The 72,089-nt window shown below is 43.3% G+C and overlaps 1 long non-coding RNA gene across 1 annotated transcript; it reads right to left on the bottom strand.

Moving 5' to 3' along the window:
* Window positions 1-38,430: 38,430 nt before the first annotated feature.
* Window positions 38,431-71,754, bottom strand: LOC144300959 (uncharacterized). Its single transcript, XR_013367706.1, has 2 exons — window positions 71,600-71,754; window positions 38,431-38,991 (listed from the first exon to the last, which is right to left on the bottom strand). It is a non-coding gene; the product is annotated as an uncharacterized LOC144300959 (long non-coding RNA).
* Between the last annotated feature and the right edge of the window lie 335 nt (window positions 71,755-72,089).

Below are 72,089 nucleotides of genomic sequence, written 5' to 3'. Positions count from 1 at the left end.
GAGTCCAGGCACTATACTCTTCTGCTTCTGTGCCTACCTCTGGTGTTTCTTCTCTAGCTCATTCTGTATTATACTTTTTTATTTATTTCTTTTTTTAAAAAAAGATTTTATTTTTAAGTAACCTCTACACCCAACATGGGGTTCGAACTTGCAACCCTGAGACTGAGAGTCATACACTCCATTGACTGAGCCAGCCAGGCACCCCTTTTTATTTGCTTCTTAAGAGTTCAGGCTCCTGGGGGCCTCCTGAGCCCTCTGTTGTCTTGTCCTGAGTGACCCCATCAATCTCCAGAGATCTGTGTGAAGATGAAGCCCAGATCTCCACTGCTCAGCTTCAACCCCTCTCCCCAGCTCCTGTCACATTCCTTATTACCTGAACCCCTCATTCTCAACTGGGGGCCTTTCTGCTTCCCAGGGGACATATGACAAAGTCTGGAGATGCTTTTGGGCATCACAACTGGGATGGGGGTGCTACTGGCATCTACTGCTTATTGCTAAACATCTTTCAACACACAGGACAGAGTTACTCAGCCCCCAAAGTCAGTAGTGCTGAGGTTGAGAAACACAGGCTATGCTGTGGCTCAAAGTATCCTCATTCCCTCTGTTTTCTGAGCAAGAACCTTCTTTCCTTCTGTACCTCTCACACCTAGGTCATCCAAGTGAGTTCCCAGCCCCCATGTCCTCTTCATTCCATTGCCTCAGCTGAAGGCTCCTTTAGGTTTCCTGCTGCTGGCCACCCTCCACTCCTGACCACAAATCATACTACTGTCAGAGCTGCCTCTGCATTACAGATCTGATCGTTTTGTTCCTCCCAATTTCAACCCTTCAGGATGTCATTTCTGCTAACATCACACCATGTGCTCTGGAACGATGAGCCAATATCACACCTGGACGTGCCAAGGACCTTATGACTCTGTTTCCATGCATGCCATCTCTTGGGCCTTCTCTTCCACCCTTTTATCTGACGAGCTCTAATTAATCTTAAAGGCACAGTTCAAATGTCACTTCCTCCTGGAGCCTTTCTCACCTGACCCAGGAGGAGTTAGCTGGTCCATCCTCCTGGCTGTCACAGCCCTTGTTCCCCTCTCAGTTCTAGACATAAACATAATTGTCCATCTTCTTGTTCAACCTGGACACTAGAAGCTCCTGAAAGCCAAGACCAACTTTGAAAGGCTCAGAAACCCAACAGAGGTGTTCAGCACATAACAGACATGTAAAGAAGGCTTGTTGAAGAAATATATGCCTACGTGTGCCCAGGGGACTGATTCAGGGCATGAGTGTATGTGTGCACTTATTTATGCAGATGCAAAGCATCCAGGTAAAAAATTGGATGATCCAGAGGCACATACAAACATTTGGGTGGCTACACATATAATGACACTGAGTCTTGAAAGCACAGGTGAAGGCAACAAGTTCTTTGGGCTCCGGACTCCTTCCTCACGTCACACTGTTTTTCTTCTTCTGAAAAAAGAATTTATTTTTGATTTGCAAAATGCATAAAAGGGTACACTAGAAAGAAAAATCATCACAATCTCACACTTGATATGGGAAGTAAAAAGTGAGTGTTCTTGCCTCTCCCATTCCTCTCAATTCACCCCTGATAATAGTTTGGAGCACAACCTTTTAGTTATTTTTCTTAAAGGATACGATTGTGTAGACATGCACATTTTTAAAAAACAAAATGTGATTATGCTATATGTATTGTTCTGCAAATAGCTTTAATCCCTTAAAAACATATCATTTCGGGGTGCCTGGGTGGCTCAGTCAGTTAAGCAATCAACTCTTGGTTTTGACTCGGGTTATGATCTCAGAGTCTTAGGATCCAGCCTCACTCCAGGCTCCATGCCTCACACCAGGCCCCATGCTGAGCAAAGTCTACTTGACATTCTCTCCCTCCCTCTCCTTTTGCTCTTCCCCCTGCTTGCACTCTTTCTAAGTAAAATGAATAAAATCTTTTAAAAGATGCATATATATATCATTTTCCCAGGTGGTACCTATATAGTTCTTCTTCATTCTTTTTCTTTTTTTTTAAGATTTTTTTAAAGAAGATTTTATTTATTTATTCATGAGTGACACAGCGGGAGAGAGAGGCAGAGACACAGGCAGAGGAGAAGCAGACTCCCTGCAGGGATCCTGATGTGGGACTCAATCCCAGGAGCCCGAGATCACAACTTGAGCCAAAGGCAGACACTCAACCACTGAGCCACCCAGGCACCCCTAGAGACTTATTTATATATGATAGAGGGATAGAGAGAGAGAGTGTGTGTTTAAGCAGGTGGAGGGGCAGAGGAGAAGGAGAGAGAAAACCTCAAGCAGACTCCCCTCTGAGGACAGAGCCCCATGGAGAGCACCATCCCTGGACCCTGAGATCATACCTGAGCCAATATCAAGAGTGGGATGCTTAACCAACTTTTCTTTGGACAAACTTTTGCATAAAATAACATATTCATGATGAATGCTATCAAATTATTTTGCGGGAACTGCAAATGGTGTCAAAATGCATTGTCACTTTCAAAAAATGCCTTGCGACTGAAAATAAAGCCTTGTCCCATCCACCATTCCCAGACTTTTGTTCAAGCCTGTGAGCTACCTGTTGGAGATTACTATGATATTTTTGCACTTATCGACTAAGTTTACAAAAACTTGAAAAAAGAAATGTTCTTCAGAGAGCCTGTTCAAGGGGAGGCCAGCCTCCTTTCACTCATTCTCAGCTCAAGAAACCTAAGTGTAAGTATAATTCTGTTTTCAATGCCCTTTAGAAAAAAGGTCATTTCAATGCATTTGAAGAGATTTGGTGGATGGCCTTCTAAATTGTTCGGGAATTTCTCAGTTATGAGTCCCTGGCATAGGCAAATGCTACAAGTAAATTATCAAACAAGCAAGAAATGCTTAGAATCATCTTCCTCCACGTATATTTGTTTATAAACAATTAGATTCAGCAGAAGTATAGAAAGATATTTTTGTTGTGATCCAGAGGCACATACAAACATTTGGGTGGCTACACATATAATTCAATGTCACATATTGAATGCGACAATAACGGTTGGTGAGATAGAGAAGTCCTTGCTTCATATAAAAAATAACAGAAGCTCAGTGTACCACAGCAATATGTTTTTCTTAACCCAATTCCCAGAATTTTTATTGTTTATGATAAAAATATACTACTCTCAGTTCATTTATAAAGTCTAACTTTTATAAAGGCTAACCAGTGGCCATGAGAAAAATAGCATACACAATTTCAAGACTGAATTTCTTTTGTTGATGATATGTAGATGTTATTGAATGCCAGAGACCAAAAACGACCTATTAGCTGACCAAATCCACATGGCACATACAATTGAGCTAGGAAATATCAATGGGATTTGGATTATGTGGTTGAATCTAAAGGATCTTCCAGGCCAATCTCTTCCTCCTGCTTTGGTAATCTCCTTAAACTACAGGGATAATTTAAGCAACATGCTTTTGATGATGAGTAGTCTGAAAAATGAAGTAACTATAAATTACAATCTCTCTATTAGAAATAAGACTGTGCAGGGGCAGGCTGTCTTTAAGACATCAGATGATGAAATGAGATCTTTCCTGATCCCAACAGTGTATATATATATTTAGAGCTTATTTAGCACTAGAAGGACTCTTAGGGATCACCTGGTCCCACTCCAATGCCTGACTTTACAGATGGGAAATCTGGGGGCCTATGTGGCGGACTCAGGAGGTCACTTGGCTGCTCAGAGATAGAAATGAGGCTTGATGTGAGTTCTCCTGAGGCAGGTTCATCAGAGGGCAGAATCAGAAATTGGCAGAGAAATTGGAAGTGTAGGGGACCACAAAGAGGAGGAGTCCTAAAATCTGAGTACAGACTATGTCTAAATCTTGGCTGGTTGCTAAACTATGCAAGATGTCCTTTCAACACTTGGGTGCAAGGGTATCAGGCACTGTTATATCTTATGCACACTGTCGCTCATTTACTAGCTCACCTTGTGGATGGGGTGGGCAGCAGCCAGATCCACAGCTCTGTTAGCTCCTGTTAGGTCCCTTCAGCTTCTCCAACTCCTGGTCCAAGCTCATCCTGAGATGCAGAAGCAGCAAACAGTCATAAACTGACCAACAAGCTCCCCAAATTACACAAAGTCAGATCCCTTAGATAAATTGCATATTCTCTATCACTCCTAGTGGTTCTTATTGTTGTTTTTAAAATCACACCCTAACAGACACACCATTCAAAAGAAAAGAATAAGAAAGCTGGAATGACTATATTAACATTAGATGAAATAAACAAGTCAAAGAGAATCACTAGAGACCAAGATGGATAATTCATAATGGCAACAGGGTTATTACAGCAGGATGATTCAGCAATTATAAATGTGGGCCCATATAATAACAGGGTTATGAAGTACAGGAAACAAAATGGCAAAACTAAAAGGAGAAAGAAGCTACGCCAAAATTAGAGTTGGAGATTTCTGTACTCCCATTTAAGTATTGATTAAAAAAAAAACAGTAAAGATATGAAAGACTTCACCAATACTATTAACCAACTGGACCTAGTTGACATTTATTCCATCAAATAAGAGTGGAAAGTACATTTTTTTTCAAGGACACATGGAACATTTACAAAGATAAACCATACACTGGGCCATAGAACAAGTCTCAATAAAGATTACTAAAGATTGAAACAATACATATTATGTTTTGCTTTGTATTATGTATCACAACAGAATTAAATTAGCAATCAATAGCAGGATGATCTCTGGAGTATCTCCCAAATATTTAGAAATTAAACAAACACTTCTAAATAACCCACGGGTCTGGGAAACAATTTCAAGAGAAATTAGAAAACATTTTAACTGGGTAAAAATGAAAACACCCCTTTTAAAATTAGTGAAATGCAGTTAAATCAGTGCTTAAAGGAATATAAACACCGTTAGATGCTTATGTTAGAAAAGTGAAATGTTCTTAAATCAGTTATCTATATTTCCACTTTAAAAAGCTAGAAATAGATGAGCAAATTAAACCCAAAGTAAGTAGAAAGTGGGAAATAATAAAGAGTGGAAATCGATGAAACTGAAAACAAAAAACACAGACAAAAAAATTAAAACCAAAAGTTTGTTTTTTGAAAATATCAATAAATTTAATAAGCCTCTACCTAAACTGATCAAGAAAGAAGACTAAATGTACTGATATCATGCTGAGTGAGAGAAGAGGCAACTCTAATGATTCTATAGGAAATCTATTGATTTCTATAAGAAAGCAATAGGGAATTATTATGAATGACTTTACCTCAATGAATGTGACAATTTAGATGAAGTACAAATTCCTCGAAAGACATTACCAAAACAAACTCAAGAAGAAATAAAAACATGAATAAAGAAATTGAATTCTTAATTGAAATCAGTCCTGCAGATAAGATTCTAGACATTCATGACCTTACTGGTAAAGTCTACCAAACATTTAAGGAAGAAATAACACCAGTCCTACAGAAAGCCTTTCTGAAAATACAGGATGATGAACCACTTCCAATTATTATTCCAAGTTATTTTATGAGGCCAGAATTACGCTGACATCAATGCCAGACAAAAACATTGGAGGGAAAAAGAACATATGAGCCAATATCATGCGTGAACTTATAAGCAAAATCCTTAACAAATACTAGAAAATCCAATCCAGTAACAAACAAACAAACAAACCTACACATACAGGTTGTTGTGTTGCAACCAATGTTGAAGGAATGCAGGAATGCAACATTGGTTTATCATTAGAAAATTAGTCACTATAAATCATGATATTAATACTGTAAGAAGGTCATATGATCGTCTCAGTAGAGGCAGAAAAAGCATTTGATAAAATTCAATTCCTGAAAACTCTGCATACCAGCAAGACAATGAAACTTCCTCAAACTGATAAATAAAATTTATGAAAAACCTACAGCTAATATCATATCTCATGATAAAATAAACACCTCCCTCTGAGATCAGGAAGGTCAAAGGATGTCTACTTTTACCACTTCTAGTCAACATTATACTGAAAAAGTCAGGTACACACACATGCACAGATTGGAAAGGAAGAAGTAAAACCATCTTTACTCTCAGAACACATGATTTTATATATAGAAAATGATTCTGAAGGAATATCCAAAAAGATAATGGGGCAAATCATTGATTTTAGTAAGATCCCTATATAAAGGTTCAGTATAAGAGCCAATGACATTTGTATGCACTAGTAATGAACAATTAGGAAATGCATTTTTAAAATATCATTTTCAGTGGTATAAAAATTATAAAGTATTTAGGGATAAATTTAACAAAACATGTGCAAGACCTGTACACTACAAAATATTGATGACATACATTTAAACACACAAAGTCATGATGTAACATGCGCATGGATTGGAAGGTTCAGTATTGTGAAGACTCCAGTGTTCCCCAAATTGATCTACAAATTCGACAAAATTCTGATCAAAATCTTAGCAGATCTTTTTTGTAGAAACTGACAAGCTGAGTCCCAAATCTATATGGAAATTCAAAGGACCTAGAATAGCCAACATTATAATTAAAAAAAAGTTAGAGGATACACAGTCCCTAATCTCTGTAGTGTAAAGTCATAGTAATCAAGACAGTATGGTATTGGCATGAAGATAGACAGACCAAGACTTCTATTTATAAGGTTAATTGTTTTTGCATAAAGGGACCACATAATTCAATGTGAACTTTTGGTCCTTTCAATACCTGATGCTAAAACAACTGGATAGTCCAATAGAAAAAAATGAATCTCAGTTCTTCTCTCTCATCATAAATAAAAAATAATATAAAATAGGTCTTAGACTTAACTGAGTTTAATACTATAAAACTTTTGTAAGTTAACATCAGAGAAAAATTCTGTAAACTTTGGTAGAAAAAAACAAGATTTCTTAAAAGGAAAAAAAAAACTGAAAGAAAGAAACCCTTTTACTCTTCTTCAAAATTAAGAAAATGGAAAGTAAGCCACAGTCTGGGAAGACATATTTGTAAAACACATATCTGACAGGGGAGTGGTGTTCAGGATATATAAAGACCTCTTACAACTCAATAAATAAAAAATAAAAAGACAACCTAACTTACTTTAAAAGAGAGCAAAAGATCTGAACAGATGGTTCACCAAAGGAGATCTACGAGTGGCCAATAAGCAAATGAAAAGATGCTCAGGGAAGCAAATGAAAACAACAATGAGATATCACTGATCGAGCACTTGAATGGCAAAATAACACCTGACAATACCAAGTATTAGAAAAAACACAGAGCAAGTGGAACTTTCATGTATCACTGGCAAAAATAGAAAAGGATATAACCACTTTTCTATTGGTTATATCCAGGCAGTTTCACTGACGTTGAACATATACTTGACAAATTACTCTAGTGATAGCACTTCTGGATATCTACTCAAGAGAAATGAAATATGTCTACACAAATACTTGTATATGAATGTCCGTAGCAGTGTTATTCACTAGCCCCCAAAACAGAGACACCTCAACTGTCTATCATATGGTTAAACACATTGCAGCTTAGCCATTCAATGGAATATTACTCAGCAGTGAAAAGGAAGAAGCTACTGATATAAAAACAACATGAATAAGTCTCGAAAGCCCGCTAAATGAAAGAAGCCAGGGAAGACACAGAAGACCACAGGCTCTACAATCCTAGGCGATGGGCTGCAGCAGAGCCCAGGGAATGTTTGGAGGGATGAAATGCTCCGTGCCGTGACTGTGGTGGAGCTTACGTGACTGTGTACGTTTGCCCAAACTCATCTAACCTTGCGTTTGACGTGAGCAAATTTTACTGCATGTAAATCATACTCTCCTGATGTGTCCAGAAAAGGCAAGAGTGATTTCCAAACCAATAGAGACTTTAAGCAAGACATTTGCCAAAAATGACACATTCTCCTCCCTTGTGGTACATACACAGTTTATCACTTGAGAAGTGATGAGCTGATTCTTGCTTAAGACAAGCAACATTAGTCAGAGGCTATTAATCCTGCTGTTCCAGGGGCATCAGGGGGCTTTTCCTGTGGATCGCCCGCAGCCCTGTGAAGCCGTGGTGGCTCTCTTTTCCCTTTCTCCTCCAACGGTTGCAAACCTCCAAGACCTTGGCTTAGAATGAGCTGTACACCCACATTCCTCTCCTCTTGTCTAGAATACCTGCAGGCAGGACCAACCGATGAGACTATTTTATTTTAGCAGCTTACTAAGGGGTGTTCGAACTTCCCCGGTACCTGATTTCACTGCCAAGTCCGCCTTGTCTGCTCCAAATCCCTAATGCTTCCATTTCCACTTACTCCTTCCCTTTTCTTCCCTGAAAGGCAACGAAGCAAAGCTCATAACCATCTTCTGTAAAATAACCTTTCATACCCTTGAGGAGAATCATTCAATCATACTCCAACCTCGCACACTGAGACAAGGACTCCTCATGGTTCACGCCTCTCATGTTCCCTATAATCTCCCCAGAGAAGGGCCTCCTGGGCCTCTGGCCGAGAGCACGCTGCGGGAAAAGTTACTGTCTTCCAGGAGCCTAGGATCTTGTGCTCCAGGAAGTGGGGAGCGGGTTCTCATACTCGTTCATTGCGTGACCTTGCAGCAAGTGGCCTCTCTGAGGCTTGGTCTCCTCATCCGATTATTGGTTGTCATAGTATCTATGAGAAGCCCCGACCAAGAGCAGCTGGCCACTAATGCACCGCCTCCACTCTTGCTCTCCAACCCAGAAACTTGCTAACTCCCCTGGTCCCTTGGAAAGTGTCCCTTGGAAAGTGTTATGACTGAGCTCTACTTATCTAGGTGATTAAGATATTGCTTAGACACTGTATTTTTGAAAATTAATGAAGCAAGATAATAATACTTAGTATTGATATAGTCTTTTATTCTGTTATCTTAATTATGCTTTATGAAGCTACTATAAAACTGTTTAGTAAGATTACTGCAAATTAATTAATATTTATTGTACTCTTGGAAGCAAAGTAGAGCCTTTACATTAATCAGGTACAGTGAACTAAAGAAAATTCTTCCTGAATTTACAGGATCCTGTGCCATGGATGCTGTTGATCTGCAGCTAAATTAACCCTTCATTTGCAGCCAGCGCTGCTGAAATCATCAGGGACCCCCTTGTATGAGAGCTGGTGTGAACTCGTAGCTAAGAAGGAAGAAGTCATTGAGGATGTTTCGGCCTTTGCAAAACACAGGGCTCCAGAAAATGCTTGTAGAAGGACAAGAGCTGTCCTATTTCCCTTTGTCCCCTTACTTGGCTTCCACTCTTATCACTAACTGTCTGATTTTGTTGTCCCTCATGAGCATATATCTGTTCTTTCAGGGAGAGGGGCTGGAGGGGGCATCGGAGGCAGGGAGGGAGGGAAAGAGTGCAAGCACTGGGCAAAATGCAGCATCCGACTTACCAAACAAACTCTGAATTTGTGCTGCAGCCATGTTTTGTTTCTTGGCCTCATTTTATTTATTTATTTATTTTTTTACCGTGTGGGCTGCTGGTATCTGCAATGTGGTGGCTTAATAAGTGAGTAGAAATATTTGGTGTCAGTACATGTTTTATTTCACAGATGCCTTGGATAAAGCATGAACATGCTTTACATATAGCCTCCCTCTTGCTTACTATCATCGCAGATTTTCTGTTCAAGTTTGTTTCAGAATTGGTTCACGTTTAATTATCTAATGGAATGTCTTGACCAATTCAGAGAGGGCGGGGGGAGGGAGAGAGATTGGTAATCCTACAACTAAAAGTGTACCCTGAGCTCAAAATAGGCATGTGTGGGTGTGTGTGTACACTCATGGGCACACACAAATCATATAGAAATATTTACATAGAACCATATGTACAAACCATATTTGTAGGTGTTGGAATTTACCTACAGCATGGAGTCGGGAAAGGCATATGACATTTAGTAGAACAGCCCCGAGAGCAAATCCCAGCTCTAGCACCCACTGGTTGTGAGGTGTTGGGAAGTCAATGTGCGCATTCACTGCCTCAGTTTCCCCATCTTTAAAGTGAGGATAATAACACAACAATAATAATCCCAGCCATCCCACCAATATTTCCTATTACGTTTTCCAGGCACACAAACCAGGCATGTGAAAGTGTTTTGTAAACTGTGAAATTCTGCTCGAGGCTAGTTATTGCCTCTAGATTGTATGGGAATATGGGTATCCAGATTCTCAGACTGGAATTGAATTTGGTACAACCTGAATACAAATTTTCTCTAATGATTTAAAAATATAGAAATTCCACGTTTTTACATGGGTTTTCACCTCATACCCATTAGAAAGACTACTATCAAACTAAAAAAAAAAAAAAAAAAAATGCCAATCCAGAAATCTACAAGCACTGACAAGGATGTGGATAAATTGAAACCCTTGTGCATTGGTTGGTGGGAATATAAAATGGTGCAGCTGCTGTGGAAAACATGGAAAATATGGTGCTTAAAAAAAATTTAAACATAGCATTACCATTTGATCCAGCATTTTCAGTTGTGGGTATTTACTCAAAGGAATTGAAAGCAAGATCTTGAACAGATATTTGTAACCCAAGGATCTTAGCAGCATTATTCACTGTGGCTAAAATGTGGAAACACCCCATGTCCACTGGGGGATGAATGGGTAAACAAAATGTGGTCTGTCCCATGTGATGGAATATTATTCAGCCTTCAGAAGGAATGAAAGTCTGACACCTGCTACACCATGAAAGAAACTTGAGGATATTTTGCTAAGTGAAATAAGGAGACATGAAAGGACAAAAATTGTAATTTCCCTTCTGGAATAATAGTCAAATTCATTGAGACAGGTAGTAGAATCGAGGCCACCAGGAACTGGGGAAGAGGAATACAGAGTGCATTTAATGGGTACAGAGCTTCAGCTGGAAAGAGTGAGAAGGTTCTAGAGACGGATAATGTACAACAATGTGAATGTACTTCGTGCCACTGACCTGTGCAATTAAAAATGGTTAAAAAGTAGGGGGATGGGGTACCTGGGTGACAGGCACTGAGGAGGGCACTTGATGGGATGAGCACTGGTGTAATACTATATGTTGGCAAATTGAATTTGAATTTTACAAAATATCTAAAAATAAATAAAACTAAATAAAATGCTTACAAAAAGGTTAATTTTGTATTATGTGTATTTTACCGCAGTAAAGAGAAGTTGCCATGCTCCCCACCTCACCTCTAGATCTACCTACTTTGATTTAACTATTGGTCTTTTAAATATCAAGTTTCAGTTACCCAGCTCAGACTGGTTGACAAAGAACTTCCTGGAGCATGACCTTGGCCACTAACCCCATCCCTCCTAGAAGGTGTGAAATGCTTTCTGCTCAGCTGTGGTAGCTCTTATTTTAAAGCATAACCACGGTTTCCAGTTTGCTTCTGTACGTACATACCCCATTCCGTAGTATCTTCTGTACCCTACTGCACACCTTTTTTTAAGGGGGTTCATTTTGTTTTTGTGTTGGCAGGTTTGGTTTTGTTGGGCAGTGCCTTTGTTTTGCTTTGTTTTCTTTTGTGTGTCCCCTGCGCCTTGCTTCACGCAGAGCACAGCCCGAGCACACACTTTGCACTTCTGGTCACGCCTTCGCTTCGTCCACTGTACTGACTTGTACCGACTCCTGGCGCCTCTCAGCTCATTTATTGTGCATCAATTAAAACGCAACCCTTCACCTGCGCCTTGGGTGTAGACAACCTCAGACCCATCTGGTTTCCTTCCAAGGCACTTCTAACTTCTAACCCACCGGCCGCCCCACGTCTGGGTTGTTTACCCTCCTCCCACGACTCCCACGACGGAAGGCCCTGTGTGCCCCAACCAAGACCTCTTCCATGATATTCCACCCATAGTTCCCTATCTGCCTTCGGTGACAGCATTTTCTCATTCCTGGGGACATTCGCCTCCATTTCTGGGTCTGGGGTGGCCTCAGCGCTCTCCTAAAGCTGCTTGCTCAGGTGCGGCCCCTGCCACGTGTGTTCAGCACCTCTCTGTTCCTCCTCTTGCCAAGGAGTATCTCTGCCTCCCATCCGGCCTCCTTCCCCAGTCCATTGTCACGTCCCCTTGCTGGTGCTGACCCTTTGCATAAAGTCTCTAAAGAGGAAATTGGACATTTGAGAACGTTTTCTGTGTTCTTCTTGCAAATGACATGGTAGCTTGAAAAGCATCTGACTCCAAAGAAAATCTCTGAGTTTTACGACGGTTGTCCTCCGTAGTGAGCTAAACCCACCGTCTTCTCATCACCCTGGCGTTTAATCATGTTGGCCTGACTGTCCCATGACATGAGCTCAGTCTCCGCCTTGCCTCATGGGCCCTACCCTCCAGCAGCCTTCATGGGACAGTGGGCTTGAACGTGGCCCTGGAGAGAGGCAGGGGACAGCTCGGCACAGCAGTTCAAAATGTGGCTCTGAGCCAGATGTGGGGGTTTGGTTGGACCCTACAACCACCACTTGCTGGATTTTTGTTAGCTCTGTGAATTCGGGCCGGCAACTCCGATTTGGGAGCCTCTGTTTCCTCCTCTGTAGCGTGAAAGGTCTTTACAGCGTCTAACTCGCTGTGGGAGTTGAGGAGCCAGCACGGGTGGGTGCTTGGCCCCATAGCCCCTACACAGCTGGCCATCCTTCAGGGTCTGGACTGCATGCTGCCCATCATCCCCCAAACCCTGGGCAGGGCCTTGCCTCCCCCGCCTCCCCTGCTGGACCCTTGGGCCCACACCCGGCCTGGCTGGCATGGAGCTGAGCCTGGATGGAGGCAGGTAGGAGGATCAAGACGAGTGATGCTCTATGACACCATGCGTGCCCCAGGGGCTCCAGCAGCCCCTCCTTGAGCCTTCCCTAACGGCACCCTTCCCCCGGCCCAGCCGGGCCTCTCACGCTTGTGTCTACAGTGGAAACACACACACTCTTCCTTTCCAGGCTCTTCCCTCAGTTCTGGCATGCTCCTCATCTTCAGAGATCCTCACCTTTCTTCCATGCTTGGATGCCCTCACACCTTTCTACAGTCTCGTCCAGAGAAAGCTTGCCTCCTCCGGCCCCATCCTCACCCCAGGCCAGTCTCCCCTTGTGGCTCAACTCCTCTTTCACCTTTCTCTGGTCCCTCCCCAAGAGAGGAAATCTGTGGTCTGCCTTTTGTCTGTCTTTCTTTCTTCCTCCTTTTCATTATTTATTTATTTATTTATTTATTTATTTATTTTTATTTTTATTTTTATTTTTTTCATTTTTATTTTTTTCATTTTTATTTTTTTTAAACCGATGCTTGCCTTTGCTTGCCTTGTTTGGGAACCATGTCTGGGAACCATGTCAGCCTTTATGACGAAAGTCCCGTGCATTATTGTGATCTGATTTTAATGACACAGGGGCTTCCAGTCTTGGGGGAAAAAGCCTTTTCCCATTTTAAAACTTGTCTTTGCCACCGTCCTTCCTGTTAAAGTCACAGCAGAGCACGGGCTCTGGAGCCGGGCAGCCTGGGTTTGAATCTAGCTCTCCTGCTCTCTAGCTGTGCACCGTTGGGCCAGTTACTTAGCCTCTCTGTGCCTCATCTGTACAACAGGGATAATAATCTCATGGAGTCATGGCGAGGATCCTATGAGATAATGCCTGTAAAATGCTTCATGTTGGAGTGTAGTAGTAATGTTCTCGGTAAATATTTGGATTAGACTCCCACCACCAGTAGCAAGTCTCTCCATGTTTTCTTATTTCTGCTTTTTTCTTAGGCGGAGTCACTCAGAAACTGCAGGGAGAAGTCGGGCTGGGTGGAGATCACCTCCAGTTCCTGCCCTGATCTGCACCGCGTTCCTCCTGCCATGCTGCCCTTTTGCCCCCTTGGGTGCTTTAGTGGTACCAGAAGCAGGGGGAAGGAGGGTCAGAAGGTGCTTCTCTGGGTATTGCTGGTAGATGAAGCAACTGGACTTAAATCTGCATTTTCTGTTTTTGTGCCTCCAAAAACCACCACCTTCGGTTACTTGACAAACACGGGGAGCCAGGCCCAGGGCCAGGTGACACAGAGACACCTCCCAGGACCCTGGTGGCATGAGGTAGGAACAGATGCATAGAGCCTCAAATACCCATTGTGGGGGACAGCAGCAGGCGCAGGCGTGGGCCCCCCTGGGCCAGGTGAGGCGAGGAAGAGGCTATGCAGAGGCCCCGAGGAAGCCGGGCTAGGGCCACGCATGGGATGGGGAGGGGGCACTGGTTAGGGCACCGGGCAGTGCCTTCCAGGCAGAGGGGACAACGTGAACTGAGGAGTGGAGGCAAAAGTGATCTGATCCAAGGGAAGCCCCCAACCAGAGGGAGCGGACTGTTACTGGATGTGGCGGGGAAAACGCTGGGCTCCACAGAAGTAGATCAGAACAGCAGCTTAAGGATGAATAAATTTTAAAAATTAAAAAAAATGAATTAAAAATATCTTTTAAAAAATGAATTAAAAAAGTCTTTAAGAACAGCAGCTCGAGGGTAGACGAACTCCCCCTGAGAGTGTAGCTCACTCCTCAGCTACAGGCTGGCTCCCTGCAGCACCCCCCAAACCTCTGGCTTCTTCCTGGGCGTAGAGCCTCCCCAGGCGTCAACCACGCAGGCGAGCAGAATTGCTTTGAGAAGGAGACAGAACTGGGAGGGGGGCTCTCTCCGTGCCCCCGTCGGCCTCTCCACTACCCCACTGCCCACCGCCCAGAAGTGACTTCTGGTGGGGAGCGTGCAGCAGGGAGAAGTGGGTCCCTAGCGTGATGTGACCGACCAGCACCTGCTGTGCTCCACTCTGTCCTCCCCGCGCGTGTCTATACAAACTCCCTCTGCAGTGGGGATTCCCACCTGCCCCCCGACCCCGAATCCCGCTGCTGTGTATCAGGGGTAGGCACGTGTGTGCAATGCCACCGGGACTCATTCAGAGTCAGAACTCTGTAAAGAAAACCAAAGGACGCATTGAAGGCACCTCAGACTCTCGATCCTTCTCCGTGACCGGTGCTCTCTCAGGGGGGCCTGTTTCGGCAAACGTTGAGCCAGCCAAGCGCTCGGGAGCCACTCTTAACGTTTCCTGCCTCACTCCCTGTACCTCCACTACCAAGTCCCTCCCAGCTTGCCTCCTACGTGTCTTCAAGTCCATGTGCATCAGCTTCCCCTCTTCCCATCACCTGCCACGTCCTGGCCACCACCGGGTCTTTCCTGGACTCCTAAGAAAGCTCCTACCTGGGGCCAGCCACATCTCATCTTGAACTCTCCCAGTCGGTAGCCCAGCCCCAAGCTGGGGTGGTCTGGTTCTGTCTCCAGCACCCATTCTCCTCCTCCAGCCTCTGTCTGTTCCTAGGATGAAGATCTAAATCCTCTCCAGGACCAACGATGCCAGGCTCCTGGTTCCACTTGTCCCCACACTGGCTTCCTCTGCTCTTCCTCCACCCCCCATCCTCCTGGGCCTTTGTGCATCTCCTACTGGGAGACTCTGCATCTCCACAATCCCTCCAATGCCTCCTTCAGAACTCCGCTCTCCTAGCATTCCCGCAGGGAAGCTCCCGTCACACTCATGTGGCCTCAGGTGCCCGGTCATGCATCCTTGGAGCTCCTGTCCCCAGGTAGCCTGCCCCACACCCTGTCATGCCTCAGCCTCTGCCACTGGTGCCGTCATTCTGTCCCCATCACCAGCTCACCGTTTCCCCGAGGGATGTTTCTGCTCCCTCTGGTCCCTCCAGGGTCTAGGACAGTAGTAGAAACGCAATATAAATTAATGAATTCCTCATTATTAATTTAGAGGCCATCAAGCGGAGACCTACCAGTGGGCTCCTTAAGTGTGGAATTTAATGCCAAATTCCTATGTAATTTTAAACAGTTCTTTTACTAAAATTGGGGGAGAGACACCATGATGAGAGCCACGCGGGGGCTACATTTTGCATACATTTGCAGGCGTGGAGGTGTAAAATGACATTTTATGCCAAAATTCCCAGACTATTAATATTTACCCGAGGTTGAAAGCCCCTTCCCCCATGGGTTGTGCTGAGCTAGGAAGCAGTGCGTGAGGGTGCGGCGTCCCCTCAGAGACCTCTGAGCTCCTGGCGACTTTGGGCGAGGAGAGAGAAACTTCTCCGAGCAGGCCAAGAGGGAAACAGAGATGTGTTTGCGGCAACTGCTCTGGCAAATTCATTTGCGGTTCTAAGACGGTGCAGTACAGACACGGAATCGGCGGTATCTATCATTAAGGTGCTAACGAGAAAACATCATACACGTATCACCTGAAAGCTGCAATTGAAAGAATCACTGTATCACTGGAAGAAGCGAGAAATGGAGTAATCAACATCAACAAAATCTATTGTTCCCAGGTTGCAAAATTGAGGGATTATTTCTACTGCAAGTCAGAATGAAACCTGTTTACATTTGTCAGCAAAATGATCGCATTTTACACCATTAACATTTGGCAAGACAGAGCACTCTCCATTAGCTAATCTGCAGATGTCCCAACCACGGATTCGGGGAAACAAAGAGCAGCACGGTGCTGACTCGTCCCCACTGAGCCAAAGTGATGAGCTAAGGCTGCATCTGGGTTACGACTCAGGTAGGGCAGCGGCATGGTGGGTGAATGGAATGGTTCATTAAAACAATTCAGGATCTGGTGGCTGCTGGGAAAAATGTCACCAGGATGCATTAAATGTCAGGAGGTACTCAGGCGGGGACCACTGGCACATTAAGATATGCATGGGGTGGCCATAAAAGGCTCAGGACATAGCAGTAAATAAAATAAACACTTCTCATTAACTTGTGTCTCAAGGATGGTGAGCAGGTGCCGTGTACTGGGCTCCAACATCCTCTCTTCAGCTCCCAGTGCTGGATGCTGGGTGCTGGGATCCCCTCTTCATTCCCCAGCCTGGCTTTCTCTTGGGGATGTGGCCACTTGACAATGTCCTTGGGTTTCAGTCCACTGTGGAGGGATCTAGCAGATGGCTTTCCCAGCTCTCCTTCTGGAATCAAAATTCACCGGACGTCTCGGACCTAAGGTCTGGTTCACGGGTACCACCTACCCTTTGGCCATCGGATATTCTTTCCAGGGAGAGAAGCCCTCATAAGATGTTGCAAAACAAAGCTTGTGGCATAAGGCTAGATGTAGCCAGAGAGTGAGCAGTGAAACCCCACACATAGAGGGTGTTCCCAGTGACCTGGGGAAATCACCCAACAGATCCATGAATGGTACCAAGACTGAACAGCAATCAGCCCCCCAATTTTCCTTGATAAATGGATTTCTTGAGTCTTATGGATCTAAGAAAATACTTTGAAATATAAACACTATAAGATTTATTAAGAGACAATCATACTTTGGAATTTATACTGACACATAGGGGGTGCTCAAGGATTTATTGAATGAATGAATGAATCGTGACCCCAAGAACATACATGCTACCCCAGAGTGAAGTAAAGCATTCCATCTTAATACTAAGACCATCCTTCTTAGCAGAAATACGACAAAAGCCAATCCACATGAAGCAAACAGATGTCGGTAGGGCTCTGGGGGCAGAGTTGCTGCAAGCATTTGTTTTAGGCATAAAGATTAGAGATTGTAGACACGGAGATTCGCCAGTGTAATGACTCTTTGTCAACAAACACTACCATTTCATGTGTGGCAGAAACAGCTTCCAATTGTCATGATGGGCTAAAATCCAATTGGAATCTTCTAGCCCAGAAGACTACCTTAACATATATTTCCAGTGTGGCCCCTAGTACTAGGATAAAACGCCAGAGTGACCTGAGCTCCAGCAGTGGCAACGCTATTTTCCATTTTTACAGCACTTTGAAAAAACCCTTTTATCCTCTATCTTGTTTCCACACTAAGTATCTCTGGGAGGAGAGCAGGACAGACCTTGTCCTCTGTTGTGAAGCTCCACAGCTTGGCCTGGGTGGCCTCAGGGTCACGGGTGAGCTGGGTAGAAGTCCCCACTCTTCCTCTTGGCTCTGCCTACAACTAGCAGGAGACCCAGTTCCTAGCGTTCCACCAGGACACCAAATTCTTCCCACTTTTGACCACTTGTCCCCATAGACTCTCTGCCTAGATCACCTCCCCCCATCCCTTCTACAGGTAGAGAACATCATATCTCAGCTTAAGCAAACTTTTCAGAGATGTACCCCATTCAGATTCATCCTACAATTCATGTCCTTCTCAATCTTGCCGAACTTTGCGATGACATTTATCCCTGTGTATATTTATTAAAGGTCTGCCTACCTCAGGAGCCCTGAGCTGCACCTGGAGCAGAGACCCTTTCTGGTTTATTCTGTGCTATAACCTACTTCGTGGTCGGCACCCCATCTGCACTGTGTCTGTTATTAGGTTCTGTTTCTAGGCTCCAAACCCAGTCTTCCATACTCTTCCTCCAGAGGTGAGGGCTGAAGCTCGGCAAACACAACTCTCCTCTGCCAGCTGTTCCCAATAGGGTGTGGAGAGGCAGGTTGGGCAGGCAGCAGGACCAGGGAGGAGGGATTCACTCCTTTCTTTTTGCTGATTCTTCCTGCCAGAGTTTCCCTTGCAGTTTCCAGGAGTTTTTTTTCTTTCCACCTGTTCATTGTGATCCCCATAGGCCCTCACCCCAGCTCTGCAGGGTATCCCTGCCAAAGGCATAGGTTAAATAATATATAATGTGTATTATAGAGTATGCATCATATGGTATATATTATATATGTTATATATATAAATTATATAATAATAAATTATATATTATAATAAATATAATTACATATAACATATATATTATGTACCATATAACATATATTGTATTTTAAATACACACACACACTATATTGAATAACAATCTCCACGTTCCCTCAGCTCTAGGTGAGTGGAGGCTGCTTTTAACAGTTTCTGTCCATGTTCCACTTTAACTTCTGCTCTCCAATGCTTATTTGGACAATTTTTCTTACTAAATTCTCTCTGTTGAAGCAACTGATATAGCTTCTGTTTGCTTGACGAGGCCCCTGCTGAGACAATTGCCCTAGTCATCATCATCACGGTTCACATTTACTGGATGTTTATTACACACCAAACACTGTTCCTAGAGTGTTAGGTGGATCCATGGAATTCTCCAAATCCTGTGAGGGCCACAGATGGAAACTTAGGAATAGAAATGGAGGAACAGAGAGATTTGGTAAGTTGACTAAGATTTCACAGCCAGTGAGAAGCTGAGCCAGTGTGCTTCTGAAGGAACCAGTGAAGAATGAATGACCTGTGTGTGGGCTAGTGTCAAGGCACACCGCTGTGCCATGGCTGTCCTTGGTTCCACCTCCCTGGGCTGTCAGAAGCCTTTCAGTTTGCTTTGGTCTCCCATCAGAACGTTTCCAGGTACTGCATGTTCAGCTCATTCTTAGAGAGTGGCCTGAGCTGGACAAGGAACAATGCCTTCCCCAAAGCTCCTTTCATTCCCCATCTTCACCCGGTCATCACAGCCCATGAGAAGTGGTGAGTCCCGGCAGGCAGTAGGAGCATTGCTGGGTCGATCTTGGGTGGTACCTGTAGGGATTTGGGTGCCCTTCACATAAGCCCCTGTGTTACCCTATCTTCTGTCTCACAAGACCCTAAAGGGCCACCGGGAAAGGCACAGTGCTTCCCGAGGACATGCTTCAGCAGAATGAGGCTTCAGAACGTTGGTGGCTGAACACAGAGACGAGTTATACTTTTGGTGTGGTGGTTATTACGAGTTTCCTTGCTGTACTCCGGCTGAGGGTGCTCGGGAATAGAAGAGGCTTTCTTCCACTCTACAGGATAATTACTTCAATTTCCCTCACTCACATGGATGTTTAATTTTATAACATTGCTATTGGGCTCAGAAAAAAAATCCCCCCAGAGCCCATTATTAACATCCTGAAAATGGAAAGCATAATCTCAGAACAAATAGCTAAAATAATATTGTGCCAGGGTTTTATTTTTGCGTTGTGATGAGGGAACGCTAAGCAGTTGTTCTATGTCTTTTTTCTTCTGGAGTTTGGTGTGCTAGAACAAAGTGCTTTAGAGACAAAGGAAACTGAACTGAATGGGGCAGGAGAAGGGGGTGGCGCTGGAGACTGCATTCCCTTCCAGCCATTGGGTCCAGTTATCATGCCTTTCGGAGAGGGGACCCAGCCTCCTACACCTTGCCTACGTGCTCCTGGGTGGTGGTTGGGACCCTGGATCGTTCTCCATCCATTTTGCCCCTTGCACCTGCAAGCTCAGAATTTGGCAACTGAGCTATCGTCACAAATAATCAACGTGTTTAGTTCATGGCACTTCTGGCCACACCATGCTGAGCACTCTACCTACATTATCGAGTTTTCTCGACCTTTGGGCTGGCAAAGGTTTTGGGACCCCATTTCTTGGCACCTGGACTGGGAGTTTGGATCAGCCCTACCCCAGGGCCAGGGGCAGCTTGGTTCACACACCACCCTGAAAGCAGAGACATGACAGTGGCTTTCCTGTCACCAGAGCCCCCTGGCTCCCTTCACTGAATGGGTATGAACGTGCTTCACTGTGGATTTGCCATCGGGCTTCCCAGGCCTTGTTTCCCAGGACGTAGGAGCATGTGGGTGCTCGGCATCCTGTCCTGTAGCCTTGGCCCCTCAGTGCAGGACCCAGGCGCTTGACACACCGCTGCCCTGCAGCAACCGTTGCTTGGCCGTCATCTTGAAGTAACACATTTATCAACTTATTGCTAGAGGAAGCTCTCACTCTGAGACTTATTCAGAAACATGTCTTAAAACCATAATCTGGGAATGTAATTTAAATTTTAAATAAATGCACTAAACAGCGCAATGTGAACAAGGCAACGATGTGGTGAGCCTAGGGGTGGTGCGAGGACCTTCGAAAGATGCAGAAGGCTGGGCACAGAGCACCTTCCTGGGGCGCAGAGGCCGAGAGAAAGAGCTGGGCTGTCCATGTCACAGGGACGAGTGTCCTAACGTAGATCCCCGTCACGATGATATCTTCCACGTTGTATACTGATATGTTAGATGCTGAGATAGAGTCCCCTCCGCAGAAACCCCCGCCTCCTCGCCACCTGCCCCCTCCCCGGCCCCTCCCCCTGCTCTCCCCTCCCCAAAGCCTCTTCCCCTCACGCTTCAAGCTTTATTTCATCCACTTAATGCACTCTGCTCTGTGCTCAGGTACTTAAAATCTCCCATTACTATCACTCTGGCTCTTTTACGGCTTTTTTTATTTGCTCTATCATTTCACAGTCCAGTTGTTCTTTTCGGTCAGGTGGACTATAAAATACTCCGATAACAAGTTCACACTAGGAGCTGACGCCGGGCTCCATCCATAATGACCGCAGACTCTTCTATTACTGGTGTGTCCCAAATCAGTGCTTTCAAAAAGCTGCATGTTCTCCTCCTTCCCAAAGAACTGGTTTTCCACACTCTTCTGTTGGCTGCTCTGAGGGTATCTCCTTTCACGCGAACAATTTTTCTTTTAAACAACCTGGCCTTTTTCACCGTTGCTTTTTAATTACATCTCTTCTCTGAAGGTATTTGAATCTATTGCTGTGCATTTAATATTTTTCTCTCTACGCTGGCATTTGTAAATATGAAATAAAATCAGTGATGTAGTTTGCTCTGTGGAATGTCTTCATTAGCAGGCTATCTTTGTCTGTACCTTCGCGGCACAGCTTTACAGGCTCCGTACCCAGGTGGAGAGGGACAGTGGCCAAGAGTATTGCTCTGGGGGTCAAATGGCCGGTGAGTCCACCTTACACCATCTGTTAGGTGACACTGAGCCTCTCTGAGTCCGATTCCCATTCCATCCGTGAAATGGGAATAATAATAACACCTCCTGCAGGATTATCCTGAGGACAGAATGAGATGGCCCGTGTAAGCACCTGGTACGTGTAGGTCTTATTACCATGGGTCAGACTGAAGCCTTTCTCTCCCCCAGAGGAACATCTTGTAGAACAGTCCTCGCTGATCTTCTTCTTGCCTTGGTCTCAACCGGAGTGGCTCAGCAAAATTCAAAACCTACCATTGCTGCTGCCTGGCCCGAGGTCAAACTTGCACCAGCCAAATGTGGCTGGTCCTCGATAGTCCTCCTCCACATAAGGAAGTATGGGCATTCACACTCACTAATTCAGATCCAACAAGACTCTTAGGCTTGTGTCACTTCATTTCTTTAATCCAAATTTGCTTTCAGGTTTATTTTATAAAAACATCTCAGTGGCTCATAATATCAGTGGAAATCTGGTATCAACTGGACCAAATTTCAGAGTATTATTGCTATCTTTCTTTAAAAAGTTTTAAAAATATATACTAATTGTACACCAGGCTCAAGGCGAGGTGTAGGGCAAATATGCTTCACTTGTAAAACCTTGCAAGGTGGGTGGTTTTTTCGCTCATTTTACAGATAAGGAAAAACTGAGGCCAAGAGAGGCTGCAAGTCCTTGCAAGGTCATGAAGCTGGTAAGCAAGCAGCAAGATGGGATGTAGGCTTAGGCCTGCCCACCCCGCACTACCTCCCAAATTTGCCCTGCAGGAGAGGTCGGCATCTCTCATGGGCCATGATGCCTCATGGTTTCACCTAGGCTGGCCCCTCACTTCCCACATCTGCCTAGAGTCCCGAGACCATGGCTCAGAATGTGCCAGTGGATCCGAGCAGAGTGTTGGAGAAGCCGGAGCACCAGCTCTGGGTATGAAGGGTGGAGTATTTATTATCTGCAATCATTCTTCACATCGAACTCCTGCCACGCTGATTATCGGCTGGAACGTAAGATGGCTCTATCTAATGACAGCAGTACATTCATATCACATAAATCTCATTTTGCATAATATTTGGGAAATTTTTCCTCTCAACTCATCCAACTAAAAATAATAACCTTAAAGGGAGATGACTCTTCCATCTTATCTTTGGATATATAGTGAAAGGATATATAGTGTCCTTTCCTAAATAGAAAGCACCTGGAAAATAAGGAATGAATTTATCAGTAGGATGTGAAATCTACTTATTATCTCAGATAACTATATTTACTCACAATGGATCCCCAACCATCTCTCGAAATTGTTTGAGGTGACTTATGGTAACAAGTATACAGATGCCAAGATCATACAATAAGTAAAAAGAAATGTGAAGACTGTAGATGTGGAGAGGAACATAGGGTTTTCAGCCAGTGAGAGCCTTCTGAAAGTTTGAGGCCCAGGGGTGATGAATCATTGCAGTGTTGGCCATTACACCTGCCGTTTGCTAGCACATAGTCTATCCCAGCTTTATATATGCTATTTCATTGAAACCCTCCAACCAGCTTGTGGGTGGGTATTATTGCCCTTGCTTTCAAGATGCAGCAACTGTCCAGTGGTTTCGGTAATTTGCCTCAACTCCCCAAGGCCAAGGAATGCTCTGTCTGACTGCGGGGTTGGCTTACACAAGCTTCTCCTCTGCCCTCCTGTCCCCTACATTCCAGAAGCTCTCCAGACTCCGCATCTTAGACCACTTGCTCCATCCTCTGCCTGTTCCTTGAGGCTAACCCACCCCCTGGGATCCCTTGTTTATCTTCTGTCCATGCCTCTGGCCTTGCCATTTTGGGATCTCCCACACTTCCTGTTCTGGGCTGGTCCAACAAGCTAGCATTGCCTTCTTTGGCCACTGGGCAGTTCTGTCTAGAACTTCCCACCCCTCTATGAGCTGCTTTAATTCTCAACACCCAGACCTCTCTCCTGGTAGGCCCCATCGCCCCAAGCAGGCCTTGGTCTAGCCCTTAACCCACCACCCAGTCATAGCTACTCTTATGGACTCACTGTGTCTCCTTCAAACCCTCAATTCTTATGTTGAAATACTAACCCCCTATGGGATGGCACTGTGAGGAGTGGCCTTTGGGAGGTGATTAGTTGCATGAGTGTGGAGTCCTCATGAATGGGATTAGTGCCCTTACAAAAGAGACCTGGGAGAGATTTCTCACCCTCTCAATGATGTGAAGATGCAACAAGAAAATGGCAGTCTGCAACCTAGAAGAGGGTCTCTCTAGACCTGACTGTGCTGGCACCCTGGTCTAGGACTTTCAGCCTCTAGAACTGCAAGGAATATATTTCTATGTTTTTTAAAAAAGATTTATTTACTGTATTAGAGAGAGAGAGCATGAGCACACAAGCAGAGGGAGAGGTAGAGGGAGAAGGAGAGGGAGAAAATCTCAAGCAGACTCTGTACTGAGCTCAGAGCCTGACGCAGGCTCAATCCCATGACTCTAAGATCATGACCTGAGTCAAAATCAAGAGTCAGTCACTTAACTGACTGAGGCACTCAGGTGCCCTGGGTTTCTCTTGTTTATAAACCACTCAGTCTATGGGGTTCTATTATAGCAGCTACAGCTGACTACCGGCTAACCCTCCTCTCCATGGGGCCACCAGCTTTCCACCACTGCCCCTGGGGGACTTGCTTATTGGGAGATAAGGGAGTGTGAATTGAATAACTGAGTGAATCACATTAAGCGATGGCAGTGCACAGATGATGGATAGAAGCCATGGGTTCTGGCTGGGAGGGCACATCAGACACCCAAGATCATGCTCCTGAACCCAAGCCCAAGTCTGTCAGTCTCTAAGGTTTGGGCTCTTTTCTCTGCACCCTGGCCCCCTCGGCATGCATGACATGTTGGCCTGCACACAGGCCCATGCAGCTCCGGGTGTTTTGCACGGGTCCCCATCCATCCTGGATCCAGTGGGGATGATGCCTCCTAAAGCCATGCAGAGTGGCAGCACCCACCTCCCTTTGCTACCTTGACACTTCACGAAGGCTCCTGGCAGCAGAAAAGTCTAACCACTGCCATTCCAGGGCCCTGACGCCTACACAAGGACGTATCTGCTGGGGCATCGCCAGCCGGGCCTCTGTGGAAGGCTGCAGGGCTCAGAACAGGACCAACCCGGCTCTCCACAAGTTTCAGACCTGTGTCTGCCCTGGAAAGTGATGGAATATTCCCTGAGAGTCACACCTGGCTTCCTTATAAGGCCCATTCAATACATTGTTTTGATGGAAACATCACAAATCCATTTTGTGAAAGCCAATGATATTTGCACCCAAGAATTCAATAATAGGACATGAAACTCAGGGAAAGAAATAATCAAATTGTCCATCCAGAGTGGAGTTAAAATTGTCATAAACATTGATCCTTCGTTGCAGGGAACAGAAATAATAAACAGTTCCTGAAATTGCATAGCTGCAGAGATTTCATTCTCTAATTGTCAAAAAGCATTAAACATCAACTATTTATTTTGCAGCAGAAGAAACGAAAAGACTTCAGTGCATCCCTTCACCAGAGGTTGTCCCTAATTGTCATGCATAGATTGCAACAGAGGTTACTGAGAAAAATTGTTTGCATTTATTAATCAAAAGGAGTCAAAGGCACACAAGATATCATCAAGGCTCCCTTGTGCTGGGGGGAGGCTGACAACTAACATTCCTGATGAAGTGTTTGCAGAGTGTTTGCAAGCTGTTCAGAGCCTTTTTTCTTTGCAGGTGCAAACCTTTCCATCGAAAACATCAAAGAAACAATTGAAAATTAAACATAGTAAACATCGCGAAACAGGTTTCAATCTTCCAGTTTTTAAGACAATGGGAGAGGTATAATTAATTTCAAAGCAATATTTGTGTTCTTTCGAAATTCATTTGTGCACATTAGCATTTCATTAGTTGTGTATGAAGCTCGGTTGCACCTCTCTTCCCTCTTTTGCCCCTTTTGTTGTTGTTGTTGTTGTTGTTTTTTAAATAAGAAAGTTGAACGACTCCCGAGATGTCTTTTGCTCCCAAGCATCCATGCATAGATAATTATCCTGTTCGGCCTGTTTGATCAGTAGAATAAGTCAGAACTGCTTGGGTAAAGTCGGCAGTAGGAAAATAGATTAAGGGGAAAAGAATTCCTTTCTGGTAGCGGTGAGAACTTCAGAAGCAAACACAGCCTCCCTGAATTTCGCTACTGAATAATGTATTTTAATATACTCATTGTGGGTACCTTTTAATATGTTGGTTTTCTTTAATTGCTCTCCCCGCCTCCACTCCATTTGGTTTTAAACTCGTCTCCCTGCAAGATAAATTAAATGAAAATACAGCCAGCATATATTATTTTGTTTGAGCTCAATGTTAGAAGAGTGTTTTTTTTTCTATTTTGTTTTTAACCAGTATCTGGCTTTTGGACATTATATTCAACCGGTGATATTTCCTGCATCATCTGAGTTACATACTAATAACCTTTTCCCTTAAGGTCTATTAATTTTATACATCCTGGACAGGAGATCGACTTTCTCAAACAGTATGCAAGGTCACTCACGTTAATAAAAATATAACCCTTTATTGTGCTCCATAAAATGGCACAATGTAACACAAATTCTGTATTGGTATTTTTTAGGAAATAATAATGCTGAAGACCTAGGTTGAAAATATTTATTGAGTTACTCGGTTACTTTACCCATTATTCAAGTATAGTATATATAATTATTTTATTGGTATTTAAAATCCTTAATTTATCTGGCTCCAGTGGGTGGGGATTGGAATATTTGCCAGAGCAAATTCAGTATGGAGGAGACCAAATAGGCCTTAACCCAGAGGGTTATCTGCAGCTCCCCGCCTCCTGGGACAGCTGTATTTGATGCTTGTTCTGTACACATCAGATGCAACAGGCAGGTGTGGCCCATTGCCTCCCTAATCAGTGCCACTTCCACCAGTATTTATGGAATATCCATTGAAATGTGCTCATGGGGGCACCTGGGAGGTCAGTCGGTTAAGCATCTGCCTTCAGCTCAGGTCATGATCCCAGGGTCTTGGGATTGAGCTCCCCATTGGACTCCCCGCTTGACGGGCAGCCTGCTTTTCCCTCTTCACTTCTTGTCCCCTCATGCACTCAGTCTCTCTCTCAAATAAACAAAGTCTTCTAAAGAATTTGTTTAAAAAAAAAATGTGCTCATGAATATCACTCCCCTCTCTCTGCTGTAGCACCCCCTTCCAAAGGTAAGTCTGGATGAGCAGCAATTTATTTTAAAATTGCCGTTGACCTTACAGAGTGTTTTCAAAAAGCTGTAGCTGGAAATCCATAAATATTTTATTTGAGTGACCTGAAAGCAATGAGACAGGACTATGTCCTGTGTGCCCCCCCCAACTCAGCACTGAAATGGCAGGAGGAACTGACACAGCGAAATACCAAGTGTCACCCAACTAAGAACCATCCAAAAGCCTATAGATTGCCTGGATTAACAGTCACAGCCGCGTGTATGTGGTTCCTTGGCTTCCTCTCTCAGATCAGGGGATGTGCCACTGTCTCTCCGATTGCTCCTCTCTGCTGGATCTTAGTTCCAGAGACCCCAAGGACCACCAGCAGAGTTAGAGGGAGGCCAGCAGAGTCGCAGTCTATCCTCCTACCCCAAGGGAAAGGGCAGAAAGGCTCCACTAGTGACTAATCCACCTCTCCTTGCCTTAAATCTAGTCCGTGTCTTTTGGTTGAGAATGTGGCCAAATCTGAAGGAGAATAAGTCACGGTGTCTGGGTCACTAAGCCAGGATGAGAAGTTTGAGGCTTCTGCACCTTTCCTGAGACAGGCAAGGGCTTCGAGGCTTTTTCTTTTTGAAAACCAGTGACAAGGTTTGCCTTTTCCCAAGAGTGGTACGGAACTGCCCTCTGTTCCTTTGTCGCTTTCTGCTGTCCCCGGTGTGATCTTTTAGCGTGAGGCCCCGTGTTGTGCAAACACCACGAGGAAAGCAGAGAAAATCAGTGACAGAACCGAAAAAGTCCTTTAAAAAAAAAAAAAAAGAGCTTACTTTATCACTTTTTTTAAAAATTGGAGTTCAATTTGCCAACATATAGCATATCACCCAGTGCTCATCCCTCCAAGTGCCCCCCTCAGTGCCCGTCACCCACTCACCTCCACCCCCCACCCACCTCCCCTTCCACTACCCCTTGTTCGTTTCCCAGTTAGGAGTCTCTCATGTTCTGTCTCCCTTTCTGATATTTCCCACTCATTTTCTCTCCTTTCCCCTTTATTCCCTTTCACTATTTTTTATATTCCTCAGATGAATGAGACCTTATAATGTTTGCTCATGTCTGATTGACTTATTTCACTCAGCATAATGCCCTCCAGTTTCATCCACGTCGAAGCAAATGGTGGGTATTCGTCGTTTCTAATGGCTGAGGAATATTCCATTGGACACACAGACCACAGCTTCTATTATCCATTCATCTTTCGGTGGACACTGAGGCTCCTTCCACAGTTTGGCTATTGTGGACATTGCTGCTATAAACATCGGGGTGCAGGTGTCCCGGCGTTTCACTGCATCTGTATCTTTGGGGTAAATCCCCAGCAGTGCAATTGCTGGGTCGTAGGGAAGCTCTATTTTTAACTCTTTGAGGAACCTCCACACAGTTTTCCAGAGTGGCTGCACCAGGAAAAAAAGACAGTCTCTTCAATAAGTGATGCTGGGAAAATTGGACAGCCACGTGCAGAAGAATGAAACTAGACCATTCTCTTACACCAGGCACAAAGATAAACTCAAAATGGATGAAAGATCTAAATGTGAGACAAGATTCCATCAAAATCCTAGAGGAGAACACAGGCAACACCCTTTTGAACTTGGCCACAGCAACTTCTTGCAAGATACTTTTATCACTTGGTTGTGACTTGTGACCATGAGCATTGCTAACTTCTCAGATAAGGGAAAGCCGGGGTCCTGTAAAATTGCAGAACCTAAAAGAAAAAAATCTTCAGAAGAGTCACTTTTCATGCCTGCAGAGCTCCCTACAGGGGTGTGTCACCTGCGTGTCACCTGCCCGACAGCTCAGGTACTCTATGTGCTACCTCTGTGGGCCCCTCGGACTCCGGGCTGCTTACCTCTTCACCCGGTGTCATGTGGGAACATGGGACCAGGTCACTTGGACGAGCACTGGTTTCGGAGTTGGCTCCTCTCAAGCAAGCAGCTGTTCCAGAAGACACGCAAGCTCCCCAGTAGTGGACTTGTTCACGATGTCCTGGAGGCTGCATTTGGATCTTGGGACGTGGGCAGAGAGCAAGGTTTACAGCCGGGAGGGGTGTGGCTGGAAGGGCATCTAGGGACCCCCCAGGCTGCCTCCCGTGTCCAGTGATGAAAGTGCAGTGAGGATGGCTCCCTCCGTTCATGCGCTGGGTCAGTCATCTCAACGACTTCTTTTTACAGACTTCCTTCAGAGAGGAGAGACGTGGTTCTGCTCGGATGTAGAGTTACAGTGTCTTCGGTGAGAAATGCCGTGTTTTTCTTTTGAGAGCCCAAGGCCCCATGCGGACCTAAGACATCTAAATTGCATTTTCTGCAGAGCATGGTGATTTGAATCGTGATGAAAAGTCAAAGTGTAGAGCTTTGAAAAAATTTCACATGCCTACTGAGACTTGAGAATGATTACATTCTGGAGAGATTAAAATTTCTATTCGAGTCAGGTCCAAGAACCCAGGATTATTCCCTTTTCATGGTTCTACACTGATTTGCCACGTGACCGAAGGAGGAAATGTTCATCCATGCATTTTGTAGGAGATGGTTACTGTGTGACAAGTCCGGTGCTAATTTCTCGATGTAAAGATGAAAATACATGGTCCTCCTTTTCTTTAAACATTTTATTTATTTATTTGTGAGAGGGAGGGAGAGGGATAAGCTGACTCTGTGCTGAGTGCAGAGCCTGATGCAGGGCTTGATCCCACGATCCTGAGATCATGACCTGAGCCAAAATTGAGAGTCAGATGTTCAACCAGCTGAGCCACCCAGGTGCCTCCACAGTCCTTCTTCTTAAGTGGCATATGCCTCTGTGGGGAGATGAACATGCACTCAGGAAGACATTAATTTATGAGCATTGTTGAGCTTCAGTCAAAGTCTCCACCATGCTAGGCACTGGGGGACTGCACTGGATGACTCAGATCATTCCTGTCTTCATGGGGCACAGGTGTCCTGCATGAGACACAGGTGTCTGTCCTGCATGAGAAACAAAGGACTGTATGGTTACTTAATGGTGAATATGGCCCGGACTGTGAGCCCATGGTACATGGTACCAATCCTCATAGAAGGAGCCAGAGGATGCTTTGTGAAAAGATGACACACATGACAACCACAAAGCCACCGAAGAAAAAGAAATTTCTTAAGAATTCTATTTGAAAAAAAAAAAAAAGAAGAATTCTATTTGAAAAAAAGAAAAAAGGGAGCATTGTGTGAAAAATCAGAACTTTACTGAGCGGCTGTACATCTACTGTGTGGTTTACTATTGCCTTTGTGTCTCCTCCCATTCTGCAAGCACATACCGCCGGCTTTCCAGTGTTTCAGGCTTCTGAAAGTCTCATCGTGGTCCTGGGCTGATCCCGAGCAGGGACCAACTCAGGGATTCTGAGCCTCGCTCTGGGGACAAGGCAGTTTTAGGCAGCTGAGTGGTGCCATCAGATTTGCATTTTTGAGACCCCCCCCATCTCTCTTCCGTGTGTTTGGAGGAGCCAGGGTGGGAGAGGAGAGGAAATTCAAGGGGACTGGCGACCAGGCTCCACAAAAAAAATAACAATAATTAACTACTGCTTACTGAATACTTCCTCTAGACACGGTCCAGAGGGAGCAAACAGGAAGGACTGCTCAGTGCTGGCAGGAAAAGGTCCAAGGGGTGGGCGCAGGCAGGAGGCCCTGGGGGGTTTGAAGGATAAATAATTAGTTGTTTTGCAAGGGGGAATGTTTGAGGCAGGGCTTTCTAGGCAGAGGGAGCAGGGTGTGAGCCCAGGAGGACGGGAGGGGACTGGGGATGGTGGGGTGGGGGTTGCCTGCAGGAGCACAGGGGAACTGGCCTGGCAGGCAGCTGCTTGGCAAGAAAAGCAGAACCTAAATGCTATGGGAGGGGCTGGGGGATTCAGCTTTGGTGAGAGGATCTGGATGATGGGAAAGCTCTCTCTGGCAGTGATGAGGAGGATGGGAGGTACAGAGGGCTGGCTGTTCCATGCATCCTGTCGGGAGGTACCTGGGTTGGTAACCCAGGCAGTGGCCAGGGGCTGGAGTCGGTGTGCCTGCCTTTACGATTTCACCATCACTGTCTCCAATGGTAGAAGGGGAACAGCAGATTTTCACAAATAAGACTGAAGCTTGGTTACAAAGTGGGGACAAGTCACCTATGGTCATGGATCCCATCCCCGGCCCTCTCTCATGAGCCTATAAGCATCTGGAGAGTGGCATGTCGTCTTCGCCGATGTATCCCCAACACCTAGTATAGGGTCACCCACATCACTTGTACGTAAGAGCATGAAGCTCAGTCTCGTGGATGTGTAGACGAAGATGTTCCAGTGACATACGAGCTGTGACACCACGACAGTATTGCATTAATGATTTTTCTTTTCTTTTTTTTTAAATATTTTATTTATTCATTTGAGACAGAGAGATAGAGAGAGAGAGCATGAGCAGGGGGAGAGGCAGAGGCAGAGGGAAAAGCAGACTCCCTGCTGAGCAGGGACCTTGACGTGGGACTCGATTCCAGGACCCTGGGATTATGACCTGAGCTTAAGGCAGATGCTAAACTGACTGAGCCACCCAGGCACCCTGCATTAATGATTTTTTTCTACCCATGGCCATATTTGAGTCCAGAAAAGACTTCTGTGTGATGGTTCTAAGGTATTGCTGCTCTCTTGCTAATGACAGCCCACCCTACGTTAGTCCTCCCACCTCTAAAGATTAGTAAGATACCAGTTGCTGAACTGCCCCAACTGGAGCTGGCTCCCTCCTCCCCAGTCCCTCCTTAGACCATCTGGCACGAGCTCACCTCCTCCTGTTGAGATATTCCCAAATTTCCTTGGGGATACATCCTCCCTTGCTGCATCAAGCTAAGTGGACCTAGACCTACCATTGCTGACTACAGGTGTATCCTTGGTGAGCTAGGCCCTGGTGGCGCCCACGCACTCAGTGGATGATTGCTGAGGAGCAGGACAGCATGCAGGGGGTGCGGGTTAGCCAGACGCAGGTCCAATTCCATTATTTACCAGCTGGGGAGAGCTTTTGGAGAGTCATATGACCTCTCTAAATTTCAGCCTCCTCATCCATAAAATGGGGATAGTAGTAGTACCTTCCACTTGGGGTTGTTAAATGAAGGCAAAATGCTACGACGCATTTACAGAGCTCAGCACACGGCTCATGGCAAGGATGCCATGCTCGAGAAGCGGTAGTGCCATGGGACATCATGCAGGCCGCTCCTTCATACCTATTGTAGCTCTGAAATAAGGTTGTCCACAATAAACAAAATTGGGGGATTTTTCCAAGTGTTTAGAGATGGTTTGAACGGGAGTCTAGGCACCTTCACCCTAAAAGACTTACTCTTTAAGACAGATACAAAAAAGAAAGGCACATGACAGAATGAGGGGTGTTCTTGTCAAGCATGGGAGACAAACAGCTAAACCTTAAAGCCATGTCTTTTTTTGTTTTGTTTTTCAAATGGTTGAATTCCTGAGTGATCAATTACTACTGCCTCGAAAAACTCTTCCAGATGGTACTATATGCCTTTAAGTAAGTGGCTGTACTAATAAAAAGTTACATCCACTTTAGTGCATGTGGCATAGAACAATTTATGAGAGCTCGGTTGGAGCTGACGCAGGCTCAAGTTCTCCACCCCCCACCCCCGACACCCGCAGCGAAAAGTCTGAGCCACTTGGAGACTCAGGTCTACAGAATGACCTGCATTGGGCTCCCCAGAGTTGGCACGTTTCTTGGCCTGTGAAAAACTGATATGTTGAGAAGGAGCCTGTCTCCTGTTGTTGGACGAGAGTTTGCTATGGACTAAATGTTTGCGTCTCCCCCAAATTCGTATAATGAAATCTGACCCTCAGAGTGATGATGGCAGGAGGTGGGGCTTTGGGGGAGGTGATGAGGTGTCACCTAATCACTCATGGGACTAGTGCCCTTATAAGAGGGACTCCTGAGAGCCCCCTCACCCCTCCTGCGACAGGAGGACACAGCAAAATGTCATCTCTGACCCTGGAAGCAAATTCTCGCCACCGAATCTGTGGGTGTCTTCGTCTTGGACTTTCTACCCTTGAGAACTGTGAGAAAGAAATGTCCGTTGTTTATAAGCCCATAAGCCCTCCAGTCTGTGGTATTATGTTGTAGCAGCCTGAACTAAGTCTTTTCCAGAACCAAGAGCCAACAGAGGTAGTTTTATTTGTTTTTATTTATTTATTTTTATTTTTAAAAGTTTTCATTATTGAGATAGGGAGGGGAGGGGCAGAGGGAAAGAGAATCTCAAGCAGACTCCCCGCCGAGCACAGAGCCCAACGAGAGGCTCGATCCCATGACCCTGAAATCACGACATGAGCCGACACCAAGAGTCAGATGCTCAACTGGCTGAGCCCCCCAGGTGCCCCCAGAGGTAATTTTAAAAGCAAGCTGGCTTCCCATCCCTGTTTTATTCCGTATTAAGTCATAATTAAAATGCCCAGTGATATTATCCACTGAAACTCATCAAGGGTATCACATCTTTTAATAGCAACCAACCTCTTCTAGACTTTTCTTCCAGACTTTTCCAGCTGCATGTGACGGGGTGGACGTGGTTGGAGCTACAGAATATTGGAGTCCCGAATATCAAATACCATTTCAACTGAGTTCTAATGCATGTAAAACAGCTTTTCTGAAGTGGAGTCCTGGACATATAAAGACAAGGTGTAAACACAATGGAGGCAGAGAGGGAAAATGCTGGAAGACTCATGTTGGCTCAATCCCGTGGAGATTGTGTTGCAAAAGGTGCTTCCGGATTCCCATTTGTTCCTTCAGGATATATTTTTGGAATAAAATTTGTTATTTCTTTTATCATGAAATAAATTCATGATATTGAAATATCGAAGATTTGAAATTTACAGTAAAATAGAAAACAATGGGAAAACAGTTAACGTAATTCCAGCTTTGAGGGCTTTCCCCGCTTCCTCTTCTCATTTTTCCTCCACAATTTACATTCTATTGTGTGTGCAGGTTTGCATTTTCAATTAATATCACAGGAGATGATTTTATTCTCATCATTCTGTATTTTTCATATCATTTTATACATTTCCAAACACGCCTTCGAGCGGCTGCCCCATAGTTTATATGACCATTCTTCTATAGCTTTAGATTATTGGGGTTTTTTCTTATTAAACTTACACAGGAACTTGCTTGTGCATCAAGGGGTTTCATGCATATATTTTAAATTATTTGCTTAATTCAAGGATGAGATCTAGAATTACTGGGTTTAAGAGGGGGTGAGATTTTAGGGCTTTTGAGACTTAGGAGGCCTTCGCAGGACGGGTAGCTCATAAATCACTACCCATGGGTAGTTGAGGCAGCACTTTGTCACGTCGGCCACCTGACCGGGTACACCGTTCGCTGGGTCTCTCCACGGAGAGCACTGTGCTCAGCTCTGTGGTTGCAGGAAAAGAATTCAAGGCACACTTCTTGACCCCGAGCAGCCCTTCCTCTACCAGCTGGGGTCACCGCAGCGCATCTGTGCATCATCCACCACCTTCCTCCTGGGGGGAGGGGGTTGGCTCCTGCTGCTGCCCCCCACCCCTGCCCACCTCCTGATCTGTTCTCTGTCATTCTTTGCTCTGTGGCCCGAGCATCCGACCTCTGGGAACTGCACTGCCTGAGGGCGCTGCCCTCTGATTCCGGGTTGGGTCATGGACAGCATGGACAAATCAGAGAGCGGTAGAGAGAGGAGAGGTCCCACCACTCCTGCTGCCCCATCCCAGTTCTGGTGGATTCTGTGCTTGCGGCTGCTGTTGGAGGCCCCGCTTCCAAGCTCTTGTGGGCCCTGGGAACAGCATCCCCCCTTGCCCATCAGCCCCAGGGTTCAGGGTGGTTTTCTACCGCAGCTGGGCCGTGGGCACTTCACCATCAACCATGTCTGCAAGGAGAACCTTCAGGAAGCTCTCCTGCAGGCGAATCCTCTGACTTTTTCATCTGTTCCCTCGGGGCAGATACACCTGCTCACCCAGCCTGGAGTCAGGGGACATTCCAGTCGCCCCGCCCAGCCGTCACAGACCCCGGAGACTCTGAGCCATCTGTTCCCCCCAGGCCAGCGGCCAAGCTGCTGAAATGAAGTGAGTTCTAACCCTCCAACCAGCACATACCCTGCATGATGGTCCTTCTAAATGTCCTCGCTGTGGCATCTTTCCTCATCTCAAAGTAGCCCCTCCGCACCCCCCCTGCACCCCTGCGCGCTCACCGTGAGCACCGGCGGGTCCCTATCTGCCGCCCTCGGCGTCTCTGGCCTCAGCCACCGACCCTCTCCCCCGCACCAGCCAGATTCCGGCTCCACCGATTTCCCCTGGGTTCCCTAAGTGTATTAAGCTCCTGCCTGGCTCCTGCCCTGAGAAGACAGACGGCCTCCTGTGTCCATCAGCTGGGGCACCCCGCTCCTTGCCAGGGTGGGGGGTGTCCCCAGCTGCAGGCCTCCCCTCTTACACTGTGAAAGTGGCGTCCCTGTTCCTGTGTGAAGCAACACCTGGTGTCCTTGCCTCCCAGCCCCTGGTGCCTGGTCACACGAGCATATATTTTAAATTATTTGCTTGATTCGAGGATGAGATCTAGAATTATTGGGTTTAAGAGGGGGTGAGATTTCAGGGCTTTTAAGACTTAGGGGGCCTTTGCAGGATGGGTAGCTCAGAAGTCACTACCTGCGGGTGGTTGAGGCAGCCCGAAGCACTCTGTCCAGGAGCCCTGGAGCCCTTAGGACACCTGCGGGGGAGGGGGGGGCAAGCCCCACCCGGATCCACAGCCCCATCCATCTCCCTGGGCACTGGCCTGCGAAGCCACTCTTGCCAGCTGCGTTCCCCCCCTCCCCAGGGTCTGGCCAGAGTCCCCAGCCTGCCCCACCCCACGGTCTTCTGCTGCCCGCAACTCCTTGAACCCGTGGGCAGCCGCTCGCCCCTCCGACGGTCCTTCCCCGGAGGGAAGGCTTGGCTTCCCGTTTGGCTCCTCCACGAGGGGCCCGGTCTCGAGAGCTGGGGCCTTACCTTCACCTGCGTCCCCCCCCCTTACTAGTTGCACCTTGTCCTGGGGCTTTCAACGCTGCGGGCGGGCGGGCTGATGAGACCCCAGGTTGTGGGCGGCGCCGGCCTTGGTCGGGCTCCTGCATCAGGCTGTTCTCGGGCATCTCCGGGCACCTCCATCCTCATAAGGCCAAACAAAACTCGAGATTTTGCACGGGCGCTTCCTCAACCCGCCCGGCCGATCACATCCTGGGGAGGGGACATGTGCGTCCTCCAGCCTCCCCCATTGCAGAGACCTGCTCACCATCCACCTGTCGCTCCAGGGACCCCCGTTCACTCATTCTCGGTTCCTCTTTTGTCCGCCTCTCCCACACAGGGCTCCGCCTCCAAACTGTTTCCTCAATCTCGCTGCTCCCATTTCACCCAAGATGCCTTTATTTCTCACCTAGATCGAGACCATTAGCCTCCTAACCAGTCCCCCCGTGTCTATCACAACAGAGCGGCTCAGGGGATCTTTAAAAAATCTTGCTGCATCACTGCCATGTGTTGAACTCTCCACCAAACTAAGCCCCGGTGCACTGGGAATAAAATTCATACCTACACTCTGGCCTGCAAGACCCAACCTGTGCTGCCAGCAGCACCCCCACCCATCACCAGCTACCCATGCTCTCCCCCTTGCTGCCCATGTTCTAGCACCACCCTGGCCTTTCTCCTCCTCCTCAAGCATTGAGCTGAGCCCCTTGCTGTCCCAGGCCCCCTGCACCTGTGGGCCCCTCTGCTGGGAATGTACAGCCCCCAGAGCATTTCAGGACTGGCTCCTTCCTGCTGTTCAGGTGACAGATCAGAGGTCACCTCTTCCCTGAGGCCCTCCCTGACCAGCTCACCTGCTCCTGCCTCTGTTGTCGCACCCCGTACATTTCCTAGATGGCACTTATCATCTGATCCGACCTCATTATTTTGTTTGTGCTTTGTCTTGCCTGCCCTCCACCGTCCTGCGAGACCATATGCTCCAGAGAGTGGAGCTCTGTTTTGTTTTTTCACAACTAGGTCCCCCACCCAGAACAGTGCCTGGCAGATAGTATGTGCTCAAAACCACATGTTCAGTAACATGTGAATTCAGCAGCAACATAAGTAACAGTAACATAATTGAAGTAAAGATAACATGTGGAAGGTAAAACACATGCTCTGTGTCCTGGACAGGAACTCATGTATCTTTCAGCTCTGAGCCTGCTGCCTTGTACAAGGCCCTCAGTGACTCTGGGAAGTAGAGCTTGTTATCCCTATTTTACAGATGAGGAGACTGAGGCTCACTGAGCTTGACTGACTTGCCCAGGGTCACACAGGGAATAGGAGAGGCCACCCTGGCCTCGGTGGACTGGGCTATGGCCCACATCCAGTTCTGACCCAGGGTGCCTATGACACAACTATTGGATGTCTATTACCCCGTGATAATTAATTTTATGTGGTAAGTCGTCTAGGCTATAGTGCCCAGATATTTGGTCAAACATTATTCTGGATGTTTCTGTGAATGTGCTTTTCAGATGAGATTGCTTTTATTCTTTTTATTTTTTGAAAATTTTATTTATTTATTCATGAGAAACAGAGAGGTAGAGACATAGAGGGAGAAGCAGGCTCCTCATAGGGAGCCTGATGAGGGACTCGATCCCAGGACCCCAGGGTCACGACCTTCAGCTCAGCCACCTGGGCATCCCAGATGAGATTGCTTTTAAATCAGAAGACTTTGAATAAAGCAGATTGCTCTCATCCCATCAATTGAAGGCCTTATAAGAACAAAGACTGACCTCCCCTGCTCAAGAGGGGGTTCTCCCAGTAGACTGCCTTTGGACTCAATCTACAACTCCTCCCCGAGTCTCCAGCTTGCTGGCCTACCCCATCCGAAATAGGATTTGAACTACTGGTTTCTAGGACTTCAGAACCTATGTTCTTTCCATGGGTCCACAGTGCTTCCTGGACAAAAAGGAAGAAATGGGCATATGGGCAAGAGAGATATAAAGATGTGCAGAGGTTCAAACAAAGAGTGAATCCATCTTGCTGTGGTGGAAGGGATCAGGGACCAGGCTCTGTCCTTCCGTGGGCCCAATAGGCTGGTCAAGTTCCTGATGAGAATTCCTGGGCCCACTGAGGGATGATAGTATTGACTTCTGGCAGGGTTGCTAGTGGATAAAAAAATCTTGCTAAGATTCTGAACGTTTTAAAACTAAATTACAAATTGATGAAACCTGACATCATAATGCCCTGTGATTTCCCCGCACAACCTGTGAGGCCTCCATCTGAGGTCTCCCAACATTCACATAAAACCTGATCCTGACTCAGGCAGAAAGGGGCTTTGATGAGGTTGTTGTCACTTGAGGTCCCGCATGGTGTCTGTGACAAGATGGCCCAGAGGCACTTTGTTGAGAAGTTCCGAGTACTTAATCCAAATAGTAACTCAAGCCTTAATGTGCTATTATGTCCAAAAATGCTTTTAAATTGCCATGTTTTTAATAGAAAGATGAGAACAGAGATATTTTATTAAATATTTATCTCATTAATAAACACGAGATAATCACTGCTTTTTATTTTGAATTAACTTTCCCATTTGGGTTCAATGCACATTTCATAGACATACTCTTTTCTCTTGATGTGAGGGGACTTAATTACAAAAGCACAATTGGACTTCTAGTCTGTATGAAAATGAAGCAAGCGAAATTGCTTTTTCCCCCACAAAGGTTGTTGTTATGAAGAAACACAATTGAATATGACAGTTCTCTGCTACCCAGGAATTGTTTTTGGATGAAGTTTGGGGATTATGTGCAATTATACAACAGTAAATTTTCCATGACCATTCATGTTCAAGGACTTATTTTAAAAATAAAATGAAAGCCTAAGTACAGAATAAAAAGAACCGTGATAACAAGTGTTCTTTATACCTCTGTAACAGCAGTAAACAGATAGTGTAATATTTGTGTATCAGAAGTCAGTATAACAAAAAAATGTGCAGCAGAAAGCAAACAGGCCGTTGGAAAACCGTATCAGCAAGGCACGGTAACTTTTTATCCCTCCTTTTCCATGCTCCAAATATCCACTCTTCCTCCTTGTTAAGTAGGGTCTCCTTCCTTACTCTCTGGGGAGACAAGACAAGGTGGAAGATGAGTGAACATGGCCTTGGCAACTTGCACTGTGGGGCACCTGTGGGTGGATGGACATGGCTGGCTCCTGGCTTGCTCCCCCAGGTCCCAGAAGATAAGTCTGCAGATGGCTTCCCTCAGCAAGAACCGTGGCCCAGGAGCACTGCCTAAGGCCTTGAGGGCTGTGCACTGCACAATGGCAGTCGGTGGGTGGAGGTGAGGTGGACAAAATGCACATGGGCAGCAGCGAGATCCGAGCCCCTGGAGTCGTACAATATGGTGGTACATCCCATTCCCCGAACCAACCCCTTCAGAGGCAGAGCTTTATCCGAGCCCTCTGACCGGTCTCTGGAACCTGGCCTTGTGGCTCCTTCTCTCCACTGACCCCAAATGTACTAGGGGTCCTTTACAGCATTCAACCCTAGAGCTCTTTGTGCCTGGGTTGGACTCTATGTTTATGCAGCTCCTAAGCCAAGGTGCTCCCACCTCCACTGCCTTGGTTGGCTCAGGGATCTCTGACCAGGCTTCTGACTCAGAGTGACAGTGGGCTATCCTCCTCCACAGCCCCGTTCCTCATTCTAAGGTGGAACCCATTGCCTCATCTAGTTCTTGCTAAACTTCTTCCATAGGGGCTGCATCCTACCCTAATCCTTCCCTGGAGCTCATCATCAGATCTTCTGGAACAGTGACTACTCTGTCTGATGGACTTCTGATTTGTCTCTGACATCCCATCATCCTGGCTAGATTCCAAAATCTGGGATGAACTGGAATGGTTGCCCTCTCAGACACACTGGGGTTACCTGGCTATTCTCTTTGTGTGTCTCCCCCAAGCTTTCTTCCCCCCAGTGGTGTTTGGGCTCCCATGACCTGACTTCTGTCTCCCTCTGGGAAGTGAGCAAGTCTCCAGCCAATCTGGTATTCAGCTCCATCTCTGACAAGTGTCCCTTGAGAAATATTTCAGGGAAGAATTTTATCTGATCACTACAGGCAATGATCAAAGAAAACTAATTCCACTGTGTTTGTTACAACAACATCAGTGAAAGAAGTCAAGAATATAGTCTCAGAAGGAGCATAAAGTATACAATAAAGGCCAATACATAATTAATGAATATCATGTCTCTAACACAGTGTTCTGCAAAACTAAGCACACAATGTGTAATTATTCCTCACATCATCATAAAATAGGGAGTGGGCAGATGCTGGTTGCCTCTTATAAATAAGGAAACAAGAGAAAAACCCAAACTATGTTTCCAGAGGAAACTCAACAGAAATGAGAAATGAAACCCAATAATCTTGAAACCCAGTTGTGAGCCACTTAACATGTCAGTGTGAATCAACATCTCAAATTTCCAGTGATCTGAGGTAGTCACTTGCTGTTATGTGTTTTACAGCTTCTGCTGTTGAGAATCCCTGTGTAGCCACAAGTTCCAACCAGTTTGGGAATCACACAAGAAAACCAGTCCATTTACCGACAAATGGCCACATGGTACAGTGGGTAAGAGCATGGAATCTGTGTCGTGTTGCTTCTGTGCCAATCCCACTTCTACTACTTAGGTAGCTCCTTTGTAAGATTAATTAAATCAGTACATAGTTGATGATGCTTGAGTAATATGTGCCTGGCATATGGTAAGCATGGCATAAGCAGTAGCTCTTACTATTGCAATATATTCTCATTTCATTTTGACCCCAGATTGGAATGAATTACCAGTCTTGGTCACCCTTGTTATTCATCACATTGATTTGAAAGATCTCTGTTTTTTTTAAAAAAGATCCAAATATATCCTTTAGGTTAGATAAATTGAATATATCCAACAGAATAATTCTCTAAGTTCTAAAGACATTATTAGACTATTCTGAAGGGGCCACAGATTCAACTGTCTCCAGGCAGGTGGCATGAAAATGAGATGTAACCAGGTGTAAGACAATGGGAAAAACTTTAAGGAATATTGGTGAAACCAAGCATCCTTCAGGTGATGCTCATGATGAATTAGCCTTAATGTATTCATTTGCACCTTTTTGGTACCTTTATCAAATTACCATTGTCTCTTACATTCATAAAAGAAAGGTTTAAATGAGCGTGCGTGCACGTGTGTGTGTGTGTGTGTGTGTGTAATTACATTGTATATGCAGACCTTCTTTTATCTGTATACTTTAAAGGAGCCTGTAACTGATTTTTTGTTGGAGCTCGATTTATGGAACCAGTCTCCTTTGGTTTGGATGATTCTAATTTTTCCACAACTCCTCAGCCTGCAATTGGTGAAACATATTTGTGCCTATTTATGTAAATCTAATTTGTGTTCTTGGGAATTTGGGTTCTCTTTCCTCTGTTAGAATGAAAATTCCTCCAGTGTAAAAACCGTATTTCTACTGAGCCTAATAATCAGGCATATCTATTAAGTGCCTAATTGTATTCAATGCTGAGCTAGGCAAATATGAAGGGATTTCGGAGCTCAGCCTTGCCTCTCATTCTTGTGGTTTCAGAGGTGGCTCATGCTCATGGAAATGGTCCCTAGAGCTGTGATGACCTCTATGGAATATTTGCTGAGGGGTTATAATACCATGTCAGATCTCTTCTGAGTGCTTTATTATTTCTTTTAATCATTCAATAACCCTCTAAGGCCATTCCTATTATTATCCCCATTTTATAGATCAGGAAACTGAGCAGAGAAGATTAAGTACTTTGCTAGGTAACACAGCAGGTCAGGTGCAGACTTAGGAGGAAAACCACACTCTAGTCTGCAGTCTGCCTTCTCCACAGCTCACGTGTGACCACAGACATGTAGGTGGCACCCCTGGCATCCTGTGCTGACCTCCTTGCCCCCCAACACAAGCACTTCCTAGAATATGAATTTTTAGATGCATGGAACAATCATATGAAGGCACGGTGACTGGGTATAGGTATCTACTCTTACTCCTGCATCCAAGCACCAGATGGTAGGAAAAAAAATTTAATATTGACATTATCACACCGAGGAGAAAAAGAAATGTTCGTGGTTTCCTGGATAAAAGGAAGCAGAGTAGATAGAAATCGTGGAGAAAGAAGAGTGCGGGAAATCACAGCCACAGGAGACACTTCTCAGAACCTACAGATCAAATAGACAAAAATAGAAGGCGGCCATGGAATATTGGAATACCACAGTTTATAAACTTGACCTAATAGCTATACAGAATTTTCTAAACCAAAATAGAGAATAAACATTCTCTTCAAACATCCATAAAGCAGTCACAAAAACTAAATATGCATTCTAATCCCAACTGTCCCCAAAGTAGAAATCTTTGAGGCCAACTTTGCTGCCCATACTGCATTAAACCTGAAACTAGTACTCAAGGATAGAAAAGGAAAAAAAAAAAAAACCTGCACAACTTTGGATATGAGGTAAAAAAAATCCTTTTAATTTGCTCCATAGTATTTATAAATATTATTTCCAAATGGATCACAGGTGCCATGTATGTAAGTAGTAGCAAAGATGCAGTGAGGGCAGTTTTCCTAGGGGTGTGGAGTGGATGGAGATGATCTCGTGGGCTAAGAGTGATCTAGAAGCACAACCAACAGACCTTGGGAATGGGTCTGGCTGCCCCCACTCCCCCAGTCCCTCACTGTCTGGGCTCCAGCCTTGCTCATCCCGAGTAAGAGCCTGTCCGGTTTATTCAGCACTGGATCCCAGGGCCAAGCACAGGCCCAGACCCAAGCCAAGTGACTCATAGCTTTGGTGAAAATTTGTATTAGTCTGCCACTCAGCACATAATCCCACTCAGAGGGAACATTTAGTTACAAACCTCCCCATCTCCAGCAAATATCATGCCTGGCCAAGCTCTGGAGGAAAAATACCACTTTTAATTTGTATACACTCTGCAACTGACCAAACTCTTGAGCATAAATTATTTGGTTTTGATCCTAAAACAGGATGACATTTCCCATTTTTCAGAGGTTGAAACTGAAGCCCAACTCACCCAAGGTCACGGCTGGCAAGTGGCAAAGCTAAGATTTGGCCTCAGTCTAAATGAAAATTGAAGAGTTCATGAAAATAAGTAACCAAGTCAATATTTATTGATTTATGGAGTCCCTACTGTGTGCTAAGCATGGTGCTGGTGCCTTCCAAAAATTATTACCTTAGTCTGTCCTCACAAGGACTTTGCGAGGTATTTATAATCTACATCCATTCTCTATACCGATGAGGAAACCAGACAGAAATCTGCCAAGGTCACAAGTAGGAGAGCCAGAATTTGAACCCAGGTCATGGGTCCGAGGCTTATGCTCTTTTCCAAATGTACACTGCTCCTCATCGGACTTAACCATCATCAGGGCGTTGACAAATAAACCTTTTAGTACAATTTAATTCTGATCAAGGAGGATGCTGCTTTTGTAATACAAAAGTGATGCTTTATGAAACTAACTAAGCTTAGGAACCATTTGAGAAAGTGAAACGCTATTGATTACTTAATAGTTACTGCATAAATCACCTTGGACACAAATCGTCTATTATTCTCTAAAGGGCAGGAACCCAATATCTGGAAAAAGCTGGACAAACGTAGCACAATGCGTATTAGAATCTAGTTGGAAAGACCCACAATAAAGGCTTATAAATATTTCATAGGCTCACTAGTTATTTGTCCTATAGTTTTAGTTTTTATAACCATCATAATTAGTTATTTTCAAGACAATATCTGGAAGGGAACCTTAAATTCTGACAGGTAACTACAGCAATATTATAAAAGCACAAATCATCTGGATTAATTTTATGTGAACTGTAGTCTAAAAGATATCAATTTATTGATTTAAGAAATAGGGTTGAAGACAGAAGCAATTCTTGGATACCTTCATAGAGCAAAATGAATAGCTCTAATTACTGAGTGTGACACCCACTTTGTGTTTGCTACAAATTGTAGAGCCATAAATTTTAAAGCTACTTAGTGTTCCATATTCTTTAAGTGTTCTGAAATTGGGATCAATGTCCGGCCACGTGAGAAAATTATCCTGAAAGAATAAACTGTACATTCCCATTTTCCAGAGGGAAATGAAAATATTGAGGCATTTCTGTTAGGACATAGAACAGGTTGGTAACCGGACTAATTTATTCATTCCTTTACTCATGCACAAGTTCAAGGAACAAGCTGGGATCATTACTAGGCGCCGGCAGGTTCATAGTTTGGGGGAAGGAGACAAGGTACAGGTAAGCTGGAGGTGGTACGCTTCACTGATCACTATCCTTTTAAACTAACTTTATTGAGGTTATCATTGACATGCAATAGGGTATATATAGTCATAAAGGGTATATATAGTCATACATGTTGGCATGTCTGTACACCTATGAAATCGTCATCACAATTAAGATAATGAACATATCAAAAAAAAAGAAAAAAAAAGATAATGAACATATCTATCACCCTCAAAACCATCCTTACGTCTCTTTGTAATCTTTTTCTCCCACCCCTCTCCATACACCTCATCCCCCCTCCGATCCCCTGAGCCACCACCGATCTGCTTCTGTCACTACAGATTAAGGTTCACTTTGTAGAATTTCATATAATTGAAATCACACAGCATGTACTTTTTCTTTTCCTTTTTTTTTTTTTTTTTTTTTTTGGTTTGGTTCTTTAACTCAGCATCATTATTTTAAGATTCATCCATGTTGTGGGGCAGAGTCCCCACATCCCCACATCCAAAGGGAAGAGCGTCTGTAGCAAACTTGGGAAATCCAAGGTCAAGCAAATAAAATAATAATTTGGAAAGGAAAAAAGAAACAATGTAAGGAAAGTTGCCCGGTTCTAGGAAAAGTCTTTTCCCCCCGTCCTTGGTAAAATAAATCATTTATAAAGAGGAAGTGAAAAAAACAATATTCATCCACATTATGTGGATGAATGTAACATTTATAACATAACATTTATTTTTATGTCTGAATAGTAGCCTATGGTGAGGATATGTCACAACTAACTCTTCCCTTCACCTGCTGATAGATACTTGTGTTGTTTCCAGTTTGGGTCTATTACAAATGAAGCTGTGAACATTCACGTCCAAGTCCTTGTGCAGATTGAAGCTTTCACTTCTTTTGGGTAAATACATAGCAGTGCAATGGCTGAGTCATACAGTAGGTGTCTGTTTGGCCTTGTGAGATGCTGCTGAGCTGTTTTCCAAACTGGTTGCACTACATCGCATCCCACCGCACCCCGCCTACCCCAGCGGTGAGAGCTCCAGGTACTCTTCATTCTCTCCAGCACACCTTTACGGCCCCATCTTTTTAATTTCAGCCACATGTGATCTGCAAATATCGTTTCCAATTCTGTAGTTCATTTTCCCATTCTCTTAGTGCTGTCTTTTGAAGAGCAGAGAAACACATATAGTAGCATCTTGGGTTGTTTTTTTTTTTTTCTTTAATCCAGTCAAATGTCCACCTTTTAATTGGTGCATATATTCCATTGACATTTCATGTAATTATTGATGTGGTTGGATTTATATCTACCATTTTGCTCTTTGTTTTCTGTATGCGTCATGGTTTTTTGTTGTTGTTGTTGTCATTGTTCCCCTGATCCTTCTTTACTGCATTCTTGTGTAATAAATAGATATTTCCTAGTATGCCATATTGATCCCTTTGTTGGTTTCTTAACTGTTTTGAGCTATTGGTGGTTGCTCTGAGGATTACTATGTACATCTTAATTTATCATAATCTACTTTAGATTAATATCAACTTAATTTCATGAAAATGGAGACATTCTTCTCCAGTATAGCACCCTTCCCTCCTCCCTTCTTTGTGTGATGGTTGGCATATATATTTCATCTACATATGCTATAGACTCAACAGTACAGTTTTGTAGGCGTTGCTTTTTTTACAATCTTATGTCATTTAAAGAAGTTAAGAGAAGAAAGAAGAAAACTGTTTGTGTAGAGTCTTTTATATTAACCTACACATTTATCATGTCGGTACTCTTCATTTCTTCATATGGATTGGAGTTACCATTTGGGGTCATTTCTTTGCTCCAGTATACCTGCCTTCCCTACCCATTCTGTTGTGCTATTATTGTCATGTGTGTCTATAATTATATGTGATAAGCTTAATAATATGGTTTTATAATTATTGTTCATGCAATTGTCTTTTAAACCAATTACCAGAAGAAAGCATATATTTCTACTTTTATAATTACCTACATAATTACCTTACTGGTATGCTTTATTCCTTTGTGTGGATTTGAGTTATAGCCAGTTGTTGTTCCCTTTCAGCCTAAAGAACTTCCTTTAGTATTTCTTAAGCACGGATTTTTCTGCAATCTACTCCTGATGAAGTCAGTCTCTTTGCCACACCCTGGTAGAAGCATGGTACCATGAAGCTGGTAGGCAGGGGAGGGAGGCAGCAGGCCTCGGCTAGAATTCCACAGGCTCCCATGGTTCCTTCCCAGTTCAGCAGTTTTTCTGAATGAGCATTTCTCAATCTGTTGTCAGACTCTGGTCAATTTCTAGAGTCCCAGAATGATTCTTTTTGACTGGTTTGTTTAGTTTTGCATTGTGTTTTCAAGAGAGGATCTGCTGAGACCCCATTCATAATCTAAAACTACCATCTTGGGGCATTTGGGTGGCTCAGTTGGTTAAGCATCGGGCTATTGATTTCAGCTCTGGTCATGATCAGGGTTGTGAGATGGAATCCCACATCAGGCTCCATGCTATGCAGGGAGTCTGTATGAGATTCTCTTTTTCCCTCTACCACTCCCCCCATGCATGCTCTCTCTCTCTCTCATAAATAAATAAATAAATAAATAAATAAATACATCTTAAAAAAATTAAACTACTATCTTGATGGTCTTGTTGCTGTTTCATCAGTTTTGGGTTTTCTTTTTCCTCTTTTTATGCCTTCTTTGGATTGTGTTTTAAAATTCGATTTCAGGGACACCTGCATGGCTCAGTGATTGAGCACTGCCTTTGTCTCAGGTCATGATCCCGGGGTGCTGGGATCGAGTCCTGCATCAAGCTCCCTGAGGGAAGCCGCTTCTCCCTCTGTCTATGTCTCTGCCTCTCATGAATAAATAAATAAAATCTTTTAAAAAATTCTATTTCATCTGCCTTGTTGGTTTATTAGCTATTACTCTTAATTTTGTTATTATAGAATTTGCTTTAAGGTTTATATTATAAATATTTAACCTACAGTCTACCTTCAGGTGACCTTATACTGCATCACATATGTCATAGGAACCTTATAAGACTATATACACTACCCCTTCATTCCTCCTGGCTTTGTGCTATTGCTTTCATATATTTTACTTCTGCAAATATTATAAGCCCCATAAAACTTTGCTATTTTTCATTTAAATAGTTGATTACCTTTCAAAGAGATTAAAATAGTAAAAAAAAATTCTTTCTATTCATCTATGTAGTTATTATATCTGATGCTCTTTGTTTCTTTGTGTAAATCTGTTTTCCATCTTGTATCACTTTCCTCTCACCTGAATGATATCTTTTAATATTTCTTATTGTTTAGTTCTGCCACTGAATTGTTTTAGCTTTTGTATACATATGTATGTATTGCTTTTATTTTGAAAGATGTTCTAGGTTGAGAATTTTTTTTCATCAGTACTTTAAAGATAATGCTTCATTGTCTTATAGCTTGCAGTATTTCCACCAAGAAATCTGCTGTCATCTGTATCTTTCTTATTCTGTATATGATATGTCTTATTTTCTAAATCTACTTAAGATTTTCTCTTATCACTTGTTTTTAAGTGATTTGATGTGCATTGGTGTACTTTTATGTCTCTTTAGCTTGTGTTCTTTGAGCTTTTTCTATCTATGGATTTATAGTTTTCATCAAATTTGGAAAGATTCTGGTTATTTTTCCTTTCTTGTTCTTTCCTGTCTTTTAGAGACTCCAATTAAGTAAATTAGGCCACTTGAGGTTCTCCCACAGTTCACTGATGCTCTATTCGTTTTCTGGTCTTTTTTTTTTTTCTCTGCATACTTCATTTTGGATAGTTTCTATTGCTATCTCTTCAAGTTCACTATTCTTTTCTTTTGAAATGGCTGATCTGCTGTTAGCCTCATCCATCTTAGGTTTAAACCTTGGTAGTTTTCAATCCTAGCATGACTTGTTTTATATCCCCTTCTCCATGCTTCTGACATATTCAACTTTATCAGAGCTTTTTGATATGGAGTATAGTATATAAGTCACAATAGTTGTTTTAATGTCATCTACCAATTATATCATTGCTGTCATTTCTTGGTCAGTTTCAATTGATTGATTTTTCTTTTCCTTATAAGTTGTATTTTCTGCTGCTTTGCATGTTTGTAATTCTTTTTAGGTCATTCATTCCTAAAAATATTCTTGAGCTTTGATCTGAGATTCAGTTATTTGGAAATCATTTGATTTTTTGTGTTTTGCTTTTAAGCTTTGTTAGGTGGAGCCAGAAATGTGCTTAGCTTAGGGCTAATAGTCTCACCACCGAGGCAGGAGCCTTCATAGTAGTCTAATACCTCATGAATGATAAGATTTTCACTCTAGGCATTGCAAATTGGCACTATTCTCTACCCTCCATGAATCCAGACACTCTCTCTCTAATCCTTTTGGGTGACTCCCTTGCCTTGAGTAGTTTCCTCATATGGATGTGCTAGTCAGTGCTCACTTGAATATTTCAGTGGGACTCTGCAGATCTCCAGAGCTCTCCCCTCTACAGTAGTCCTCATTGTCGTCTCTCAGCTGCTCTGGTATCCCAGGACTCCCTGCTCTAATTCCTCAACTCAGGGAGTCCTCTGGGCTCTGTCTGCATTTCCCCTTCCTGTACAATAGCCTGGGAACCTTCTCTAGGCAGCAAGCTGGAACAGTTAGAGGACGCATCTCATTAGTTCCCCATCTCTCAGGAATCTCTTTCCTTTGTGCTTGATGTGGAATGTCTTAAGAGCCACTGGTTCATATAGTATGTCCTCCTCTTTAGTTGTTTTTGGTGGAACAGTAAATGTATAAAACCTGTTTCTTCATTCAGGCCAAAGCAAAGTCGAATCAATATGCTTTGAAGGGGCTTTTATTACAACTTTTTATTCAACATCTACTATGTATAAGGCACTATGTCTACTAGTTGCATGGTTCCCTAGGGTTTTGTTTGGTCTCAAGAGATGTGGCATTAGGGTGGGGGGAAGGAGGTAGAATGCATGATTGGCAACACGTGATCATCCCCTTGAGGAACTCACAGTCTGGCTGGGGAAACAAGATACAGTTATAGGTCAGACTTAAGATAACTAACATTGCAAAGAAGAGAAGGATCAAGGAATATATATTGAGAGCCTATTCTAGTTGCTGGGAGGTGAAGTGATGAAGCAGATACAATCCCTTCCTTCACAAAGCTCACATTTTAATGGGGAAACAGACAAAAAGCAGATAAGTCAATAACTGTAATATTAGGAAGTAATATGAGCAACAAAGGAGGATTAAACAGGGTAAGGGGACAGAGAATGGCTGGGGTGTTATTTTGCAAGGGGAAGCTTCTCTGATGCAAGGCCATTAGAGGGGAGACCCGAACACAGCGAAGCAAGTAGTAAGAACAAGTGACCCCCACATTTCAGAGAAGGTTTCCCTTTCAAACTAGGGTGGTTAGTGAAGGCTCACAAAAGTTACATTTGAATTTCCACAAGATTTTCATAAAGAATGGTCCATTGCGGGCGGCTCGGGTGGCTCAGCAGTTCAGCGGCGCATTCAGCCCAGGGCATGATCCTGGAGACCCGGGATCGAGTCCCATGTCAGGCTCCCTGCATGGAGCCTGCTTCTCCCTCTGCCTTTGTCTTTGCCCCCCCACCTCCTCTCTGTGTATGCTCGTGAATAAATAAATAAACCTAAAAAAAAAAAAAAAAAAGAATGGTCCATTGCTGGTGAGAGACACTGATAAGAAAGGGTAAGGCAATTTTGTAGGACAAGGAATACAGATGCTCACCTGGAGAAAGGTATTTGGCAAGGAGCAAATGAAATGACTAGGAGAAAATCTTAGTGTCCAACTGCAGAAGGCCTGAGCAGATGTACTAGGGAGTTTAGGTCAGCTGTGCTGGAATTGTGCAGGAGGTGAAGCCATCTGAGCCTTGAGATGACCACTTAAGTCCCCACGGGTACAGGATGAATTAGAGCATGGTGCAAGGATGGCAGACCTAGAGTGGGGCCAGAGGAAGCATCAGCAACATTTGGACACTTGGTGAGATGTTGGGCAGCCAGGGGGTTAGAGGTCAACGATGCCACCAGGGTTAAAATTCATTATAAAGGCTTAAATTTAGGAACTAAAGAGGAAAATGGTAACAGAGCCTTTCCACAAAGAAAGACCCAACTTAAAAATAGAACTGTTGATTTTAAACTAGTTTTTCATGGTGCCTTTTCTTAATCCACTGACAATAGAAGGGCGGCAATGCCAATGGGTGTTCGTGTTGTACCAGACTTGATTTTCAAGTGAGCAGCTCAAATCCAGAATCTCTGAAAGTCTGAAACATCCCATTTTCTCTGCCAACCAAAGGCATTACATTAAAAAAGAAAGATCACCATTTTCAGAAAGTCCTTTTAGTTTTCCCATCAGGACAAAGGTTTCTGGAAAGACAGAAGCAAGCTTCTTTAGACATCACATAAAGCAAACTACGCTCGAGGGACAATTGCAAATGAACTAAGGGAAGCTGTAGCCAAATGAAATGCGACAAACAACTGTCATATTCCAAACGGTCAATCAAAAGCTGGAACAGCGTGAATGTAATAACAGAAGTCCTTTATGATGAAAATAATGATCTCAGGACAAGGGATACTTAATGATTTGCAAATTTAAGTACAAGATAAATATTCATCCATGTCCAACTGGTAACTTTCAAGTTCTGACCATTCTGTATGGCTGATAGTACTACCTGCAATGGTGGGAGCACTTCTAAAGGGAGAGGAGAAACAAATAATTCATCTTCATTTTAATTTCAATACAATTGCAGAATACTGTGGTACACTAGAAACATGAATGATACACTGAGGGGCATCTTTTCTACATTCCAGAGTATCTCACTGTTTGGGCAGAATGGTTCTCTTACTGGAATTGTTCACAAAGCAACCTATTATATGGTGAGAGGTACCCTCCGGGCACCATTGAAATTAATATGAAAGGAACAATCAAGAATGCCAAGTGCAGTGCATAAAACGCAGGTAGGTGGTGGAAGACAGATAAGCAGCCATGAGGTTTAAGTTGCAGAATCTGAAGCTGCAGAAAGATGTGTTATACAATTTACATTACAACCAGTCACGATTTTAGAATGGGTAATGAAAAGCTCATATAGTTAAGTATTGAGTCTATAAAAAAAACCCACAAAAAGCTTTGCAGCACAAGGGAACTAAACGATGGGTAAATAGACAAAGAAGATAATCAGAGAGCAGAAGAGAAAGCTGGACTTGCTTTCACAAAATTCCTCTGGTTTTGGCAACTTCACCTGCGCGTCACATGTAGTGCTCTCTCTCCAGTTGGATCATTATAATAGAAGGTTTCTCAACCTTAGAACTAGTGACATTTGGGGCCAGAGCATTCTGTGTTGTGGGGTCGTCCTCTGCATCACAGGATGTTTAGCAGCATCCCTGGCCTCTACCCCCGGGGATGCCAGTAGCACCTGTTCTCTCAGCTGTGACAACCAAAAATCTCCAGACATTGCCAAAGTCTCCATGGGGGAAGATCTGCTCCCATTTGAGAAAGCAACAATATAAACTACACCAGTGAATTACTTCCTCTCTGAATCATATGCGCTTCATCCTTTAAAGAGCATTACTTATAATAAAATGTTAATTTGGCTAAAAAAATTTGTACGCCAAATTAATCTGGAGTGTAACCCAACAGTAGTGTACAATAACTAATTTACATGAGTTCCAGAAAATCTCTGCTGACTGCCTTCTCATTCTACCTTCAAACAATTGGCAAAAGTGTTTGGTCTCCTGTCCATTCATGTAGTGAGCAATACTTTGTCCCAATAAAAGCACAGACTGTTACACTCCTAAGGTATAGCAGCAACATAGATGTTCAACGCTTTCTACTTGCTGAGATATAAAAAGAAAGCCAGGCATAGTCTATAAAATGAAGGAAAGACACTCAAGCAGTAGGCATGGTATCATGGTCACCATGGATCTCGGAGGTATAGAGCAACCATTTTGATTTTTCCCCAGCAAGTTACTCTTTACAGTTGCACATTTGCTACATGGTTAATGCTGTAAATTAAACTCGTTTTCACTATGTCCTTTCCTAATCTGGAAATAGGGTAGATGATTAGCTCCATTAGGGCAGGGACAATATCTTGTGTGCCTTGCTTACCACCATATTGATAACACCTAGCCCAATGTCTGACAGATTGCCAGCACCCAGTGGATGTTTGTTGAATGAATAAGTGAACAAATGAGGACAGAAATGCTAACTTCCAAGCAAATAGGTTAGGCTGTCAGTTCCTTATTTTTACTTCCGTGCCATAGCCAACTCTGTGGTTGGCAGCTGGTGCATAGTAGCCAGTCAACAAACGTTGGTGGAACTCATCTGAATGGGAGGTCTCTCTCTGTGTCTCTCAGGCAGCAAAGCCCATCTGCTGAGGCGCAGGCAGGCATGTGCTCCCTGAATCTGGTGGCCATGCTCAACCGTTCGGTTGTGTCCAAGTATAACACAAAGACATATTCCACCATGAAGACACAAATTAAGACATCTTGTGTGGACAGATTTCAATACATGCTTTGCAAAAGGACATTGTCCCCCTCTTTGATGGGTAAGGAGGTAGATTTAGTACCTGAGCAACCAGATGCTTCTACTAGAGAAAGTCTAAGGAACCACAACAGCCACCCATACGTAGGATGGGACATTATTGGCCATGCTGCAGTCTAGGCAAAGGCTTGGGAATGTACTGTGCAAATTAAATCATCACAGGCATCAAGGAGTTTATTCTCATCTTAAATGGCATTATCTCTCATATTGAAACTTTAACAACTCGTCTAAAATGAAAAATCAAAAGTGCCAAAAAGCAGAGCGGCTGGAGGAATAATGATGTGGCTCTTGGGGAAGGCGCCGAGACTCTCTCTCTAAGAACAGAGGGCCCAGTGAGTGGCGTGCTGGAAAATGCGGGAGCCTGGTGGAATGACAGTGCCCAGAAGCTACTGTGAACAGTAATGACAGGCAATAAAATACCCCTTTAAAAATCCGGCAAAAGATAAAGACAGTAGATTATAGCAATGCTTCAATAACCAACTGTTAGTAGATTAGCATAGGCACGGCGAGAAAACACAACTAAAAATTATTCAATCATACCAAATGCTTGCAGGGAAACTAGGCCAAGAAAGCAATCAAAATCAAATAGAAGCAAGGTGTGTTTATAGAATTCAGTAGTTCAAAAACATTGAGAAATGCATTGCCAAGATGTTTCAAGGGTTTCTATCTCCTGTTTAAGAAAAAAATATTAACGAAACCCTCGTTAATGTGAGAAATGGAGAACACAGTTCTCTCTTCCCTCCACACCCCCTCAACCAGGGTTACTAGGAGACGCCATATTCCGTGTGAGAACTCCAGGACGCAGTCATAAAATACAACACACATTTATGCAATTTGCATTAAGTTTGGTTCTACAACATATGTGGCAGACCTCTTGAATTAACTGCATTCAGTGTTTTCAGTTAGAGAAAGAAGATTCATGACTCATAGATGCCATAAATGAAATACGGCATACAGGTAGTAATTACTCAAATTGCATTCTTGAGTCTTTGAAGGTAAATTAGCCAACAATGAGAAATTGATAGCTAGCGGTGCAATTAGCTACAGGTACAACAGAGTGACCTATATAACTTCCTATTTTAAAAAAATCTAAAATTTACACAGGTTAATAGCATACAAGTTTCTTCATTGTTACTCGTGGTAGAAATGCGGTTCTATAAATACACTAGTGTAGCCTCCTGATGATAATTGCTTGAAGACTACAGAGGTAGAATTACTCGGGTTAATTCTTTGAGAAAGGCTCAGATTAAACTAACACTTACTGAGCACTACTGTGTCCTAGGCGCTCAGACAAATGAGATCCCATTCAATCTCCCCATAGGTCCCGTATGGTTAGATATGCTCCCATTTCACAAACGAGGGAATGGGGGCAGAAGTCATGCTGATGTGGCTTTTCCAAGGCCACGTGCACTGCCCTTTCTGCCTCTCTCCTCAGTGGGCTAGGGTTGGATGTAAGAGATGCTTGTCAAAGCACTCTTGCTGAGTGAGAAGGTTAGTCTATGGGGTACGCGTAGTATTTACCTGCAAATATCCCTTCTTCTGGGAAGCCAGTTCTCCTTCAATCACTAATAATCTTTCTGGGTCTATGGAGTTTGAGTGGAGCTGACCTCTGAATCTGAGTCCAGGAAGGAGCATATGAACCAGGTGGCCACTCAGAGCACAGGATGAGGATGGGTCAACACTGGGGTTTTTTTGTTTTGTCTTGTTTTTCGACCAGTAAAGGCTGCAGACAGCAAGTACAATTTTGTTGGGCCTTGAAAGGTTTAAATACAGAAGTGGGGAGGGCTAGCAGGAGGCAGATGTAGACACATCGGCATGAGAATGGATGTATCAGAGGAATCATATAATCAACAGCTGGACAGAGAGCTGGGAAGAAGGGCAATCTGGGACAGAAGTGGGGTGCCAGCTGGCAGCTAGCCTTGGGTGTCAGGATCATGCCCTACATTAGGACAAAGACCTATTTCCTGGGTCCTCAAGCCAATAGGATCACATGGGCCTGAGCTGCAGTGGTCTCATTGCTCGGCGTAAGAGTCTGCTGAGGAATAGCCAACACTGGGAAATAGGAGAAGGAGGGACATGACATAATGTTACAACATCATTTACTCGTGCCCTGAAGCCAACTCTATCTCTTAAAATGTTTGCTGCTGCTGTTGTTGTTGACTTCGTTCTCTTTTCCAATTTCATTAGTTTGCCCCTAATGTCCATTTTCTGTTCTAGGATCCCATCTGGGATGCCACATGACATTAGCCATCAGGTCTCCTTAGACCTCTCTGGGCTGTGACACTTTCTCAGATGACCCATGTTTTTATTGGCCTTGGAAGTGTTGGGGATTGGTGATTGGTATCTCAATAAATCTTACCTATAGGAAGAGGAGACTAGCACAAGTCTCCCCTACACCCCCACCCAGTGATCAAATTCTATTGAAAGACTGATACCAAATAGGAGATCCCAGGTGTATACCGTACAAAATAAAACATATTACACGATCTGGATAGATTAACTAGAATTATTGGATATGCCTTTCAGTGACAAAATATGTGATTGGCATATTTTTGAATGGCAAAAGGCATGTGATGGCCAGGGCTGCTTCCCTCTGAGGAAGAAGCATTCCTGGCTGAGTCGGGCTTGTCCTCCCATTGGCTTGCACGGCACTGCTGAAATCCTGCAGAAAGAAGCTCCTGCTGCCTGAGCATGGCTGCAAACTGCGCTGATCCAGCAGCAACCACGACACCTCACATCTATAAAATCAGACTGGATTTGGAACCAGCTATTTCTTTTTATGGTCTTTCTTCTCCTCCTCCCAAGATGGACACAGTAAATCTCTAGCCAGAGGCATGCTGATCCTTATCTGTATTTATCTAGCTACACATAGACAGATGTAGTTATCTAAATCTTATGGTGGGCAGGCAAGGCCAGCCCAGGGGAAGGCTCTCCTGGTAAAGACGTGGGGTCGCTCTTCGGGGCTCAGAAGGGGAGGGTTTGCTATTCTGTGGGTGGCATAGTGACCTCGTTTCTCTCTGTGCTTAGATAACAGGATAAAGTGGCCTTGCTTTGTCTCATTTTATCTTGGTCTCAGGATAACTCTGGGTTGGATATTCTGGGAGATGGCATCTCAGCAGCGACTAATACGGTCTAGCCATCAGAACCAGACCAGACTCTGACTGTCCTTCTCGGTGCCAACCCTGGTCACCTGGGCTGCCAACTCCGGGCCTCTTTCCATATTGTCCTCCTGGAAGGAAGTCACAAAGTGCAGCAGTTATGCTCCACCTCCCTGAGCAGTTGTCCTTGAACATGTATGTCTTTTTTTTTTTTTTTTTTTTTTCTTCACTAAGGCTGGTCCGAGTCAGGTTTTGAGGAACTCCTAACAGTTCCGACGAGTGTTCTCAGGCCTTGGGGTCCTTCTTGCTATTAGGACTGCTGTGGTGAGTTCAAGTTCTCTTGTTACTGAGGCCCTTATAACGAAGTCACCAGAGAGAGCTCTGAAGACAGATTAAGGAAGATGATATGTCTAGACCGATGAACTGGGCTCTAGTTTTTTCCAGGCATGCCTTTGGTGGTGATGGTGGGGTGGGCTGGGCGGGAGCAAGGAGTATCTCATGTATCAAATAAGAAATGTACTTGTGGGAGCCTGGACTGTCCACCATGGTCCATACAAGAACTTACTCTGTAAATTCAACCTGAACAGAAAACCGAGTACTACCCGATGTGTCTGTCTAGAAACCATAAAGATCCACACCGTGGGGAGCAGAGTTTCTAACAAATGAATGAAGTCTCATTCTGGCCCTGTGCTGGGATGATCTGAAGAAAACAGGTTGCTCTTAAAAAAAAAAACAAAAAACAAAAAACAGGAGCTTTTGTTCTGAACTAGAAAAGATAGAGTTCTTTCCCTTCAGCAGCCGGCTTCTATTCACTGCCAGCTTTTTCTCCTGTGCAGGAAAATCAATAAAGACAATAAATAAATGGCAATCCCATTGAGGGCTGCTTACTAAGTGATTAAATGTTTCAAACCCCAAATACTTGCATGCTTCAGGGATACAAATCTGAATGAACATATGTAAATGGAATTAATGCTCAAATAATTTTCTAGTTACTTAGCACAAATGTGCAATTATTAATACTGCCATAATTTATGTTTGAATATTTATCCCCGTTTTCCTAAGCATAAAACCTTTAATCTACTTTTCTGACATAATTTGAAAATAGATATGGGAATCTTTTTAATCATCTTATGCTTTTTGTAGAGAAAAGAAGGAGACGGGGAAAAAAAAAAAAGCCTCAGGTAAGGTGGGATAATTTCTGATGTCTCCTACTCCCCCTACCAGAGAGGGAAGCAAATGGTTCTCCCAAATCTGTGATGAATTCGGTATGAGGATATCACTTTCCATTTTACTCTTTGTTGCAAGGACCCTGACCGTGCAAGGAAAGGTTTTTACCACAGCTTGAGAATTACGGTCCTTTAGATGCCACATGAGTGTTTTTCAAACTTTGATGTGGGACAGAAGAGCTTCCCTGCCCAATTTTGTCACCTACTTCCCTCTCCCTGCCATCCACACTGGGAAGGGAAGAAAGTAGATGCTGAGAAATGTCAGAGGACACGGAAAGAGCCTCTTAAATCTGCACCTTTGCTATGAGAAGAAGACAGGGGTCTGAATTCCAGTTTGGCCACTCCTGGCCACTCCCTCACTGGGTGATCTTGGAGAAAGAAGTTCTCTTTGAAACCCTGTCTCACTATCTGTTAAGGAAGGAGGGAAAGAAGGAGGAGAGAGGGCAAAGATGAAAGGACAGAAGAGGGGAAGAAAGGGAGGAGGGCCGTCTCTAAAGCTTCCTTCCAAACTTGAATCTATGGCTTTGAAATTCCAGATTCATCCATCCTTATCTGCTATACCTCCTACCTCTCTTCTGTCCTGCCAGCCTCACCCTCTCCCACCTCCTGGTGACATGATGACCATGGTCCTACTATCCAGGATGGTCCAGCAAGCTGGGATTAGTAGGCAGAGTTTTCACTGTCTACAAATCTCCAAAGTCCTGAGCACCAAGGGATTGGGGGACTGACTTGGGTTTGAGTGTCAATGACATAAATGTATTTCTAGTTTAATGGAGATGAAAGCATATGGTATCAGGGAATATAGTTGACATTGATTTTAATAATAGAAAATGGAGGACTAAGTCAGAAAAGTAAAACTACAAAAATTTGATTTGGTTATAAAAACTAAATAGTACAGTCATTTATGTGAAACCCTAATTTATATCTCATTACTACACAGAATCCTGTTATTTCTGAATATATATAAAATTAAATTGCATAAATCTTAAAAATATGTATTTATTATTTATTTTGAATTAAGCATTTCAATTACTTTGTTCAAAATACAAAAATTTCCATGTGTGTACAATGAAAAGTTTTCCACGGGCATCCAGTTTCCCACCTTACTTGTTGAGAATGTTTCCTACGTATCCTTGTTTATAAAAGTAAATACCTAGGGGAGCCTGGGTAGCTCAGTCAGTTAAGCAGCCGACTCTTGGTTTCAGCTCAGGTCATAGTCTCAAGGTCCTAGGATGGAGCCCTGTGTCATGCTCTGCACTCAGTGAGGAATCTGCTTAAGACTCCTCATCCCCTCCATACTTGCTCTAGCAATCTCTTTCTCATATAAATAAATAAAAGTAAATACATAGATTAAATATACAGATTATTTTTCCTTTTTATTTTTTTAAAAGATCTTATTTATTCATTCATGAGAGACACAGAGAGAGAGGCAGAGACATAGGCAGAGGGAGAAGCAGGCCCCCTGCGGGGAGCCCGATATAGAACTCGATCCCAGGACCCTGGGATCACGCCCTGAGCCGAAGGCAGATGCTCAACCGTTGAGCCACCCAGGTGGCCCTCTTCCTTCCTTTTCACACAAATGATGACCCACCATAAGTTGTAGAGATTTCATATAACTTAGAAAAGATCATCAGGTCACATAAGCTCAGCCCTCTTCATTGTCGCTCATTAACTTAAAAAAAAGTGAGCATATTTTGATTGTCACGGACTGTATTTCTTTATGTATATAATAAATACCATGTACAGAGCTTACAACATGCCAAGCATTGTTCTAAGGTCTGTATTAACTCATTTGATTCTCATCTATCCTGGGATCTTTTAAAAGAATCGTGAAAGAGGACTCAGTTTATTTAATCAGTAGTTCTCAAGTTAGTTGTACCACCCCCTAGGGTGCAATGAATGGGAAAGTCCTCCACAACAAAGCATCATCCTGCCCTCAGTATAACTTTGAAAGGTCTGATTTCACATCATCATCCAATCCTAGAACTTAACTCTGTTCAACATAAAAACACAAAATACTTTTTGGATGGTTTCCACATACATTGAAATTTCCCAAAGTGCAACAATGATGTAAATTAAGGGACGACAGCTTTTTTGGTTTCATTGGGCATTTTATCATGGGTTCTTCACTATTTCAGAAAGTCATATGCTGACAGCAATTCTTCTTGTGGGATTTGAGTTTTCACTACAACACACCTGTATAAGAACAGACCATGCCCCTGCTAATTCATCAGTCTACATCATCAAGAGGCTCAGACTCACTAAACTATGTCTAACTATGAATTTGAATCAAGAGACCTAGAGATGGATGTTAGGTGTGCTTTCAGACACCTGTAAAACTCTGTCAACCCAACAGACCACGATCAATACTAAAAATGAGAATCACCTGAGAACTCCAGAATGTGCGTGGCTGGTACCTTAAGACTGTCTATCCTGCCTTGTTCCCGATGTGCAAGGAACAAGAGGCTTACTTCTCAGCAAGTGGGAGCCTGGGGCTTGGCACAGGCAGGACTTCTGAAGTGTGGGAGTCTGTATCTTAGTCAAGAGCTGGCCCAGGAAAAACGAAGGACCCAAACATCCAAAACAGGTGAGATGGTGAAGAGGGTCTCGACCATGAAATCAGGAAGCTGATCCTGAAAGATTCTCAGAGAGTGAGGGCAGTGGGACCTTTGTGATAACCTGAAGGGGAGCTGGGGAAAAAGAGGAAGCTACAAGGATCACGGGATGGTTTCCACCCTAGAACCAGTCTGGGATACCAGCCAACCACAAGGAATGCAGCAACTCTAACTAGCTAACACCAAGGTAAAAGACTCAAAGACTTTACAATCTGGTTTTGTAGATGTGATGGTGACTCTGTTATCCTCCTCCACGTAAGGATACTGCTGCTTGGATTGGAGGAAGCAACGGTGATAAAGGAAACAACAGTTTAGTATAAACAGACTTAGACAACATGTTTATTGATTCTTTAGGGATTTAAACGTAGGACAGGCCATTTAGCCAGTATTGGGTGTATGTTTTTGATAAAGGTAACCTAAAGACGCTTAGTGTGAGAATGAAGACAGATCAGCTTCTCTGTTTTGTGTCAGGTGGGGAGGACTGGATGAGGAAAGGACTGGATGAGGAGAGAATGAGAGAATGGAGAAGGATCACGAGCACGAGCATTTTAAGGAGCAACTTTGTAGTAGCTTATTATGCAGCTAATGTTTTGCTTGATGAAAGTTAAAGAAAAATACATCATTAAACTTAACTTTTCGTAAATTGTGAGTACCACTGGTGTCAACAGTGTTTGCTTTCAAGACATTGTTTTCAACTAAACAGGTTATACAATCCCCCATCCAACCTTCCATCTTCCCTTATTTCTTAGTTTCTCCATTTCTATTATAACATCATTGACCATGCTTTCTATCTTGCCTACATCGATTTGGTGTCAAGTTCCAAAACACCTTCCTTTGAGTCTATTTATTCTTTCCTTGATGTCCTCACTGCTTTATTTCTAATGTAGAGCCTGGTTGCTCTTTTTCCTTTTTCATCTTCCATCTGAACATTGTTGACATTTGGGGAGGGGCGCAGGCAGAGAGAGAGAGAGAGAGAGAGAGAGTCTTGTGCAGGTTCCATACCCAGTGTGAAGCCCAACGCGGGGGGGGGGCGGGGGGGGGGCTTGATCTCATGACCCTGAGATCATGACCTGAGCTGAAATCAAGAGTCGGATACTTAACTGACTGCACCCCCCAGGTGTCCTGGAAAACTGCTGACTTGTTAATCTTCCCCATCGTTCATCAGTTGTTCTTCCACTCAAATATTTCATGTACGCTATCAGGATGAGACTTTCTGCTGCTTCTCAACTTCTCCTAAAATCCATTCCTACATGTTTTTTCACATTCACTTCTATCCTTTACTCCCCTGTCAATCCACTGCTAAGTCCTCCTGATGCTGCCACTGAGATTGCTTTTGAGTCCACTCACTTTCCTCCAATCTCTCTGTTATTACTCTAGTCCAGCCCTCACCTGTGTCTGTCTCCCAACTGGTTCCATCATTCCTCATGTCCCTCTCCTGTCCATCCTCAATGTTTGGTAAAAGTGAATTTTTAAAAATGTACATTAGATCACATCCTCTTGCTTAAAATCATTCACTGGTTTTCTACCGGACTTAAAAACAAAACAAAATGTAACTCCTTGACATGAGCTATAAGGCCCTGCACCATCTGTCTCCTGCTTAGCTCTCACGCCTCAAATTGTGCTACTCTCTCACTCACCATTTTCCAGTTATATAAGCAACCATAACTCTATCTGTATGCCCCATCGTGTTCCAAGCTTTCTTCCACTTGTGCCTTTACCAGGCTATTTTTCCTCAGCCCCTACCTTTCACCTTTCACCCAGAAAATGCCTTCTCATCCCACAGGTCTCGGCTTCCAGGATAGCATTGTTAGAAATATAAACATTCTCAAGGAAATTAACTAAAACAGGATCTTCATGAAACTTAAGACCAATAGTGAGATGATAAAGCACAAGAATAATATGGAGAGATAGCTGGGGAAATAGGAAATTGAGGGTAAAATGAATCCAAATGCAGAACTAATTGATCCATTACAAACAAGGAGAAGAGAATTTGGCTTTGTAGAGACTGAGTCAGAGACACGGAGAAGAGATTTGAGAAAGCTGAACAAAATACAGAATGAATCAACACTGAAAGGAGGTATGATGATGCATATGGAGGGCAGACAGCAGAGATCGATATTCAAATAACTAACATCCAAAAACAGAGAACATATCAAAAGGAACAGAAAAATATATTCAAAAGATAATAGAAAAAAACTTTTCTGGCATGAAAAAAACTGCATCTGCCTATATTAGGCTCTCCAGAGAAACATGATATATAGGGATATATATATGAGAGTTATTATAGCAATCAGCCCACATGGTTACAGAGGCTGAGAAGTCCTGGGATCTGCTGTCTGCAAGCTGGAGAACCAGGAGAGCTGGTGGTGTAATTCAGTCTGCATCCAAAGGCCTAAGAATCAGAGGACCACAGGTGTTAAGTCCCAGTCTGAGTCAGAAGGCCCCAAAACCAAGAGCATTGATGTCCAAAGGCAGGAGAAAGTGGATGTCCCAGATCAAGCAAAGAGCAAATTTGCCCATCCCATCTTCCACATTTTTATTCTCCTCAGCTCCTCAACAGATCAAGTGATGCCCACTGGCATCAGTTAAGGGCAATCTTCTTTACCCACTAAACTGATTTAAATGCTAATCTCATCCAGAAAAACCTCACATACACATCTAGATATAATGTTTTACCAGCTCTCTGGGCATCCGTAGCCCAGATAAGCTGACACATAAAAGTAACCATCACACTTCCCATCACACAGGCTCGCCAAATTCAACACATGAAAAATGATCAAAACAGGAAGATATATCTTGGTAATTTTATTGAACTGTAGAAATAAAGACAACTGCACACAGCTGCGAAGATAGGACAAGTCTCTTTGAATGGGAAAAATGAAAAGACATTCACAAGTGTGCAAGGACTAAAGGGACATATTGCTCTTATATGTGAATCAGAAAAGTCTTAATGAAGCAATCTAAGGAGCTCAGAGAGGATATAAAACAGGAAAGTTATTGTTCTAAAGAATTAGAGATGAATACTGAATCCACATAAATAAAGGTAAAGAAGTATGGTGGTTATGTTATTCAAAACAGAATGCAAATTTATATGCAAACATTTTAAAATTTTTAATGAAAATAATTTTAAAATTAACAAAACTTGTTACTACAAAGGGAATGTAAATGTTTTGTGCAAAAATAAAAACATAATGATAACAGATTAGGATATATATATATATATTATATATATATATATGTACACCAATTAAATACACCAGAATATACCAATTAAAATTAGGAAGAAAAAGAGTGAAGAAAGAAAAAGAAATGTAAAGATCCTAATTTCCTCATAATGTTTAATTTCCTAAATTGATAAATGAGGGAAATTTTCAGAATATTGTTTAAAGTTATAAAGGTAGCCATGAGTTGGAAATTAAAACAGTCTCTATCTTCCATTTGCCTCCCAGGACAATAAACCTTCAAAATCAAGCCAAAATATATAGTGAAAGAAAGAACACACACAAAGTCAAGAAAACAAAACACCCAAAAATTACTACATAGAATTACAAAGTTGAAATGAAATACAGCCACTACAAAAATCAATGCAAATGAGATCAAAGACTAAAGTCATCTACTTGCTCTTAGGGACAAACTTTGAAAGTAAAAGAATGACCCAGGATATAGCAGGCAGCCACAAATAAAAAGCATGATTTGCAATTTGAATATTAGACACAGCTGGATTCAGGGGGGAAAGCATTATAATGCTGAGGTATAAAATTCATAATTAAACTGCATGTTTCATTCATCTTTATACACCAAACAATATAGCATATCAAGGCAGATAAAAAGTAAAAATGGCAGGAAAATAAAAGGATAAAGTATTTGAAACACAATAGTAAGAGGAGACTTTAAAACACTTCTCTTAATCACTAATGACTTCCATAGACTAACAATAAGTAAAGAATAGACAAAAATATCCCACTAGATCTGATTAATATAATTAATAGCAATTTCTTTTCAAGTGTTCATCTATTTTGCAAAAATTGGATAACAAATAAAACCTCAGTCAATTCTCAGAAAATATAAATGGTACAGGTTTTCTGACCACAATTCAATAAAACTAAAATTAAATAGCGAAGAAGAAAACATAAAAATAAAAAATCCCCACTAGTAGTAAATGCACAGACATCTCCCAAACTACTCTTAAGCCAAGAAAGAAATTGAAACCATAAGCCTAGAGTAGCTACAAATGATAACAAAAATAATACACATTAAATCCTAAAGCTGTACTCAAGATGAAAATATCAGTTTTAAATTTTCACTAACAATCATTCAAGAATGAAACAAATGAATTTGACACCAAAATCATTATTTAGATAAATAACACTAAAATAAACACCAAAAAAGGAATTAATAAAGAAAAATGCAGATATAAGTGAATAAGCATACAAAACTGGCAGACTTGATACATAGAATCAAGAGCTGTTAAGGGAAAAGCAATAAAGACCCAGAGTAAAATAAACTATGTGCTAGACTAATCAAGAAAAAAGTGAGAAAGCATGAAAACACAAAATTAGAAACAAGAATAGGGGGGAAAAAAACCCATAGATACAAAGGGAGTTTAGGGAATTCAAAACAGTATGTTGCATGACTCCAGCTAATACGTTGGAAAACCTGGCTGAAAAGTCAATTATTACATTTCCACTCCCCAGCTTCCCAGCCTCCCCTGCTAAAGGGGTATCTGTTGGGGGGGGGGTGTTGGGAAAGGGCATTTCCGCTAAAGAACAAACAAGGGTGCACTGGCTTCTCCTGTTCTCATAAAGCTGCTGCGGTCTCCCTGCAGCCATAAGGAAAAAGCAAAGGCTTACAGACATAGGCATGGTTGAAATGCAGAATGAACGAACACCCTCTGTTACTGAGAAAAAGGAATGTTTTATATAAATCTTTATTACTAAAGTTTTCTGTTATTTGCAATGAAATGTATTTCTTGGCAGGAGCATATACTTTGTTACTGGGACAAAGAAAACACCTCACATTTATTTTAAGAACAGGCACAAAGCAAGGATGGCACTATCACTACTCTCATTTATCATTATGCTGGAAGTGTTAGCCAATACAAATAGACAAGAGAACCAAATAAGAAATAGAAACAGTAAAAAGAAGAAGGCAGGTTATCATCATTTTCGATGCTATGACTGATGGAGTCCCCAAATGAATGAACTAAAAACCATTATTAAAAATATAACTTAATGAGGTGGCTGGCTACAAAATTAGTATGCAAAAATAAATGGGCTTTACTATATAATCACTAATTAGAGAATATAATGGAAAAAAGATCCCATTTATAAAAGCAAATAATTGATAAAATAACTAGGAACACGTCTGGAAAAGTGAGACTTAAAACTCTCAAAATCTATTTGTTCTTCGAAAGTAATGACTAATATTATAATGTTAGTTTTTCCCTCTTTGAATTATAAACTCAATACACTCTTAACAAAAGAAAGCTGATGAAAGCAATATTAAAGTAAACCAAATGAAAATCATGAAGAAAAACACTAAATGGAACAAAGAGGGCTACTTGATCTTGATAAAGAAGCAACCTACTGAGAAGATAAAATAGTTATAAATTTTAATGTAATGAATTGTGCAGTGCAAAAATTGTTAGAAAAATCAGAATAATATTAATAAAAAGAAAATAGACAATGTAGCACAATTCTCTCAGAAAGGAACAGATAAATGAAGACATGAGGATCTGAAAGCCATAATGAACAATCTTAATTTAGTAGGTATATGCAGAAATGTACGCCCAACAAATGGAAAATAGCCCTTCTAAAGACCGCTTAGCATTTCAAAATGTTTATATATACACACTGGTATATATATATAAATATATATATACCATAAAGAATTCTTAGTTTGTAAAAGTAGAAATCATAAATACCACTTCCTTTGATTATAATTCAATTAAACTAGAAATTAATAATTCTAAAAGCTTGGGCATTTACAAATTCTCTTCTAGATAACATGCATCAAAAAAAAAATATTAGGGGCACCTGGGTGGCTGAGTCAGTTAAGCTTCTGTTTTCAGCTCAAGTCATGATCCCGGGGTCCTGGAATAGAATCTCATGTCAGGCTTCCCGCTGAGCAGGGAGCCTGCTTCTCCCTCTCCCCCCACTGCTCGTGCTCTCACTATCTCTCTTTCAAATAAATAAATTTTTAAAAATCTTTAAAAAGAAAAGAAAAATTATAGGATATTTAGAAACTGATAAAAATCGAGGGACTACAACTCAAAGTTATTGAGATGCGGTCAAAATAACATTAAAAAAATGTATTGCCTTAAGTGCGTTTATTGGAAAGCAATGAAGACTAAAAATTAAATAATTAAGCATTCGATTCAAGAAGTTTAGAGAAAGAATAATAGCCTACAAGGAAAGGCTGATTTATTCATATCTCATCTCTAGAATAAAATCAGAAATTACTGCAATAGAGAGCAAAATGGTAAACCTGATCAGCATAATCAATAGTGGCTTCTTTTAAAATAGCCGATAAAATAGACAAATCTCTGGTAATTCTAACCATGAAAAAAATGGAGAAAACATACATAAAAATATTAGAAAAGACATATGAGGCATCATCAAAGTCATGGGAAAAATTTAATAAGAAAATTTGCATACTCTCTCTCCTACGAAGATGTTTTAATAAATCTTATAAATTACATTAAGAGAAGTGTAACCATCGCCAGGCAGAGGAGGATATTGTGGTGGCTGTCATTGCCCACATGTGGCAGACCTTAGCTTTGCTTGGAAGCGCAGTCTGCATTCCATTTTCACCTCAATAAAGTCATTTCTACTGATAAAAACACAAGCATTTGAATTTCCCACTTAAATTTAGACCCTATCAGGTAGCATAAAACATTTCAAAACTGATCACACCAACATGAAACACAGAGGGAATGAGGCCTGTGTTTAAGACCAGCTCCTAAGTCTAAGGAAGCCAATGGCCTGCCTCCTCCATCCCACTGCAGGGACTGAAAGAGATACATGCCAAGAGCAGTGAAAAGGACCCTATCTTTGTTTCCTAGAAGAGTCCACTGAAGAGTTGGAAATTTCTTGCTATGAAAATAACATGGTTGACATAGCCAAGGGCAGATATCAAAAGAAAATTGGAAGAGAAACACTCTGGTAGCAACAAACATGCCAGAGCCCACATTTTGGTTTCCAATTCCATTCTCCAATGAAAGGAACCAGGGCTTCTTAGAGAAATGGCTGATTCCAGGACTGCAGCAAAAAATATAAAAGATGAGTCAGGAGCATCTGGTAGGGCCAATATATATATATATATATTTAACATCCCGAACTATGAGGATATGTCAGAGACACAGGAACCAAATTGCTAAGGTTCTTTTCTCACTCTTATATTCTGTATTTATTAGCAAAATGAAAATTTCTCTAACAAAAAAAGGGCAACCAACTTGATTGATAAGCCAGCTGAATGAGTGCAGTGCCATAAGCAATCTCAAATTTTTAGCCAGAGTCCTAGTTCCTTCATAAGGAACAATAAGAAATGGGAATAAGAGAAAAGATCCACAGAAAACCATCAAAACGTCTCCCACAAACTTCTCTAGTCCTTCATTCTCCTAGCAGCCTGATGGTGGCATCAGCCAGGGACAGTGAGTGGTAAATAGGCAGCTTTGGATTGGAAGCTGCCATTCCAGTGGGAAACGTGGTGGGAGCACTGAACAAATGGAACATTTGTGAAGTGAAGAAAGCCCACCCCCTGTGTGGAACACTGATGGCAACTATGATGTAATGAAGGAACACTGGATTTGAGAGTTCTGAAATTTGGGTTGGGTATATCCATGGAGATTGAGTTAGAGAATTTGTGAGTTACTTTGAGCCTCATTTTCTTCCTCTGAAAGATGAGATTAATGATACCTATTTCATAGGGTTGTGGTGAAAGATCAAGATTTTTTAAAGAATTTATTTATTTGAGAGAGAGAGACACCATGAGAGCAGTGGGGAGGGGGGAGAAGAAGGGAGTAGGGGCAGAGGGAGAGGGAGAGAGAAACTGAAGCAGACTCCACACTGACCATGGAGCCTGATGCCCATGGGGCTCAATTTAGGCTGCATCTCACGACCCTGAGATCACCACCTGAGCGGGAACCAAGAGTTGGACGCTTAACAGACTGCACTATCTGGGGGCCCCTGAAAGATCACATTTAAACATGTGTATAGAGGGGCACCTGGCTGAGTTGGTAAAGTGTGTGACTCTTGAACTTGGGGTCATGGGTTTGAGCCCCATGTTGGGTGTGGAGGTTTCTTAAAAAATAAGTAAAATAAACATGTGTATGGGACACCATAAATAGTAAGACTGTGAATGTATAAATTGTTGATACTACTTGTGGAATATGTAAACCAGTAGAAGGTAGGAGTAGGACCGTAACTCTCAGCTCATGAATGCAACGCACCATGACAGGACTAGGGTTGCCGGATGAAATACAGGATGCCTAGTTAAATGTGAATTTCAGATAACAATAAAAAATTTTCTAGTATAAGTAAGTTCCATGATAACCGAGCACAAGTTAACATTTAATATCAACTATTTCCTATTGTTCTCTCATTTCAAATAAGTCAGGTACATCTCCCCAACTTTTTTGAAAGCTCTGTGGGAACACATATATCATATCATATACTTATCTTGGATAATAGGTATGATTACCTATTATCCAGGTATGCTCCAGGATGCTCAAGCACTGTTACGCTTATAACAGATACTAATAAACGGTGATGACAGCAAAGATTTGGTTGGGGTGTCATTAGTCCCCTCTAATATGATCAGGGCTTGAATGAACTTGCTATTATCTATAGGGTCCTCTCATTTGGCTGCCCTGGGAACCTATGAAACAGTTCAGATACTTGCCCATTTCTAGAAGTTAAGGAAATAAGGTCCCAGAAACCTAGGATGACACTAGTGGAGATAAGCTCATTCCTATGTGCTCTCACACCACAAAACGCGGGTGCTTAAATCACCTGCACTTGGCTTAAAACCTTAAATTCCTCCTACACTCTGCTTGAGTGTTGCTACATGGCTATGACTCACTAAAAGGTAAACAGAAATCTTTAGAGTCTATTTGATTTCTCAAAAAAGAAGAAAGACAATTTGCACTTTTAAACATGGAAACTAACTCAGGTTTTCCCGGGTTTTAGGCAACCAGATTTTGAAAAGACGACAGCATTTCTAAAACACTGGTCTCTGTCATTCTTTCTTACTTGGCTCCTTCTTGCTAAACTTTTCAATGAGGTTTTGGATCTGCCACAAATATCCCTAAGTTAAAAGAACATATTAAGTCAGTGCTTGGTTAGAAGAAGAGAAAAAAACCCAAAGAATGTAAGACTCACTCTACCCATATAGACAAGATGATAATCTAGATGCACTATGCATAATGTGTGGTGTATTTTTTTTTCGAGGGAAGATACAGAACTTTCTCAGAATTCTTTGGTGAAATATACACTTGAATCACACACAAAAAAAGAAAATGTGACAAGGAAATACTTTGCATACTGAGTTGTGACCATGGTTATGTAGGAGCGTACATCATTTCCAATTAAACAAAGAAAGAGGCAGTAGAAAACACTTTTTTTAAAACCATGAAGTCTCTTTGAAAGAAAAGTAGAATTTGCACTCTACCTTATTCATTAAAGTTAGAAGCTGCCATCCCTTTAATGAGCAGCCTGCGGGTGGAGAAAGTGTCTTGAATAGCTATATTCCAAGGAGTACTTGGCATCATCACTGAAACATAATGTGGGACTGCAATTGTGTGGGGTTTTTTCCCCAGTGAATAGGAAGTGATCAAAGATAACATTGCCTGAGAAAGAATTAAAATAGTGTAACATTGCATCAAGTTATAGCCAATGCCAATCATTATATGGATGAATGAACAAGATCCTTTAAATAATGGTATAGACGTGCTGTGGCATTCAAAATATAATGACCAACTTCAGTGGGGTTCAAATAAAAATGCAAAAGCATGTGCCCACTCATCTGGCCAGAACAGTGAAGTATAAGCACGTCTCTTTAAATAGATCTGTGAGCCACATCCTTCATTTACATCATCTATAAAACACTGGACTATAGGAAGTAAATTAATTCCAAAAGGCTGCCTTAGGAATTTTATCTTAGCAATGGGAAATGCTATCTGCGGGGATACTAGGAAAATTGGAGGCACGATTGAAAAAATAAAGTATAAAGGACTTCTGTAATTACAACGTGATCACCTTTCCCTCTGTAAAAGGACAGGAAAGGAAAGGCACAATACAGGAATTGAAGTCATCATTGTGTAGATGAGAGTTCCTGGCATATAATGCTAGACAGAGCTATTTACTGGAAAAAGTGTTGGTTTATTTACATGCTAAACAGCACCACCTTCGAGCTTCGGCCCACTGACAAATAACAGCACAGCGAGGGAGAGAAAGAAAAGGCAATCTTCCTTATTCCAGAGAGAATCAGAACAAGACTGACAGGGGTTGTCACAAATCCAAACATCTTGACCCCATCATTATAAAATGGAGTGCCCAGCCTCTCCAAACATCTCCAAAGAGATAAGCTTTGCTTTCTCCGGAACGAGAATCCCAGCAAGGAAACTTGACTCTGCATCCAGAAGGAGGGATGACGGGCAGGGGGGAAATTATCGATACTTGCCTTCCTCTAGGAAATCTCTGCAGCACAACTCTCGAAAGGTGGGAAAAATAAAATTTAGCCTTTGTCGGAGGACTCCTAACCCGGGCCACACGACGCCCTTGTGCACTGGGTAAAAACAAAGGTGAAAAATATCTGATCTGATGAACAAAGACTGGCCGATGAACGGAGTGAGTCATTTTAATACCGTACACAGGAGATCCAAATAAAGAGACCAAAGGAAGCCAGGGAGCCTAATGCACCCACAATTGCAAGTGCTCCCCAGGGAGTAACAAGACTAAAATTGGAAGGTTTTGCTCAGAGAGATACCGCCACTGATTCTAATCCAGTTGTCTATGCTAATCAAGGCACAGCCTCTGAGCTTCTCTAAAAGTTTTCACTTCTTTGATTTAGAAAATAATGCTTGTACTTGCAGTTGGTATATATAAATTCTGACAGATACTAAGAGAGGAAATGAGGGCACTGAGTAGGGAAACAAATAAAATGTATGGGATGTGGTTCTCGGCTTGCCCATCCCATGCTGTGCAAGCTTTGGCAAATCATTTCATTCCTGGGCAAGCGTTTCTGAATTGTGTTTACCTTATCCTAAATATTTAACAGTAACACACTCCACCTTCCTCCCCACCTGCCACCTCTCTTAAAAAAAAAAAACAAAAAAAACAAAAAAAAAAACCCCAAAAAAAACCGAGATGGGGGTTCAGCAAAAATTCACTAAGAAACGGTATTGACAAGATACCCATATTTTTCTTCCTTCATTTGACGTTTAGTTGACTGGGATGAAGCACATCAGGAAGTCATCCGTGTACCACCTACACATATTACTTTAAAATTTATTAACAAGCCTACAGTTAATTAGACAGAGACGAAAAATAAATGTCTCCAGGATTCGGCGTGAATTTCGGTTTAGGCGGCGCAGGAACGAGAGGCTCACGGGGAAGGCCGCTTGGGAAGCGGTGATGAAAACGGCGGGAAAGGGGACGGGAGCATCAGCTCCCCAGGAGTCGGCCGCCTTTCCCTCCCGGAGCCCCGTGAGTCGGGGCGTTCAGTGCGGCCCTCACAGGTGGCGGCGCCCCCAAGGCCTGGGACTAGGCCTGCAGCTTCCGGCCACCGTCCGCCGTCGCTGCCCAGAAGCCACAGGCCAATCCCCCGCCGTCGCCCGGGGATCCCTGCCGGGTGGGCTGTGCTCCACGGGTCCCTACCCGGCGGGCTCTGTCCCGAGGCCCCTACCCGGCAGGCTTTGCTCCGTGGGTCTCTACCCAGCGGACTTTGCCCCGAGGCCCCTACCCGGCAGGCTTTGCTCCACGGGTCCCTACCCCGTGGGCTTTGCCCCGAGGCCCCTACCCGGCAGGCTTTGCTCCGCGGGTCTCTACCCAACGGACTTTGCCCTGAGGTCCCTACCCGGCAGGCTTTGCTCCGTGGGTCCCTACCCTGTGGGCTTTGCCCCGAGGCCCCTACCCGGCAGGCTTTGCTCCGCGGGTCTCTACCCAGCGGGCTTTGTCCTAAGGCCCCTACCCGGCAGGCTTTGCTCCACGGGTCCCTACCCGGCGGGCTCTGTCCCGAGGCCCCTACCCGGCAGGCTTTGCTCCACGGGTCCCTACCCCGTGGGCTTTGCCCCGAGGCCCCTACCCGGCAGGCTTTGCTCCGCGGGTCTCTACCCAGCGGACTTTGCCCCGAGGCCCCTACCCGGCAGGCTTTGCTCCACGGGTCCCTACCCGGCAGGCTCTGTCCCGAGGCCCCTACCCGGCAGGCTTTGCTCCACGGGTCCCTACCCCGT

Source organism: Canis aureus, chromosome 29 (assembly GCF_053574225.1).
Source record: "Canis aureus isolate CA01 chromosome 29, VMU_Caureus_v.1.0, whole genome shotgun sequence".
Lineage (NCBI taxonomy): Eukaryota > Metazoa > Chordata > Mammalia > Carnivora > Canidae > Canis > Canis aureus.
Note: the sequence above shows the minus strand (reverse complement) of the source record. Positions and strands in the feature narration are given on the sequence as shown.